We start from the raw sequence: 72089 nt of genomic DNA, 5'->3' as shown, positions 1-72089 counted from the left end.
ATATAATTATCTACTGTGTGTCGCCAGTAGGTAGTTATAGTTAGGACCTATTTTCCATAGGAAATTCACAACATTGTATTCCCAATAACTTTGGCGCCGGTTGACGAATCTTTACGAAATTTTCAAAACTTATGGCCTGCTCCGGTCCGCTCCTATCTTGAAAGTTTTGTGGTGATTCGTCAAGCGGGGGCCGAGAAAAGATGGGGGTCCCAAAACGTGTTTTCCCCATGCAATTTACCATAGGAAATTTTAGACATGGCTACAGCCCGAACTGCTGAATGGAATTACACCAAATTTGGCAAAAAGGTAGATCTTGGTTCAAAAAGAACGCTTTTTGTTAAATGGTGTAAATCCGTTCAGTAGTTCCTGAGAAATTCAAAATGAAAAAAGTTTTGATATCTATGGCCGCGCAGGATCTGCACACCCTCCTGATCATGAACTTTATGCTAATTGGGTATCAACACTCCAAACCAGGAAGTGTTGGCAGCCATCTTGTGCCTCGGTAGAACCGAGGCACAAGAAATCAGTGAAACAAGTGCGCAAAACGCAAAAAGGGGGCAAGGTAGAAACACCCTGACCCCCTAGGCCTGCTTAGGGGGTCCCACAAGGACCCCCAGGGCCCCAAAAAATTGTTTAAAAAAAGAAAATCAGCAAAATGCACGACGGATCCGCGGACCCGGACGCGAAAAAAAAAAATACGAGCGGGCTCCCGCGCTTCATTGCTATTCAGCCCCCGGGTGGGCCAAGTTCCGGGGGCAATATGTTAATTGTAATGGGGCCCAGAGGGGCCCCCCGGCCCCGGGGACCGCCACCAACGAGGCTTTTCTAAAATATGTGCGAGGGGGCTCACAGCCACCCCCAGCTCTTGGGTCTGCCACCCCCGGGGCTTAAAAAATAAATGGGTGGAGGGGCTCAAAGGCCCCCCCAAGCCCCGGGGACCGCCACTCCCTGGGGCTTTATGAAATTAATTGCGGGGGGATCACAGCCCCCCAGCCCTGGGAACCGCCACCCCCCGGGGCTTCAAAAATACATGTGTGGGGGGGCTCAAAGGCCCACCCAGGCCCTGGGGCCAGTCACCCCCGAGACTTTAAGAATTTATTTGCGGGGGGTTCATAGCCCCCCGCAGCCCCAGGGACCGCCACCCCCGGGGCTTCTGTTGCATTTTTTTTTAAACCTGTGTGGGGGGCTTGAGCCCCCCCCACACACCCTGGGGACTACCACCTCCCCTGGGCTCTAAATATTAAAATAGGGGTTCCATGACGGACCCCCCAGCCCCAGGGACTATCACCTCCCCGGGGCTTTAGGAATGTTAGGACGGGGGCTGTGCAGCCCCCCTCCTGGAGCCCTGTCATGGACCTGTGGACCGCCACCCCCCAGGGCCCGCTCCTGCAGTGTCCCGGGGTGCCCACCCCCGGGACACTGCTGTTTGCTATGGCAGGGCGGGAGCATCGCGGCCCCTGCCCTGCCATAGCAAACTGCTTTGGTTTTTGGAAGAGAGAGCAGGAAACCTGCTCTCTCTTCCAAAAATCAAAGCTGATTGCTTTTCCACACGGGGAGCTGCGTCTTAGTAGCTCCCCATGTGGAAAAGCAATGCCGGCTCCCGCAGGACGCAGGGAGCCTGCAGGACCGTGGGGGGATTGGGGACCACCCCATGGTCATCAACTGAGAAGGCCAGCCCCTGGGGATGGGGTCCCCAGGACTATTAGTGGCCTGGGAGGGGGGCCACGCAGCCCCCCTCCCCAATTAAAAAAAAATAAAAATAAAGGAAAAGCCGGCCCCAGGGGATGGGGTCCCCGGGGCCATAAATAGCCTGAGCCCCCTCCAATTAATAATATATATTTTTTTAAATGGCCATACCGCAGGGGATGGGATCCCCAGGGCCAATAATGGCCTTGGGAGGGGTCCACACGGCCCCTTCCAAATTTTTTTTAAAGAAAAAAAAAAAGGGGTCAGGCCCTGGCGGATGGGGTCCCCAGGGCCAAAATATTAGGAGAAGAAGGGGGGCCACACAGCCACCTTCTAAAACATTATTTTTTTTAAAAAGACAGGCATTGCGACGAGGCCCCGCCCCCTCATTGCAGCACTTTGCAAACGCGCCCCCTGGCACGTTTGCAGATGGGGAACTAATTCCCCTTGAATACTGGAGGTCTCTGGGGGCCAACTGGCCCACCAGGAACCTCCAGTATGCGCCAGGGGGCTGCGTTGCAGAGAGGTGTTCTGAGGCCACGCCTCTTTTTACACCTCTCTGCAACGCAGCTCTGTGGCACTTAATGGAGGTACCTGGTGGGCTAGTTGCACCCCAGGGACCCTCAGGATTCAAGGGGAGTTAATCCCCCAACCTAAAACGCACCACGGGGCGTGTTTGCACAGTGGTGAAGGGAGGGGACGGGGCCTGAGGTGACGTGTGCAAACACTCCCTTTGGTGCATTTTAAGGTGGGGAAATAATTCCCCATGGAGCACACACCATTCAAGTCAATCAACAGTTTTTGAACCAGAAAGTTTATTAAACATAGGAGATTTCTTTTCTTTTTTTCTAATGTTGCCTTTTATTTTCTTCAGGCGACCTTCCTTTCCCCAACACGTGTTTCATCGTCTTTGGGAGGTTTCTCTATGACTTTGTCAGGGCTGGTCTGTTGATAAGCTTCAGTGGTCAGATCTCCTGCATGGATTAAGTCAGCGTAGGAGACCAATAAGTCTTTTTCGCTACTGTGAGCGTCCTAAACTGATGTGAAAAGTGACCACAAAAAAGTAAATATGTTGTGCATTAGGGAATGATATTCTCTCTAATGGTGTAGAAACCAAAGGAAACTATAAACTGTGCAATTTCATGTACAGTAGTGGCAGGGGATTACACTGCCAGGGCTGTGCAGAGCTCAGTATTATGATGAGCTCTTGTAATTAGATCGAGCTCCCTCAATATGGGCAGGATCAATGTTTTGATCTGTTTCCTTGCCTGCTTAAGTGCATGGATTTTTGAAGCTCCCTCTACCTGTGAGCAGACTTGGTGTTTGCTTCTGCATGGCAAGAGTTTTGAAAATGCTCCCACCAAACGAGATCAAGCATAGGTTTCCCTGCCAGCACCACTGCTAGCTGGCAAACCACCCTGTACCAAGGGTGGACTCCCCAGGGCATAGCTTGAGAGCCGGCCCGGATGATGGGGTCCTTGGGGCCACTAATGGCTCATGGAGGGGGAGCAATGTAGTCCCCCATTAAAGTAATTGGCCCCTGGGGTAGGCACCCTGGGGCCTTTTGAGGCTCAGAAGGGGGTTGATAGGCCCCCTTCCCTTTTAGCTACATTTCATCCCTGAGAGTGGACCCCCCAGGGCCTATAGAGTAACCCTGGGTATGAAACTCCGCGCACTAAGTATAACGCGGAGTTGTCGAAAAACTCTGCAATGGAGCAGAGTTTTTTTGTGTTTGCGCACCTGAAATGCGTCTTTGCATGTGCTGGTCAACTTACTGGGTGCCTGCAATTGCCGATAAGATTTCCCGAGCCATTTGCGAGCACCACGAGATTTGCTAAGCGGCTGCATGGTCCCACGAGAGTTTGCTTTTGCGAACATGTCATTCAGGTGCACCATCGACTTCTGGCGGAAGTTTTGTGAAGAACACAAATGCATAGAATCTATTGCGAAGGTTCTCTCCCAAAGCAGCATCAAAAACTTTTCAAAATGACGATTTGGATTTTAAAAACTCCTCAAATTGACATTTAGATGTACTTTTTGTGCAAGGACTCCTTTTTCTTTTTTTAATTTTTTTTTAAGAGGAAGGAAGATCCCCAGTGTCTCCAACTTCCTGTAATTTGTCCATCTCCTAGTCCCTTTTCATTTGGATCTGAAGCTGGCGTTGGCGCTAGGCTGCTAAGTTTAGCACCAGCGCAGAGGGAAACGAAGGGCTGCACCATATTGTTGTAAATATGGTTCAGTCCTTCATTTCTGAAGTGGTGGAGCATGTAGTTAAGCCTGGAAGGCTAGCGCCGCTCTCCGTCACTTCTTTGTAAATATGCCCTTTTATATGCTGATCATTCATTCGGACAAGTCAGATGATCATTATGCTTACTGTCTTTTGGACTGCTTGGAACCTGAAGCAATTTGTGAACAAACCTATCTACTCTGCTGGTCATCTGCTAGATCCCATCTTTTCTAATGGTTGTAGCAAGGTTGCAGAGGTTCTGAGTATTACCTGGCAGGAACACTCTACAGTGTATTTCTGCTGGTTATTGGAGCATGGTCCTAGATGCAGAAGGCTGAACTCTGCACTTCTTTATCGTAATTGGGAAAAGTTTACGGCTGAAGAAACTGTTTCTATCCTTAATACCAGTGCTCAGATGCTTTCTGGCAACAGTAGATGCTTAATTGCAGAACTGGCTGTTTGGGACTTGTCAGGCGCTCATAAAGTAGTCTCATATATATATAAAAGAAAAGGGTTTTTACCTGCAGTGCATTGAAAAATGGGAAGATACACACTGCTCCCCTTGATACAATCAAGATAGAAAAGCAATATCAAATTCCATGGAGCACACACCATTCAAGTCAATCAACAGTTTTTGAACCAGAAAGTTTATTAAACATAGGAGATGTCTTTCCTTTTTTTCTAATGTTGCCTTTTATTTTCTTCAGGCGACCTTCCCTTCCACAACACGTGTTTCATCGTCTTTGGGAGGTTTCTCTATAACTTTGTCAGGGCTGGTCTGTTAATAAGCTTCAGTGGTCAGATCTCCTGCATGGAGTAAGTCAGTGTAGGTGACCAATAAGTCTTATTCGCTTCTGAGAGCGTCCTAAACTGATGTGAAAAGTGACCACAAAAAAGTAAATATGTTGTGCATTAGGGAATGATATTCTCTCTACTGGTATAGAAACCGAAGGAAACTGTAAACAGTGCTATTTCATGTACAGTAGTTGCAGCTGATTGCACTGCCAGGGCTGTGCAGAGCTCAGTATTATGATGAGCTCTCGTAATGACATCGAGCTCGCTTAATATGGGCAGGATCAATCTTTTGATCTGTTTCCTTGCCTGCTTAAGTGCATGGATTTTAGAAGCTCCCTCTACCTGGGAGCAGACTTGGTGTTTGCTCCTGCATGGCAAGAGTTTTGAAAATGTTCCCACCAAATGAGATCGAGCATAGGTCTCCCTGCCAGCACCACTGCTAGCAGGTAAACCACTATGTCTCAAGGGTGGACTCCCCAGGGCATAGCTTGAGAGCTGGCCCGGATGATGGGGTCCTTGGGGCCACTAATAGCTCAGGGAGGGGAGCAATGTAGTCCCCCATTAAAGTAATTGGCCCCTGGGGTGGGCACCCTGGGGCCTTTTGAGGCTCAGAAGGGGGTTGCTAGGCCCCCTTCCCTTTTAGCTACATTTCATCCCTGAGGGTGGACCCCCCAGGGCCTATAGAGTAACCCTGGGCATGAAACTCCGCGCACTAAGTATAACACAGAGTTGTCGAAAAACTCTGCAATGGAGCAGAGTTTTTTTGTGTTTGCGCACCTGAAATGCATCTTTGCATGTGCTGGAGCAACTTACTGGGTGCCTGCAATTGCCGATAAGATTTCCCGAGCCATTTGCGAGCACCACGAGATTTGCTAAGCGGCTGCATGGTCCCACGAGAGTTTGCTTTTGCGAACATGTCATTTGGGTGCACCATTGACTTCTGGCGGAAGTTTTGTGAAGAACACAAATGCGTAGAATCCACTGCGAAGGTTCTCTCCCAAAGCAGCATCAAAAACTATTCAAAATGACGATTTGGATTTTAAAAACACCTCAAATTGACATTTAGACGTACTTTTTGTGCAAGGAGTCCTTTTTCTTTTTTTACATTTTTTTAAGAGGAAGGAAGTTCCCCAGTGTCTCCAACTTCCTGTAATTTGTCCATCTCCTAGTCACTTTTCATTTGGATTTGAAGCTGAAAGGATAACTCTTTGTTTCTGCTACATCATATATAATTGGATTTGAGGACTTTTGAATTTTAGAAGTTGGAACATTAGAGTTGATTGTTTGATTGGGGCCATGCACCTAGATTTATTTCTACTTTTCATTGTTTTTTTTTAAATGTATTGTTGTGGGTGGCCTGTAGTTTCAGTAGGGGCCTAGTTGTTTCTTTGCAAGTAATTTGTCTTCTTTTATGAAGGAAACATGTTGCACAGTTCACTACATTTTCTCCAACTTTTGGAATAAATTTGCAATATTTATTTAGTTCACTACATAGCCCAGTAGTCTGCCAGTAGGCTTTTAAGTCAATAGGCCCAGAGCTACTCAATGGGTGCATCGAACAACTGTTTCTGTGGTGTCTGTTGAATGTAAACTTCATTTAGAGCATGGATGGCATTAGATTAAAATACAAAATGTGTTTTTGAGGGTATTTCACTTTTTTCATGTGTGTTAAATCAAATGCCTTTGTTGGATTTGTGTGGTTTTAACTTGCAAACATTGTTTTAGCCCTGTGGATTTTCGTTCTTGGCATTGTTGCATTAATTATGTGTTGTTTAGAATGCCTCCTTTGTCTCGCCAGTGTGTGAGTGTGTTTGTAATATTGGGCTAGCATTTTCCTTGACTGAGCCTCCCTATTTAACCAGGGGCCATTTTGTAATGTCTGTGTCCATATAGAACTGCTTGGGTTCTTTGTTATCCAGGCCTCCTGCTTGTTGTTATGGTGTGACAATGTGGCTGGTGGCCATTTTGTGGAGGCAGTTAGTGTGCTTTTGCCATATAGGCCTGCATGTCTGTCTTCCCTTTGATTACCTTTGCTTATTGCTTTCATAGTCATTTGTTATCTGCAGCTCCCTGAGTGCTGCATACCACTTGATGCACAATCCCAACCCATTACTTTTGTATTTTTGTTGTTGTTCTTCTTCTTTCCTATCCATCCTGAGTGTACTACTTACTGTAGTGTACACAGTACACCATGAAAACCCTTGTTGTTGTCAAAGACTAACAAATGGTTACACTGTACTGTTGATTGTTTTAATAACTGAGTTAATGACACTAACAAGTGTGACCACACACACTAAATTGTATTTTATTTGTTTGTACTAGCAATTGAACCACAACAATGCCACGTTTCACTGATGTTCTTCTTGCTTCTTTGCTTTAAGGTGCACAAAAGAGGAGAAGACAAAATCACCCATTGTACTGCCAGACAGAAGGCCTGCGCCCTTCGCACGACGTCACGTGACGTGTGACCACAGACTGACATCTCTTCAACTTGTGCTACTGTGTGCTAACTGACATCTTCAGGATGGCCCCAAAGAAAGGTACCAGGTCCAGTACCTACAAAGTTGCCAGTGAGAAGAAGGTACTGCCACTTACCACCACAGTATATCTCCCAAGAACTTTTTTGGGAACCCAAAAATTGTGCCTGCAGCAGCGGTGTCTGGGGAGCAAGCTGGGAGCAGTACCCCACATCAGTGGACCCACCCCACCAACATAGGCCCAAGACCATGTCTCTCGCAGAGGCAGCCAGTCTATTCATGACAACGGCGAGCAGTGATGTTGAAATTGACTTGTTGTTATCGCAAAGTAGTACCCAATCAATGCAGGAAACTCAGACAAGTGGGTAACAACAGCCTCAACCACCCCCAATAGTAGTTGTTCCTCACTAGGTAAGGGCAGTTCAGGAGATCGATCTTCCTGCTGAGCAAGAAAAAGAGCAAGCCACTCTTTCAGAAGATCCATTGTCTTCCAGATCCCCAGGAAGGAAAAGGAGGGTTAGTTCATCAACATCTCCTCCAAGCCCCAATTCTGATGATCTAGAAACCACTTGGATCCCACCTAGGTCTGAGAGTGAGACAAGCCCCAAGAAAAGGCTAGGGAAAGGAAGGTCCCAGAAAGCCTTAGAGTTATGGAGGTAGATGTAGAAGAGGAGGATGATGATGAGCCAGTCAGAGACCGACATTAACCCATCCCAAATTGCTGTGAGGTATGTGGCACGGATACCACCAACACAGATACCACCAACATCACCTCCAGCTGCCATATTTACAAAGTCCCGTCAGTGACCTAAATCCACCATAGCCACCTCAGTAGAAGTGCCCCCTTGGTCCTGATGAAGACCCTCTTGCAAGGAGCGCTTTTACCTACACCAATTCTGGGTCGAAACATCGACAGCTCTATGTTCCTTATACAGAATGTGGACAACAGTGTTAAATTCACTGTGTCCTGTCTCTACATTCTGTTATGTAAATAATGTTGCCTTAGTTTAGGCTGGTTAGGCCTTTTTTCCATATATTTTGATGTTTATACTGTTCACTGCCCTCCCTCCATCACTCACCCTCACCTCTGCACATTGATGCACTCCCCCCTTCCCTGTTGGGGCACCTATGCAAAACCCATGTTTCAAATGTGCTATGCTTGAACAAGTTGCCTTATATGTTCATTATGATATAATATATTCAATATGCATAAATATTGTTTATTATTAATCAGGTGATGCTGATATTTATTTGATACTGTAGAAGTAGGTACTGCAGAGAGTCAAATGTCACACCCACCTACCAGTCATTCTGACATTGCAAGTGGCACCAGCAGCATCAGAAAGTTGACCTCCCCAGTTTGGGACTTCTTTTTGGTTAGGAGGAAGGATGTGAACATTGCTGTATGCTCCATTTGTGGAGTAGGTGTTTGCTGGGGTAAGCTTGGTACAAACTATGGTACCAGAGGCCAAACAGCCCATCTGAGAAAACACCACTTGATCCAGTGGGAAGCGCACCTTAGCGGCTAAACAACTGCAAGGGTTGTTGGTGTAGGGAATGAAGAAGATCCGATCACGGTGGAAGGTGAACAAGAGGGGGACATTGTCTCTAGTACGCAAAGCAGCCCTATCCCCAGCAGTGCAGTGGTACTGCCCACATCATCATCAGTAACATTGCAATGGCACAAGAGTCAGGCTGAGACATGAAGGGGTCCAAGGAAAGAGAGTACCGCAATGAAAAAACGTGCATTGAGCTTAACATCCGGTGTCATCAGTGGCACCAGAAAAGAAAAAAATCCAGGCTACCATTCTCAGCCTATGGAATGTTTGTACAACACGAAGCTGGGTAAAATGTTAGCGCTGGAGCTCCTCCCTTTTTCTTTTGTGGAAGGGGTGGGTTTTCTTCAATTTGTGGCAGCCATCTGCACGAAATGGAATTTTCCCAGCCAGTCCTATTTCGTCAGTGTTGCTGTTCCAGCACTAGATCATGACGTGCTGGAATTGCTTGGACAAGCTTTGCAGCAGAGTGCTGTTCAAACTATCCACCTGATAACAGACATGTGGACCAGTTGCCAAGCCACTGATTACATGTGCATCACGGCACACTGAATCTCTTTTGTGAGGGTTAGAGAAAAGATATCTGCATGTATGACACTGCTGAGATTTTTAATGCCGTTCGGATCACATTTAATTTTATTGTGATGCAGCCATTTGTATTTTGACCATGCCCTTACTTCAGTAGTCATGTTAAGTCAAGTTTCGCGCTATTAGTGATGTGGCTCACGTGCCCAGGATCCGGTGCATCTTTGAGATCATGTGCCTTTTATCAAGTGTTAACATTTTACTGTGCAGAACATGCTTATCACTGACTGGTGAAACTGCATCCATGCACTGTAGAATATGCGTTCTATATCATTCACACCAGTAGTCACATTTTGGCTTATGTAAATATTCGTGTCCCCAAAACCCGATGCGCTGCCTCTGCACATAGAGTGTTTTCCATTGATTGATGTATTTCTGTGTAAAAACCATGTTAATCACCGTTTGGCGAAACTGCTCCCATCACCAATTCATAGCCATGCACTATGTAATATGTGGCCTTTATTCCGATTTATACAGTGCACAGCTACACTTTGCAGTAGATTTTGAGACGGTCCCTTGGCACACAGACTGATTTGGGTCTTTTTACCCTATCCCTGCTGCAGCATTGCCTGCATGCGGTATCGCAGCTGTTCCCTCTACGGCAGTCAATCAGCTGTGATCAATCAAGCGCAAACAGCATGCAGCTGCTGTTAGACCACGTAGTGCACGCACGCTGCCGGTCATTCTTTTATCTTTCATCTGTCGGCCCTAAACAATTTCTCCCTTATGCTGATATTCTTCTACTTCCTTTTTTCAACATATATTTTAAGGATTCGTCCCTCTCTGCAATTGGAGCCCACGGGCCTGAGGTTTTTCTCCACTGCATGTCTGGGTGGATTTAGGGTAATTATTTTGCGCCTCCTTTCCATTAATTGTAATTGTTGTAGCCAAACTTATTCCATCACCCAAATGCATTCAAAGTCCCTTTTCTGATTACCCTCAGGTGCCCCCTTGGTCCTGATGAACCAGCGCAATTACCTACACCAATTCTGGGTCAAACATCGACAGCTCTATGTTCCTTATGGGAAACAACCTTTACAATGCAGTCATTACATCGCATTACCTTTACATAACAGTCATTACATCACAACATACTTTACATCGCATGTCATTACAATGCAGCCATTACATCGCATGTCACTACAACCCATGTCATTACAACGCATGTCACTACAATGCAGGCATTATATAGCAAATCATTACAATGCATATCATTACAACGCATAGTACCCTTACACTATCCAACACTTACCCTACTGTTGCACTTACTGGAGTTAGAATAGTAATTTTTACCCCTACACTATCCAACACTTACCCTACTGTTGCACTTACTGGAGTTAGAATAGTAATTTTTACCCCTACACTATCCAACACTTACCCTACTGTTGAACTCACTGAAGTTAGAATAGTAATTATTACCCCTATACTATCCAACACTTACCTTAAATGCGATATAATGGTATGTATTGTAATGGTATGCGTTGTAAAGGTATAATGTGATGAAATGGAATGCGTTGTAAAAGTAGTTTCTGAAAATGCAATGTAATGGCATGCGATGTAAAAGAATGCATTGTAAAGGATGTTGTGATGTAAAAACTGCGTTGTAAAGGCATGCATTGTAAATTTATGCATTGTAACATCATACATTCATTCCTGATCCTGAATGTGGACAACAGTGCTAAATTCACTGTGTCCTGTTTTTACATTCTGTTTTGTAAATTATTTAGTCTTAGTTTAGGCTGGTTAGGCCTTTTTTCATATATTTTGATGTATATACTCTTCACTGACCTTCCTCCATCACTCACCCTCACCTCTGCACATTGATGCACTTCCCCCCACTCCCATGTTGGGGCACCTATGCGAAACCCATGTGTCAAATGTGCTATGCTTGAACACATTGCCTTATATGTTCGTTATGATATAATATATTCAATATGCGTAAATATTGTATATTATTAATCAGGTGATGTTGATATTTATTTGATACTGTATTCCCACTGGGACCAAACCCCTTTTTTGTACCGCATCTCACCCAGGTCCTAGTGACGCCTCTGGGTCAACCCCGTTATTGTATAGCTCGGAAACATGCAACAGTAGCCATGTTCGCCATGGAGAAATCTCATACTGCTGCAAACATTTTGAAAGACTTTGACAAGAAGGTCTTTGAATGGCTGCAACTAAGAGGGCTTAACATTGGTTTTTTGCCACGGACAATGGCAGTTATATAATTAAGGCCATGGCGTCCATTTTGAGGTCCTGTGTTTGGCGCACTGCATTAACATCATTGTTTAAGACTTGCTGAAAAAAAGAAGGCCGAGTCAGCAACTTACTGACCTCCTACAGAAGAATCTGCACACATTTCAGCCATTTTTTTAAAGCCCGGAAGCAGCTGAGGATCATTCAACGTGATAATAGAATGCCAGTTAAAGCACTCATCCAGGAGGTGCCAACACATTGAAACTCAACACATTACATGCTTGAACGTCTGTTTGAGAAATACAGACCAATCAATGAATATGTCATGCAAAGAGGGGATGCTACTGTGAAAGATATGACCATTGAGATTGACAAATGAGGCCTAATTCAATGCCTGACGGAGATGCTACTCCCTTTCGAGGTCTTCACATGTGAAGCCAGCAAGGAGGACTGTACCTTGGGCCAAGCTATCCCATTGTTGCACATGCTACAGGAACAGCTAAAGGAGGTGTCATCAATGTATGCAGGTGTGGAGGGAAAAAAGAAGCATTTGAGTTGGTGGAGAGCTTAACCCTTCACTTATCAGAAAATACAAGGGTGCAAAGACGCATTGTGTCATCCAACCATTACATTTGTGCCACAATTCTTGATCCACGGTACAAACATTACTGCACACTTTTGTTCCTTTATCAGACAGGGATGTTGGCAGCTACAAAACTTGGATAGCTGTGCAAGCCAGTCAACTTGAAAAAGAACAGCCGGGAATTAGATGCGCAATCCTACAGGGCACAACAAGTACTGCACAGCTTCAAGTTCAACTTCAGATCCTGAGGGCAGTGCAGTTGGCTCACAGCAGCCAAAATCACCAACATCAAGAACAACAACAACAAGAACAGGAGCATCAGCCCCAAAATCAGCACAGGAATGGTTTCTACAGGCAGGGCTTAAGTCCAGTGCTGAGGCAAAGGCAAAAGAGGTCGAGCAAAGTGGAGCACCCATGACCATTGAGCGGATGGTCCATGCCTATCTGGATGAGCCAACAGAGGTCTAGTTTGATCAAAACCCTTTGCTGTATTGGTATGGGAAAAGTGCCAATGGCCAGTGCTCAACAGGCTGGCGATAAACTATCTGGCTTGCCCTGTAGCAAGTGTCTCTGCTGAGAGTGTTTTCAGTGCTGCTGGTACCGTTCTGACAGTGATAAGGACCAGTCTCTCGCCCCAAAACGTGGAGTGGTTAACCATGATAAAAATGAACTAGAACTTTATACCACCGGATTATACCATACCTGAAGTAGCACAGCAGGAAGATGATGATGGCGACTCAGGTCATGGAAGCAGTGTGTTAGGTGACCTACTTCTGGGCAAACCACCAGAGTTTGAGGATGAGCTCTACTTCCCTGACAACTAGCCTCTTTCATTTTCCAGTTACTTTCTTTCTTACTTTGATGCCAAAAAAACAAACAAAAAAATGATATAGCTAAGAAACAATATTTACTATAATATTTGAGTGTATCACTGGCTTTCTGGTTCACAAATCCATCTCCACCGTCTTACTCTTTTTATTGCCGGATCGGAGTTGCAACTTTGTGCAGTCAGTGAAGAAATAGAGTCGACTCCTGACACGCCCAAAAGCCATTTCCCTCAAGCCAGACATTGGATGGAGTATTCAAAGAAGTGTGTGCTTGCCTCCAACCGTGTGCCCTGACTGTCTATCTATCCTTTCCTAACCTAGAGTGACTGTCCTGGGAGAATGTGTAAATGATGGCAGGCAATGCACGCTGAGTGAATGTCTTTTCTACAAACTGACCCAAGTTAATGTTTCCCTTCTTGTTGTTCAATAATACAATTGTACAACTACAGGCCGATCCATTGCATTTTTTTTAAAGTCTGGAGTGGACGAGTCTGGAGCACTCACTCAGGAGTTGGACACTGTTGGTACGGACTCAGAGTTGAACACCATACTCACAGTCTGAGTCAGGTCAGGAGTGGACGCAGGAAGATCAGAGATGATTGATGGAATAACTCAGGGTGTGAGCGTGACTACTGAAACCAACCGATTTGGATGATTGATGATGACTTTGAAGTGGCCTAAAGGTAAACAACAACACAGACCAGACCTACATGTCTATGTAGTGGTGGTGGGCGGCGAGTGTGGTGTGACTGACAGCGGTGCATTGATTAAAAATGGTTTACTTCATTTGGAAAATGCTATGTTGCTGTGTGTATTTATACTATGTATGTGTTCTCAGTGCTGTATGGCTCAAATCTGAAGCGATGTGGAGTTTGGGTGGGCGTGGCCTGTTGTTGGAGGTAACTGCAGTAAACAGAACCTGATTTAGCCATGCTGCCTCTGGAAGTCTTCTTGTTGCACTCCTTATGCAGTTTAACTTTGTGTTTTCTCCTTAAATTTTAAATATCCTTTTGGTTTTCTATCTACAGGCCCTTTACCATGTGCCATACTGGAAAAACAACTCACTCTTACCATACCAAACTGCATCCACAAGACACCCAAGATTGATGGACGGACAGTCCAATAGGAATGCAGAGATAGAAGTCCCAATTTATACAGTATCTTTTTTTTCTCTTCAATCATTACAACTGTATGTATTGTTTGTGTTTCCTTTTTTTACTCCTACAGATATTTTAATTGTATGTGCTATCTTTCTTAGCCTGGTACAACAGAACATAAATATAATGTATGTAACCTGGGTCTCTCTGGGGGCAGACAGACAATTGTTTAATTTGACAATCCTGCTTTAGGTTTAAAGCTGATAAAACACCACCGAAAGGAAAATAGCCCTCACCAGTGAAAACATATAAACACTGAAAAAACACCTTCGCAACCACAAACTAAATGCCATTCAAAGAAAGGAAAAAGTGAGTGAAAGTGTAATTCTTATTTCTTTCTGAAGGGGCTAATACAATGTAATCTTTTTATACAAGGCAGCAGCAAGAAAGACTGGGCTAACATTATTCTGTTTGAGGTTTGTTGTTTAGGGATGTCACTATAATGATGTTTCTTCTTCCTTTTGCTTTTTTCAGTTTTGTGGTCTTTGGTCTGAAGGTACAGGGTTTAGAAGCATGGATTAGGTCTTATTTATTTTATAAACTGTAGAGAATAAGGAAATAGCAAAATCCTATTTGAGATTTCAGCTATGCTTGATTCTATCACTGATAGGTAAATTGTCTGGTTTCATACAAATCTTTCCCATTATGTACCATCACATTTTCCCACAGAGAATGGGTGAAACCCTTTGACACATCAGCCCCCTTTTCTACCAAGTCAGTATTGATAGTACGTGAACTGCCAAACACCCCAGGCTTTAAACATTCAATGCAAGGTGAAATGACAGGTATATGTGAAAAGAGTACTATCACCAAGCATCTGGGATAGTGGTGTAAAAATTACGGCAGACATTTGGAAAACGTGGAACATGGTGTGACTTGGAAAGCTGCTGAAAAAAGTTCTTACCAAGTTCAACAAAGATTGTAGTGATATTGTTTGTATTTGCAGTAATTCAGCTACATTTATAAAAAAGTGGTGTGGTGAACTGTCAAAATCGATACCGGAGCTGAAGTGCTTCCCTGTAAGAGATCCTTGCCACTTGCTAGATGATATGCTTAAAGCATCCTTACAATCTACAGAGTTAATGAAGAATGCTTTTGACTTTGTAGTCGATTCTGGTGCACTGTTTTGTAATACGCGGGTACTAAAATGCAAATGGCATCAAAGAAAGAGTCATTCCATCTGTGTCTTCTAGCCGGTGGCGGTGGTTCTCAGTCCTCGAGGCAACGAATGCTATATTATCCATGTAGCGACTGTTTACATACTTTTTGCTTAGTGATGATGCTAAAGGCAAGAAATGTGAAGATCTTTGGTCGTATATTGATAGTGATGTGAAACTAATGTACACTCTATTGCATTCTTAGATTTTTATGGGCAAACATGACTGTTGTAGGGAACTAATAAAAAAACTAGAGTCCAAAAACATCTTGGTCTACCAAGTGTTCAGCGTAATTGGTGTAGATGTGAAACGTCTCCTTGAGAGTAGGCTGGGCAACACTTTCACTGCAACATGTTCCATGTTAGAATTCTTGCCACTTGGTAAGCAAAGAAATGTTGAGGAGAAATTCAGGAAATGTTATCTTACAGTGCATGAGAAATGGCTTGCAGTCATGCATAGAAATTTCCCTTCACCAACCGTGGCATTTGAAGTCAATGAAGCCTCACTGCAGTACACTGTGCTAGTTCTGGATCCCTTCCGTAAAGGGGAATTTTATCTGGACTTTGAAAAGTCTTGCTTCATTTTTGATGGCTTCAATAACTCAGGGCATTTGCGCCCAGTTCAATGCATATGTTGCAGAAGTTGTCCCAGAGAATATCAATCTACAGGTGCACCAATATTGGCATTGGAAGCTATGTCAGTGGCTAGAGTTAGCAAATTATGTACTGGCTGTTTTGGCGTTGCCCATCTCAAGTGCCAATGTTGAGAGGGCCTATTCTAGTGCTTAATTTAAGCCAGTGGTGTCTGGTGCTCAGCACCGGCACTGAATCATCAGCAACAGTGCTTGTCAGGAGCACCAGTTATGTACACATTCATTTACAGGGAGATTAAATGATTTGCCCAGAATCACAAGAATGTTGAGCCGACGCTAAGACTTGAACCCGGTTCCCCAGCTCCAAAGTCGGCAGTTCTGGCAAATATGTCACATCCTCTCGCACTTTCATTGTTAGTAGTTGGTTCTATTTTAGACGGCCCTAACAGGAGAAATGGATTGCTGCAAGCTGCCTCCTTATGAGAGCCCTGCCACTTATTTTTTTTATAAATTAACCACTGGCCTTTACACAAATAAACACTTCCATGGGAAGGAAAGAGTGAGCATACATGATCAAAGACTGTCTAAAGAAGTATTGTATTTTGTACTACAATAAGTTTGATTTGTAAAAATGTATTTGCATCTCATAAAATGTGTATGCACACTGTCTATACACATGCCCTTATTCTCCTTCACAAGGATTTTTCCATTCATCATTGCATTGTTCTTCGAGTATTTTATTTTTCATTCTTCACTCTTGGCTTTGCTACTCACCACCATTTATGTTTTACATTCTCTCAATCCCCTCTTCACCATTGAAACTACCCATCCATTCAAATAGCCATCCATCTAAAGTTTCGAACATGGCTCTCTATCTCACTCTAATCGCATGATCTCAAGTACAAACCTTTCAGAAACATACATTTTTTTAAATTTATTTTTTATTCAGAGAGGTATTGCATGTATAATTACATCCATGGCTTATTCATTCACTCTACAATATCATTTACTATCATTACAGTCAAAATAAATTTCTTGTTACGAGTATAGATTCAGAAAATGACAGATCCGAAATACATATAAAGCTCATTATACACCGATAACTCATAGTACAAATGCATTTAGAATAAAGACAAAAAATGACAGATCAAACATTAATGCGAAATTCATTATAACCATGATCTAAACATGTTACTCCACCCTGGACAGTCAATTTATTATTGGGGAAAAGAGTTTCATTCCTCACTTTGTGGCCTGATGACCCATACATTCATATAGTGCCTGTTCCAATTTATATATGGTAATTTAATGGGCCAGACACTTGTGGAACCTAGGGGGCTCCGGATCCTTCTATCTAGTTGTGATTAGTAACCTGATAACAGTGACTGAAATATATACTATACTGGTCTGGCCTTGAGCCAACCCTTCACTGTTATCATAACCCACTATCATGAGCGAGGGGGTTAGGACCACACTTCTGCCCAGAATCTTCTCCCAGAATTTTTCCAATTCCATTTTTAATGGGTCTAACTTTGAGCAGCCATAAAACATATGTATCTCCTCTGCTGGTCCGATCCCACACCTAGGGCATTTGTCATCCTCCCTTTTGCCCCAGTTAAATAGTTTAGCAGGGGTAAATTATAGGTTAAAAATAGTTTTGAAATGTTGCGCCTTTATATTCGCTGATAGAAGCGTTTTCTTTGCCAGCCACAATGACATGTCTATATCTATATCTTCATTCTCTAGTCTGCTGGCCCATTTTGTCTGCGTTTTCTCCATATCATCAGGGGCTTCCTCCACCATAAGGCCATATAGGTGTTTTATTTTATTTTACAGATCTCCCCGAAGTCTCAAACAGTGAGATTTTGGCACTTGGAATTGCCTGCCTCAGTTTACCAAAGAATCCCTTAATTTGTAGATATTTAAATAGTGCCTAGCGGGGATTCCATACTCTCTCTGCAGGTCGGGAAAGAGATATAGTTGATCTATTGGCTGAATATCTCCCACTATCCTTAGGCCGAGTTGTTCCCATTGTTTCCCAATAGCATCATAGAACGCTGGTGGAAATAAGGATGATCGCCAAATAGGTGTATACCTTGTAAATTTCTCTATACTCATGTGTTTTTAAAATGTTCCCCATATTTTCCAGACGTTCCTAATGATTTTAAATAGTACCTTTTTGAAATAGCTAGTTTCAAGCTGGCGGAGCAACAGCACTCTAGCCTCTTCCCCAAGTGCCAGCTCATAAATTGTTGGGAGACCCTCAACCCCTGTGGCTCTGTCTCTTCCATTGTTTTCAAAGAGGAGTATATTCATATGCTGAAGTAATGCTGCCCAGTGATAAAAAGTAAGATTAGAAGCAGCTCAGCCACCCCGTATTTGCAGCAAAGTAAGAAATTTCAGGGATCTCCTAACCTTGCCATATTGCCAGAAGAAATTTCTAAATACAGAATCTAATGTTTTAATTATTGACCCTTCAATTTCTTCTGGAAGTGCCCTGAATAGATACAGTATCTTGGGAAGCATTACCATTTTGAGAACAATAATTCTTCCTATGCTGGTCAAATGCAATGAGTTCATCCACCTAAAGTCTGAGGCTATTTTATTGATCATTGGATCAAAATTAATTTGTGTGATCCAATTTATATCCAAGCTGATCCTAACCCCAAGGTAAGTGGCCATAGGTGCTCGCTGACTATCCTGAAAAATAATATTTTCAGTACATATTATTTGGGCTTAGATTTATTTATTAGATACCCGACTCCTTCCCAAATATGATAGCCATGGCTTCTATTTCTTTAACTGCCTTCTCTGGGTTAGATGTTAATACCGTGATGTCGTCTGCGTAGGGTAGTACTTTGGTTTCAAACCCTTCAGTTACCGCCAGAATAATGGCCTGATTTTCTATAATCTGTTGGATGAACGGATCAATGTATAGGGCAAATAAGATTGGGGAGCAGGGGCACCCCTGCCTTGTTCCCCTTGCCAGTCTTATAATATCAGATTCTTTGCCCATCAACTGGAGCTTTGCATGTGGTGCCCTATACATTGCTTTAATTGCTGTAATGACCCGAGGGCCAAATCCCTTGGCTGCCAAAACTCGCCATAAGTAATGTAATGTAATGTAAGTATGCATTTATAAAGCGCAAACTGTCACTCCGTAAAGAGCCTCCTGGCATTGAGGGAGCAAAGTGGAGAAGCTGGAAAGAAGCAAAGAAGATTACGGAGGGAATTAAATAAGTGCTAAGCAACGGTCGTCCGGGAAGTTATAAATCCAAGTTTTTAGTGCTTTCCTGAAAAGTGTTTCTGATTCCTTCATTCGTAGTACTCCCATGCCACCCGATCGAATGCTTTTTCTGCATCCAGGAGGATCATAACCAGATTCCCGTTGGTTTCCTTGATGATATCAAACAGTACTATGGCTCACCTTACATGATCTGTAGTGTCTCTGCCAGGTACGAAACCGTGTTGCCAAGGCGATACGAGACTGGCTATGACCCACCGAAGGTAATTTGTTAGAATTTTTAAATACATTTTGGCATCTGCATTAATTAGAGAGATTAGCCTATATGAAGTAGGCTTATTAGGTGGTTTGTCTTTCTTTGGGAAGATAACAATATTGGTACCCCTGCAAGAATCTGGCGGGTTTCCAGAATATTGTACCCCTAAAAACAGATCCCGCAGCAGGGGGGATAGCTCTACTTGAAACATTTTGTAAAATTCTGATGGGAGCTTATCATGGCCTGCTGCCTTTCCAGAGGCCAGCTGCTGTATTGCTATTTGTACCTCATCCAATGCCAATTCGGATTCCAGACTATTCATCTCGTCCCCCCAGCCTCCTACACTCTTAGTTCCGCAACCTCACTTGTGAGCTTTCCTGAGGGCCCTGTACCTTCTCCGTATAAAGGTCTTGATAGAATTTATGGAACACAGTAACTATACCCGCCGAGTCTGTATATTAGACCCCTCCACTTGTTATTATAGATATCTGGCTTCATCGATTTTTGTCTCGTTTTTAGAGCGAGAAGTCTCCCTACTGTTTCGCCACACTCATACCTCTCAGCCCTGTGGGTCTGATACCCTGCTGCTGCCTTCTGGGAATAGTATGAGCCTATCTCTGCTTTAGTCACGGTAATATCTAACTGTGTCGTGGCTACATCCACCCCTGCATTATCTTAACCAGATGTTCTCTTTCTAAGTCCCGGTGCTTGGCTTGCAATTTCTTACTCTTCAGCTCTTGTTGCTGTCTTTTCTAGGAAACAAAGCTAACCATATCCCCCCTTAGTCCTGCCTTGAAAGCATTCCCACACCATAATGCGCAAAACACTATATCTATTCATATTAAAGAAGTCTATTATGCACTTTTTGAAATGTCCGACAAATTCCTGATCTACCAACAACCTCCGATCAAACGTCCTTTGGTACTGCTGCATTTGTATTTGCTGAATTTTTACCTCTAAAATCAAGGGATTATGATCTGATATTAATTTTGGCAATATTTCTATCCCTGCCCCACCCAGAATCTGCTTTGTAATAAAAAAATAATCCAACCTAACATATTTTCTGTGTGGGTAAGAAAAATAGGTGTATCCAGGGTCAGAGGGAAACTTAGAGTCCCATACATCCATTAATCCATGACTTTTCATTAATGATGCCAAGGCTCTATATGCTTTGGGCTTCCATCCTTGATACCTGCTTGACACAGATCTGCCAACTCCTAAATGAATATTAAAATCCCCACACATAATCAGGGGGGTAGGCCAGGATGCCAGCTCCAATTCCAGATCTTCTAATATCTGCTGCTCATCCTGATTTGAGCCATAAACCGTTCCTAGAAGAAACATACAATTGTCATTTGACATTTGCCCCCTCATGCGTCCTTAAGTTCATTTCAATCAAAAGAATCCACCACAGGATTCCTATCACCCACCCATGCAGGCATCCTTTCACACATACACTTTCACTCACCAACGCATCTTCCTACCCATATACCTTTCATCCATCCTTCACCCACCCATGCATCCTAGCTATCAGCCACCTATAGTACTATTTATGCATCCAGCGCTTTCACCCATGCATCCTTCTCTTTCAGTCATATATAGTAAATTTCATCCATCCTTGTCTTTTGCATCAACCCATAGTTAAAGGTCATGTTCATGAAATGTTCTCTGCTAAGTTGAAGATAGGTGCGGCCATTAGTTACTCAGCTAAACTTCAACTCCTGTTCACCTGTTGTTCACAAATCAACCAGACTACACCTTTACAGTGAGCTTATAATTTTAATTAATTGTCAATAAGCAAGCACTATGACTTACAACCGCCCGCCACTGCCGCTGGCTCACCCCCTTCAGCTGCCGCATCTGCAGACTGGCTGACACCGTCACTGCTGGCCCCAGCACTGGTGGTCGGTGTGGTAAGAAAAAAAGATTACACATTTCTTAGATGCCAGATACACCTCCCCCTAGTAATTGTTTCATAGCAAAATAAACAAAAAACACCACACACATCATTCACTACAATTTGGATGTATCAGAAACATTATCTTCTATCAAAAATATCAGGTTGAGCATTTTGTTGGTAGAAAGTTTTTTAAAAACCTGAAGTCAAGACAAGAGACAAGCAGTTAAGGAGTGGCAAAAGATATTGATTGATGAATATGTTTTTCGTTCACCATTTAGTGATCACAATCCTGTGATCTTAGAATTAGATAAGAGTTTCTGTCCTAAGGAGGTCCCATTGGCCCCAGTACCCTCTATTTCCGTGGCCTCCTGTGACCAAGTAAGGAATTTAAAGTGGGCCAAAGTAGTTCCGGAGGATTTTATGGAGAACCTATATGTGAAATCAAGAGACGAGTTTAGGAAGTGTATGGACCCTTCTACCGCGGGCGGAGAGTTAATTTCCGCCTTTGGTTCTATCTGCAAGCAGGTTTCTTCAGACCTAACCATCACTAGCAAACCGCGTCCCTTACAGGGGAAAAAGTGGTTTGATACTATTTGTTCCAGGGCTCATCAAAATGTATTAACTGCCTTAAAAAAGATACCCCGGGATAAGGTCCTAATAGCCACCCTTAGGAAAGATTATAAATCTATTATCCAGGGTCGAAAAAACGAATTAAAGCAGGAGGCCTGGGATGCCCTAACCTCAGTTGAGGTCCTCAAGGATAGCGCAAAGTTCTGGAGTATAGTCAACAGCCCACTCTTAACAGGGAAGGAAAACGCCCCACTCGGCATTAACATCCCAGAGGGGGAGTGGTTGACTCAATTTGAAGGTATTTATGCAAGTAATTTGATTCTTGACATTTTTAAGGTCTCTGAATCTTACTCCCCCCTAAACCATTTAACATTTAACAAGAATGACGTAGGGAAGGCCATTAAAGACTCTGCCTCTAATAAGGCCCCAGGGCCTGATGGTGTCCCATTGGATCTCTATAAAGGGGACATTGAGCTCTGGAGTAACATCTTAACCAATGTTTTTAATGCTAGCGTTGTGAATGGGTTCCCGGAGTCTTGGTCTAAATCAACTATTATACCGATTTTTAAAAAGGGAGAGAGGGGTGACCCGAGATGTTACCGGCCCATCTCATTAATTGACTCTGCGGTCAAAATTTTGGGCAAAGTGATCCTGAACAAAATCTCAGACTGGGTGACAGAGAGAGGGACTTTATCGGAGGTGCAATTCAGTTTTAGATCAGGTAGGGGTACTATGGACCAGTGCCTCAACCTGTACTTGTTAATTAACAAGTATACGAAAGCCACCAAAGGATCCATATATCTTGCATTTATGGATCTATCCACGGCCTTCGATCTGGTGAACAGATCGAAACTGTGGATGATCCTGTTGGACCTTGGGGTTGATCCTTGTTTGGTTCACTTCTTAGCGGAATTGCACAAAGATTTACACGCTGCAGTTAGGGTCTCCCACGAGGGTAAATGCACACGCCACTTTAAATCGGTCAGAGAGGTCCGACAAGGATGCATCCTGGCCCCCTTACTTTTTACCTTATATATCAACAGGTTAGACTTAACCTTAGGTAAGGCCAGCTTGGACACTCCGCGTATAGGGAACAGTACCCTCCCTGCTCTCCTATACGCAGACGATGCTGTCCTATTGGCTCGTACCCCTCTGGGATTACAGAGACTACTGAACTCCTTTGGACCTAGTGGTGAATAGCTCCAAATCACATGTTATGTCCCTGGGCATACGGAAAAACAAAGTGAAACACTTTTATTGTAAAGGAGTGGAGGTCACGAGAGTAAAGGTATTCACCTACCTGGGGGTTTTATTTGATGACAGATGTTCGTGGGCTCCACAGCTTATAGCAAAAAAGAACAGCGTAGGTAGAGCTTCTTCCGCAATTTTAAGTTTTGCCCGACGTTTGGGTGGTAAACCATGTGACGCAGTTCTTGCCATCTATAGGGCGAAATGTTTAGCTTTAGCGACTTATGGTGCTGCAATTTGGGGGTTTAGAAAAGCAGAGGGAGTCCAGATGGTAGAAAACAATTTTTTTCGTTCACTGCTCTCCATCCCCCAATCATCCCCAACCGTTTCAATACACCAAGAATTGGGGATGGATTATGTGTCCGATCGTATAAGTTTGGCCCCTCTTATATTTTGGCTGAAAACATGGTTGAACCCAGAACTTTCTCTTAATAGATTGATTTTAAAAGACTGCATTGGATTAGACAGAGTGGCTGATATCCCTTGGCTCTTGTACATCAGGAAAATGTTTTATAAGTTAGGGCACCCGGAGATTTACGAGAACCCAGAAGTGATTACTAAGGGGGATATTGGCTGGGTTAAAGTCCATTTTCTGAATTTAAGGTCCCAAGAGCGGGAGGGTGAGGAACTTAAAAAACCGTCGGTAAGGGCTCATTTTTTATTAATAACCTCTCCCCAGATTGAGCCTTACCTGAAGTTGGTTACGAAACATTATCATCGCTGGCTGTTGACCAGATTTCGTTTTAACCTGATTCATTTCATTTTAGGGACCTTTCAAGGCTGGAGTAAACCAGAAGATGCTGCTTTTTGTAACTGTGATGGCTGCTCAATTCAAGACACTGCGCACTTTATCTTACTCTGTAAATTTTATGCTGAAAGCAGAAAGAAGTACATTTTGCCCTTGTTGCAAGGGAGAGGATTCTTTCAAGTTAAACCTGCATTGATGTACTTGCAATTACTAGACTGCCCATGGAATATTTTTAACATTGCTAACTTTTTGGTTGCCGCGGTGCGGTCAAGGAAAAATATGACGCCCAGCTTGGAATATGTTTTTAGTGTTACATGTACTTGTCTGGATGATTTTTATGATGTCTTCTTTTTTATCATATTGTATTATTACGATGTATCAAAATATTAGTATGAATTTTTGTGATATACTTTTATGATTTTAATTAATCGATTAAAGTGGTTTGACTGACTGACTGACTGATTGATGAATCTGAAGTTTTGAGAAACAAATTGCATATGGCCTTGGTTGGCAAATGCAATGGGGCCGTCCTCTTCGTACTTCCTCCCTGACAGGGTGCACATTCATCAGTTTATCAACTGCTGCTGATGGTACTAGGCCTAGCTAATAAAAAGACACAACTTTGGGTTGTCCAATGTGACCATTGCCACTCTCTTGTTTTAGTGATGAAGGCTTCCCATCTCAACAAACATGCATAGAATACGTTACTTGGGCAATGGGCATGCAATCTGCATGGCAGAGGAGTAGTAGTAGTGGTAGTATGTGCCCAATGGGTTCTCTCAGTCTTTGAATACCACCATTGGCAGTCCACAAAAAGGTAGAGGGAAAGCTGACTGAAAAGGTAGGAGAAAGGAAGCTACAGACAGACTTGTAACTAGAGACAGTTTGACATAAAGTAGAGAAACTTGAAATATAGAAAATCAGTAAATAGGATTATTGCAGGGGTAAGAAGAATTTAGAAATGGATATGGAAAAATAATATAAAATGGGTAGACAGTGATGCCACATTATTCGAAAAGGAGCAGAAAAACTAGGGGAATAAATATATTAATGTTAAAAACACCAGGAGGAATTACTGAGGCCAGCAGAGCCATCGACCAAGGAACTCTGGGAGGCACCTCCAGCTCCAGCTCTCGGACCCTCAACCGCCTCAGCCCTCTTCTTGCCCCTGGATGCTGATGTAAAACATAAAGACAAAAAAAGATTGGTGGTAATAAATAAAAACTCCCCCAAAAATATTTTGACAGGCAAAGGCAATCACAATAACAATTAACTTTTCTAAATCAGATCAACTAGTAGTAGTATATCGCGGACCATCCTATGCAGTTCAAAATTTCCAAAACCTACCACTCCAAGTCCTATTCCAAATTTAGTAAACTGCATTTTGGAATTACTAATAATAAATACCAACAAATGATGCTTGCTTCTTTTTAAATCTCATCCGGAATCTCTCAGTTTCAAGTCAACCCCCTTTGACAGGCCAATGCACTAATCACTAAGGGCCTTATTATAATGATTACAGCCATGTGGGGCGGACGCCATTGTGGTTCTGGAACAGCTCGACCGTAGGTCGGTGCCACGGTCACGACGATGCACTAGTCAATTACAAATCAATGTGATCCCTATCCCATAAGGCGGTCGAAAACCACCATTTGTCAATGGAAGCTTGTGTGGCAGGCTAAAAAGGCCTGCAGCACAAGCTTCCATTGAAAAATGGATGTTGTTGTTCACAAACATCTCTGCACCGTCTATGTGGCATGCACCATGCGGTTATGAAATTACAAAGAACTAATTACAGAACGTCTTACATAATCATCACAGATCATATCAGCCCAAGCGAGCAGCAGCAAGTAGGATTCGATAACTATGTTAGGTGGGTAGTGCCTAGTGAGCTAAGCACGTGTCTAGAATAACAGACTATTACATAATATTTGAAAACGTAACTTCCCTGCATGTGAGCAGCATGCTTGCTATTATTTGGGAAAAAATATTAGCTACAGCATAAAACACACAAGTGATAATAAAAATTAATAATTTTAATAATTACTCACCTAGCCCCGCAACCTCAAATCCTAGCAGGTCCAACAGGTCCTGCTCCCAGTCCAGTATGTCGGACCAGCCATGCGCCAACTTGCTGATGGATGCGCCAGACCCCAAAGCAGCAGTAAACTGCCCGGCGTACCATCGCCCAGGGCTGCTGGCGCTCCCACGTCCCGTACATGGACCCAGGCCTGCCGCCTGCTGCCAGGGTGGAGGGGAGGCGGTGCAGGATATAAAAAAAACAGCGCGTCCACCTGTACCTCGGAAAACAGGGCATGGGGCTTTACCCCTGCCTGGCGCCACCTTCCACAAGGAAAGCATCCGTCCCTTAGTGTGCCCTTATCTGCAATGGGGCTGGAGAAGAGAGAAAATACAAGAAACAAGGAAAAAGGAGGAAGGACTGGGTAATAAGGAAGTGGGAAAGCTATAAAAAGAAAAAGTACAAAGCTCACCAAAAACACACTGTAAAGTTGAAAAGAAATACAAATACACACTTAGAAAGACAAAGGGTAAGATCATTAAAAAAAAAGATTGAAAAAAAAGTTTTAGAAAACAAGGATTGTGAAGATTGAATAAGGATGGAAAAGTAGGCCCAGCACCATAAACAGAGTAGGAGACAAGATGGCCACGCCCCTGTGTGACCGCGTGATGCAGTTCGTTTGATATTTCCACCCGAACATGCAATCCACGTTGAAGTACTGTGAAAACATCATGCGAACAGGCGGGACAACAACTCTGTCTGCTCGTGGAACTCTGCGTAGCGCGGCGGAGTTTTTTTGCAACTTCATGGAGTTCTGCGTAGCGTCGATATGCGAACTCCGCCCAGGCTTCCTATTGAGTCTTGGGGAGAGCTGCATTGCCCCGTTTGACAAACCTTCACAAAACTTTCAAAAAAAGTTCATCCACCTCAGCTTCTGCCTGGAAGGTTTTGAGGTGACTGGTCAAGTGGGGGGCCTAGAAAAAAGAGGGTTTCAAAACATAAAATCTCCGTGCATTTTCCATTCACTTTTCAAGACAGTGCTACCACAAAAACTGCTAAACACAATTACAGCAAATTTGGCAGGAACCTAGATCCTTGTTTAGAAAGCGTGCTTTTTGTGGTTTTGTGTAAAGCGGTTCAGTAGTTTTTGAGAATATTTGAGAAATATTGGTAACAATTATTTGTATATCAGGACCATTCATTTCGAGGGCCTCTCTTGTGAGAGGTCCTCAAACTATATTTTAAAAAGCAGAGCCTTCTTATTAGCCCAGGGAGTTTTTATTTCCTTGGGCCAATTTGCTTGCAAGGGAGTTAGATTCTCATGGAAGAAGCACTCTGATTGGCTGACAGCAACATGAGTTGTAGTCCCCTTCATGAAGTTTAAAAATAAAAATAATATGAAGCGGCAGGGTAGGGACCTACCCATGGGGCCAAAATTTTAAAAAACAATCAGCGGGTTTTGACGTGATCCTGTGGGTTTCCCGCAGGATTGTGGCAAAAAATTAAAAAGAAAATGTCATCCTCCCTCCATTTTGGGACCCAGGGACACTATCTCCTGTACCGTGAACCTTTCTGAGCCAATGGCAGCCGCAAAGATTCTATCCCTGAGGGCCCAATCCATTCATTAGGGGGAGATGAAAATAAGACCCCACTTCCCTTATGGCCGAATTCATAAACAGAGAGGAGGGGGATGCACGGTGCTCCTCATCAAGTTTCTAAAGGCCCATGGGACCCCATTTCCCAGAGCAGGCTCAAGCACTCTATCTCAGGGAGCCCACCACCAAGACAGAGACATTTCTCTGCCTGCAATACATGTACTGAAAATATATGTTTGCTCCCATTCGGCGGGAACATATTTAAATCTCCCACTGTAGTGTAGTTCCTATTTCCCTTATAGGCTCTGTGCATTGGAATAATATACACTATAGATTTTGCATAGGACTAAGGTCAGTATGCCTCTATCGAGTATAATAAACTTAATTACTTGTGTACCAGCTAACTCAGATGTCACTAGAAACTTCTCGAATAAACAAGAAGGGAGTAGTTTCTGACAACCGCATAAACATGACAACTTTGTTTCCCTTAAATCGGAACGTGTCTATGAATCGTGGAAACAATAGATAACAGTTTCACTCAGTCAATCGTGCATGCTTAGTTTCTTCAGAGTTACACAGAAATAGTTAGACGGGTGTTTCAATAAAAGGATTCATTGAACAGTCTTGTTTCTCGTGTAAGAGATATGAGCTGTTACAATCATTAGACAGTAAGCAAGATATAATAAGCACAGCGTAAGCAGTAGGAAGAAATAATACTGCAATAGCATTGTCTTTTAGCTATGACATATATTCATATATACATACATAAATAACACAGGCTAAAAAGTGAATACTCATCTGATGCTTCTAAATAGTTCTACCCCAGTGTATCTAACCTAAGTGTAGTACAAGGTAAGAAGTAGGTGCTGTTTTCTAGAGTATGGTTTATACTGAGTTTATATGCCAAGAGTCCCTCTAGGTTCTAGTCAGCTCCATACCTTATAAAGAGAGAGGAGGGAATCTCTTTCCGAATCTCAAACTCCAACACCCCGCAAAGGGAGTCAGAACACTGGAAGCTGGATTCTCTGCGAGCAGGGATGACAGCGTCTGGTCAGTGCATCAGGCGGGGACTCGAATTCCTTCCGAACTTGCCGTGGCAAGCCGTATCGAGCTGAGCAGTGCCGAGCCGGGCCGAGCCATACCGAGCCGTGGTTTGCCATGGTAAGGGAAAATATATTTATACCTGGAAGGTACTTAGGAATGCTAGCATTGACGTAAAGTCGGGCAGAGGAAGACATCATGAATTAACCCCTAAGGAATAGTAGTTCATGCATAATAGATGAGTTCTTGGAGAAATCAATAATCCTAGCTAGGGAAAGTCACAATGGCTTAAGGGTCTGGTTTCTAAGAACTCGTTGTGACGTTGTGATGGACGGATGTAGGTGACCATTCCTGTATATGGATAGCATGGCTAATGCCTAAATAAGGACTGGGACTCTATGCCTAAATAAAGGCAATGCGAATTGTGCCTATATAAGGACATGATTCAGGAAACCTATGTACGGGCATCTAAATCAAAACACAACACCACAAGGCAGGAGCAAACCTTCTGGCATGTCTGTTTCCAGTCTGCAGGAGTTTTAAATATCCTCCAACCTGCTGGAAGTAGACTTCTGTTTTCTTGCATCCACTCCTGCGGGCATGGAAACAGAACAGATATTGCTCCCACAAAGAGGTAGCAAGCATAAATAGCTGCCGCACCATGCAGGGAGCCAGCCGGCGCTGGAACTGTGGGGGCCCTGGGGCTTCCCTGTGGCCTTCAACTTGAGGTTTGTGGGTGCCCCAGTTGGGCACCAGGGCACTCACCTGTGGCCCCACCGGATGGGGTCACTGGGGCCCATGAAGTCTGAGTGAGAGGGGCTGCATTCCCACCTCCCCTTTATAATGTAATTCAGCCCTTGGGTGGTGGGGTCCCTGGGGCTTAATAAGGCTCAGGAATAGGTGCTGTATGACCCACCTCCCCTTTTATAATGCATTTGGCCCCAGGGGGAATGGGGCCCTCTGGATCAAATAAGGCTAAGGTGGCCACCTGCCCCCTCCCATTAATAATGTAATTTGGCCCTGGGGGATGGGCACCTGGGCTTAATAAGGCTCAGGGATGGGGACTGCGTGGCCTCCTCCCCTTTTTTATTTCTTTTGACCCCAGGATGGGCTGCCTGGGGCCTAATAAGGTTCGCGGAGGAGGCTGAGTGGCTCCCACTCCTTTTATATTACATTTGGCCCTGGGGATGGGGTCCCCAGGGCCTAATTAGGCTGAGGGAGGTAGACCACACACACCCCTCAACTCGATAATGCAATTATGTGATGTAATAATGTATTCTGAGATGTCATCAGTGATTTTATGAATTATGTCTTAGAACATGTCAAGAGTGATGTAATTTGAGGTCATAAGCAGTGCATTGTGAAGGCACAATTTAATAGTTAGCTCTACTAAGTATAGCTAGTAGGTTTCTGTGTTTTTTTAGTTCAAAACTTTAATTTTGTCACTGACATTTTCACATAACTTTGACATTACTTTAACCTTTTGTTTTTTCAGGTAATTTCCAGGCTTTTTTAACATAAGGAACTATTTTATTACCATACGTAGAATCACTTCCACCGCGTACAGCATTTGGGCATGCATGGCAGGGGTTTGGAGCCGGCCAACCCCACACTGTGTCCTGCAATTTGTGGCCTGCATGGTCCACAGCCAGTCCCTGCGCCCATCTCCCTGCAGGCAGCCACTTAAATGGAGGCAGCTAACCCCATGCCACACATGCCCTTTGGCCATGCCTGGTGTGGCAATAGCCACAGAGCCTGTATTGCAGCCAGATCCTGCTTCCAGCTGCCCGTAGGTAGCTAACCACATGTTGCGCATAGTCCTTGGCCATGGGGGGGGTGGTCACAGAGCTTGACCTGCGGCCAGTCCCTGTGGTTAAACCGCCAGCAGGCTGCCAACCCCACAACATGCACAGCTTTTGGTGTGCACTGGCTAGGGTTACCCTTCGTGAATGTGGGTCCTCATCCCTGGGATCAAATATATTAAGGGGAGGTGGCGTGCAGCCCCCGTTCTGACCCTTAATTGGCCATGGGATCTCATCCCCGGGAACAAATACAATTAAACAGAGGAAGGCATGCAGCTCCCCTCCATGAGCCAAAATAGGCCCCTTGGTCACCACATGCCCTGCGGCCAAATACAATAAAAAAAGGGAGGGGGCCATGCAGCCCACCTCCCCAAGCATTTTTGGCCACAGGTACCTCATTCCCTAGGGCCTAAATGTCCCCCCTCCCCAAACCCTACTAAGCCCCGGGGATCTCATCTCCAGAGGACAAACCAATAAAAAAGGGGCCATGTGGGCCTTCTGCCTGAGCCTTATCAGGCTCCTGAGACAGTATCTCCCAGAGCAGTTTTTTTATTTTCAAATGGGAAGGGCACTAGGCTAGCCTTCCCCGAGCCTGGGTAGGTCTTGGGGACTTCATCACCCAAGGATTTATATAACATACTATTTTATTTTTTTTCACTGAAAAAAACAAAGGTTACAGGCTGTTATAGTTAGGCCCAGATGTTCACTCATACAAAACCAGTGCAATTCGGTAGTTATAGTTACCTGAACCTAAAAATAACATCCCTGTAACTTTTGTTTTTTTCAGTGAATTTCAAAAGTTTTTTTAGATCTATGTGCTAACTATAATGACCCTGTAACCTTTGGTTTTTTAAGTGAATTGCGAAGGTTTTTCAAAATCTATTTTTTAGCTATAACATCCCTATAACCTTTGTTTTTTTAAAGTGAATTTCTATTTTTTGTTTTACTAAAAGTCATGTCTGCAGAGTGAAGGACAAAGTGAGCAGGACCTCCAACCAGCTCTCAGGAATCCTGCTATTTGGACTTACTGGAGGCAACAGGAGGGCTTCTGGGCACCCAAAAACCCTCAGCATCCCAGAGGACTTAATTCTCCAACCTAGCAGGGCACCAGGAGGTGCATTTGCAGAGTGGTGGAGAAAGGTGACATGGCATCTGAAGTCCTCTCAGCAATCGTGCTCTGTGGGACTTACTGGAAGTAACAGGAGGGGTTGCTGGCCCCCAAGGACCCTCGGCATCCAAGAGGACTTCATCCCCCAGCAGTAGTGCGCTGAGAGGCATGTTTGCGAGAGGTGAAGAAAGGGTGAGTAGCCTCCAAACATCTGTCAGCAATCCCACTGAGTGGGACTTACTGGAGGTAGCAGGAGGTCTTGTTAGCCCCCAAGCACCCTCAGCACCCTAGGGGACTTCATACCCACACCAGCAGTTCTCCAAGAGTCACGTTTGCAGAGTGGTGGAGAAAGGGAGCATGGCCTCCGAACACCTCTCAGCAATCCCAGTGTGCGGTACTTATTAGAGATAACAGGAGGGCTTGTTGACTATTGACTAAAGCCTCTACATGCTGGTGGTGGTGTCCTTGGAAGTTGGCAAGTAGATGTGAATCATTGTGAGTTTGTGTATCTTGGTTGATTGCGTGCTTGCTTGAATTTTCTCTTATTGGAGAGAAAGGATCTTTTTCTTCCATTCAGTAAGTATCTTTATTTTTGTTGTGCCAGCTACAGAGGAGGATTGCCTCTGTACCTTCGCTGTAGGTGTCATTCTTGTTGTTGCCTGGCTTGGCTTCCTTGTGATCCTCGTGATTCTTGTGATTCTCAGGGGAAAGCCCCCTGTGACATACTTTTTAGAAAGTCTGTGATAAGTGCCCGCTTGCTGGCTTTGACTCTTGGGCAATGCTTGGTGGTTGCAGTGGGCTCTCTTTTCTGGACTTTGACTATGTCTGAGTCAATCTTTGACACTGAATCCTGCGACCCATTCATTTTTTTTTCACATTTCATTGGCCCCTTTTTCCTTCTTAGGTTTTCCTTGCATTTTTTTTTTATGCACCTCTGACTTTTCCTGATATCATGACGGAGGAGCTTGATCGTGGGTTCCGGGTATGGCTGCATGGTACTTGAGAATCTTACTTGCTCTAGATCCAGCCTCGTCAGTTACTGCCACAAAGGTCCCTTTGGGGAGAAGCTAAGCTCAAGGTGAAGGGCAAAGGGTGCTATTGGATTCTGGGGATGAAGTTGAATGCACTCTCCTTTTCAGTTGTTTCCTAAACCTAGGTGCCGCAACCTAGAAGTTGAAGTTGAAGCGTGGATTGTTTTGTGAGTCACTCACGTCTTCTCTCACATCTTACCCCCCTATCCCCAACCCCTGTGCTCCTTTCGCTCTTTGCAACCCTTGAGACTGTCTTTGTCCCCTGTGAGTACTAGGGGATTTTGTTCTTGGGGTTCTTGTTTGATTCTTTCCCAGTGCTGCTCTGCCCTTACTCCTTATGGAGGATTAGTGCTTCACCTGTTTTTTTTTCTTTTTTTCAGTTTTCTGGGGGGTCCTTAGGTGCTTTGGGCTCTGGGTACTTGAAAGCTCTTGAAGGTGCGGGCTTAGGCACTACTGCCCCTTCACTATCCCCACTGTCTCCACTCTGCCTCTGCCTCTTACTTGGCCTCCTATGGCTGTCCATGGCGGCTGGGGAAGAGGGTGCCAGGAAGGGGAGCAAGTGGGTCACACAGGGCAGGATCGCAAGCTGCACCCAACCTGGTTGGGCTGCCTTTGCGATGCCGCCGAGGGATCACTCTCTCTATGGCCACCTGCTAATGGCGACTAGCTTGCCACTTACCACGAGGTATCAAGGTGAAGTGAGGTGTTGGACCCTCGCTCCGTATGCCGTGAACCATGCCCGAGGTGGCCCTCCCCCCATCAGCGTAGTTATGGGTTCTGAAGGAAACTGCTTTGCTTCCCAATAGTGTATCAGTATGCCTTGAAGGTGGTGATCAGGAGAACTCTGCATTATTAGACTCAAAAAGTTTAAAAGCATTTTCTGCCAGTGGTTTACCAACTGTGAACAGTTTCCTATGTGTCCTAATTATGGCACCATATTTGCTCCTTCGAGTATTACTGGGTTATGCCAAGTGGGATTATCTTGCAAATAACCTCCCCTTATTCATAAGAGTTTAAGAGCGTATTGTTGTCAGTGTATCTTCATAACACACAGGTGCATATTTGTAGGCCTGGGCTAAAAATCAGTTCCGCTCGCGAAAATTGCGATAATTTGACATTTTCGCGTTCCGCGGAGAGCGCGAAAATGTCAAAATTTCCGCAATCCGCATTTTACCGGAAATTTTTTGCTTGCTCGCGCTGTAAAATAATACATTCTCGCGTGCGCGCGATCGCCTTACCTGAATCCCCGCGTTCGCCGACAAGTTTTCCCATTCCGGTCGCGTTCTCCACGAGATGTTGGATTGTTGGTAGCCATTTGTGCGACTCACGACAGTTCGCGCCCGCAGTAACGTCATTCGTCGCGCGATCACGTCTTTCTTCTCGTGATCATGCACCGCGAGACAAGTGAAAACAAGATGGCCGCGCCCGCGAGCAACCGCATGGGTAAGTTGGCGAGCCGCGACCACGCAGAAAATACCGCGAACGGGCGGGAAAAAAATCTTCCGCATCTTCGCGATATTTCTGTGTGTTTGCGGAGATTTTTAACATTTTCGCGATAATTTGCGAAAGTGAATTTCGCAAATTCCGCCCACCCCTACATATTTGTCAAAACATTACATCGCCCTTGCACCACAAAGTGGGGGCACAAGGGCAATGCAACTACTAAATCAGATTTATCATGCCACACAAGGCCACCTTCCACAGCCCTTCATGGCTTGATAAATCCAGAGTCCTTCAGCACAAATCAATGCATTGCGGAACTCTGCCCCAGGGGGTTGATCCATGGGTGGAGCAAGGTGTTCCCACGCATCCACCCATGGATTTTGGCGCATTACCAGATTTACCATTACTAGTAGACCTGGGAATGCATCAAAATGCTACCCCTCCCCAGGTGAGGCGTAACAAGGAAAAATATCTTGATTCCTCCTTGATTTTTCCTTTTTCCTTGAGTGCTGCAGAATGCAGCATACATAGAAAGAGGAAAACGCCTCAAATTATTGTTTTTGGGAAGGAAGGTGTTCCTTTATCATTATTTCATGCAGCACAACGTAACAAATCAACTTGCTGCCCTGAGCCAAATGGAGGGGACAGGAATGCACCATATTTACCAAGATGTGGCTCATTCCTGCTCTCTCCCTGCACTGGCGCACTATATGCACCAATGCAGCCACCCTTGCACCATGGTTTAAGGGTACTTGTGTTGCAGGCAGGATTGTTTTTGTGCAGGAAGGGACACTTTACTGCACAAAATCAATGGTTAGAGGCGTCTTTTTGTAGATCGCAGCACACTTAGAAAGAGGAACTCCAGAGAGAAATAAAGACATTTCTCCTCATTGCACCTTTATGAGGAAGGCATACAATTTTAATGAATTCTCAGGTTCACTTGTCTTAGTAAACCTGGGAATGTGCCAAAATGCAAGGGTGGATGCTTGGGTACACCGACACTCCACCCATGTAATGCCTTCCCACGGCAGATTAATGCAAGGCAGTGACTTGCAGTGCCATGTGTTACTCCAGATATACCAAGTCACGCAGGGCCGCTCAGGGTGGTTTTGTGTGGGTTGGCAAATGTGATTTCAGGATTACGGTGCTGCGTGACTCAAGGGCAACTCAATACTTTCATACATCTGGGCCTTACTTTATTCACGGTTTGTGTAGGTTAATATGAAAGCAAAATGAGTTCAATCTTACAAGGACGTGCTGGAAGAGTTTTGCTTTTTACTAAAGTTGTGTGGTCAGTTGTCCTTTACTCGGCTAGTGTGATATCCTTCTATAAATGCTACCCAGTCCTGGTATGAACTGTTTATGAAATGACGCCGTTTTAAAGGGCTACCGGGCAGTCAGTTCATTCAAGGCGAAAACGCCACAGTATTTGAAACTATCCTGACATCAGGTGGGGGTATTTTTATAACTTGCTCCACAGAGTTGAAGATCATTTGAAGAGGGACCGCAGTCTCCCATCTAGAAATATCTATCTAAGCTTATGTCTACAGACTTGACGAGGATTTAAAAGAGGTCTGCTGCTCTTTGCCTAGAACTCAGAATCTTTCTAATCCCCTCTGATGAAATGTCATTCAGTATCTGATTATTTATCCTGTTTTTGCAGGCAAAAGATCTTTATTGTATGGGACAGTCAACAGTGGAATATTTCATGCGTTCTTTGGTGTTGTAAGAACTCACATCCACCAGCTGCAAAGCCTCGTGCCTTGATGTTTCACGGTAAATGTTTGCAAACTTTTTAAGAAGGTGTCCTTTGGGATGGCAACATCTCTTTTGGGCATTGTCTGTCCTGGCTAACCTACAGTCGGCGTTACTTCGTCATTGTTCAGTATGGATTACTGTACACTGCAGAGGCATTTTGGATGCACTGTGCAGAGCCATCATTAAACCCTGACCTTTCATTTGTGGGAGGCAACTACATGGTTGTAGTTGGAACAGTCTACAAAAGTGAACCATACTGCCATCAACAGAGGCAACCTCTGCAAGGGATTATAAATATTGTTTATTACCCTGATTTGCCGACATCACAATACTGGCCAAAGTGAAATGTTCAGGCAGAAAAATAAAATGAAGTGCAATTGACATTGATTAATGCCAGACAACATGTGGGCGATAAGACTAGCACACGCCCGCATAATCACAAAACCCACAGAGGCAAACAGTCCGGCAGCATCTGTTCCTGTCTGTTCTATGTCCTTCCCCCTCTTGACAGCAGTAGTTAATTCTAACGTTCTAGGTCTTCTAATTGCTGGGCCAATCTCAGCATTACCTGCAGGGTGGCAGATGCCTGTCTATATTGGGCGACCAATAATGTAAACGTGACTCTATGAGGTAAAATTGAAAACAATCTCCGTTTTTTTGTCTAACAAAATTACTCTGGCTTCTGATCAAATTCAATGTAAAGCATATTGCCAAGAAAGGCATACCCGTCCCACATGAAGTACTCTAAAATCCTATTTTATAACTACGAACGGTGCATTAGTGTCATGCCTGTAAGAGCATTTTGGAAAAATTAGGATGTTCAGCAAAATTGCAATAAACTACTCCAAAGGGAATGCAAAAGCTTTTCTCATCCCAGTATGGTTTATACTTCAGCAAGGGTTGTCTATCAAGCCCAGCATACCTGAGAGTCGAAATGGTGCACTGTGCTATGTAAGTAGAGCACTGCATCAAACTTTAATGTTAGGGATGATGCCTTCGGCTTAGAAATGCAGTAATAATTCACTTTAACTGTGAAGCAAATTGATGCCTATTATATTGATGGGGAAAGGCAACCAGACTATTCTGAAATAAATGTTTTATTCTACTGCATGAAAATAGCACCTGTTTATCACATTATCTAAGTAAATATATGCGTTTGCATTTGTATTGTATTTTAGCATGCTTATTTATTATTTCAAAACTGTTCCAAAAGATTTGAAATTACAGATGTTTCATTGAGAAAAGCAACTACATAGACTCTACAAAAGCAAACGTGAAAAAGCGTTGGCAATGTCATTAGTTCTTATTTGCTAGGTACATTTGCTTTTTCAATGATTGACAGTCTAGTGTGAGTGTTTGAGTGCAGGAATGCTTGAATGTGAGAAGGTGTGCACTCTTGCATGGATGCGTAAGTGCAAGGATGGACTGAATGTAAGCATCATTAATGAATTACTGAGTGCACGGAAGAATGATTCAACAGGAGAGTGCGATGATGAATGGTTCAGTAAGTGAGTGAATAAACGTATGTCTGAATGAATAAGTGAATGAACGCATTGAGTTTGGATACAGGTTACAGTGATCTTATAAACTGAAACACAAGTGATTTGCTTGATCGTGTTAATAAAATGGCAGGAAATATCAACAATATGCTAACTCAAGCATTACATCCTGACTGGAAATCAATATGTCAACAATGTCCACTGATAAAAAGCATAACTTATCTACCGCCCACCCGGTAATGCCACCGAGTTCCTCGACTCCTTGTGCGATTCTTTAGGACAACTTTCACTTAGATACCCATCCTTCACCCTCCTAGGGGATTTTAATCTACATCTCGAATCAAAATCAGATGCACAAACTATTAACTTCACTCAAACCCTTGATATGTTCAATTTTAAGCAACTTGTCACTTCACCCACTCACTCCCTGGGTCACACCCTTGATGGTGTTTGTACTAACTCTTCCTCACTAATCATACTGCCCCCTTTGCCTCAGATCTGGTCTGACCACTCCCTAATCCCATTCTACATTATGAGCACAAATCCGTCTGCCTGCAATAAAGTTAATTCTTACCCCAACAACCACATCAACTGGAAAAAGGTCCAAGATAACTTCATCCTTAAACCCCTAATGCAAACTCAAACCCCCATTCTATCTGGTAATGTCGACACCGACGCCGACCTCTTCCATAACTGGATCACACAGGAAATGACTTCCAGAATCCCCCCCTCACGCTCCCGCACCTCCCGGTGCAAAACCAAAACCAATGCCCCTTGGTTCACACCTGAACTAGCCAATGCTCATTTGTCATGCAAAAAGGCAGAACGTAAATGGCGAAAGACATACGAGGTGGTAAATCGTCTTTCCTATATCGCTACAAGGAAAAAGTATCTCTCTGAAATCAAAACGGCCAAAAAAAACTACTACGTAAACGCCATCAAAAACTCCTGCCAAAAACAAAAGGCGCTGTTCGCGATAGTAAAATCATTTACGCAGCCCAAGGCACTTCTGCCTGAAATTCCCCCTTCTCAGAAGTTCTGCGACCAAATCTCTGACTACTTTGAGGACAAAATTGCCTCTATTCAAATCAACTTTCCCCCCCCAGCTACTCCGCTTGTGCCCCTTCCACCGGACCCTCAAGGCAGCCCTTTCAGTAGCTTCTCCCCGGTCACATTAGAGCAAACTAGAGAAGCCATTCTGGCTTGCAAATCGGGCTCCCCGTCTGATCCTTGTCCCCCCAAAATACTTCACCAACTAATCGACGTGGTTAACCCGACCATTAACAATCTAATTAACTCATCGCTCAGCACAGGCTTAGTACCCCGCCGTTGGAAAAAGGGAATAGTCAAACCCCTTATGAAAAAGGCAAACAAACCCCCGACAGACCTTACCAACCTTCGCCCGATATCGCTGCTCCCGGCCTTGGGAAAAATAACGGAACAACTAGTTCATTGTGAGCTAAAACGCTACCTGGACGACAACAACATTCTTCACCCCCAACAATCGGGTTTTCGGCCTAAACATTCGACCGAAACCGCACTAATTGAACTGTCTGACACCTTAAAAACCTTACAAGATCAGAGGAAAAACTCCATTCTCATTCTTCTCGACCTAACGGCGGCGTTTGATACCATCTCCCACTCCATCCTTATCAGTAGACTCATGGACATTGGCATCTCCGATTCCGCCCTATCCTGGATAAAATCCTTCCTCTCTGACCGATCTCAAACTGTCGCTCTGGGCCCCTTCCACTCCAAAGAAAAGCTAGTCCTCTCTGGTGTCCCGCAGGGGTCCATCCTGAGCCCCCTCCTTTTTAACATTTACCTTATCCCCCTTTTGACCCTGATTGAATCATTCGGCATACCTGTCACCTCGTATGCCGATGATACACAACTCATTGTGCCACTAGAGGATAACTCTATTGAAGCAGAACTCAATCTTAAACACTGCTTGACCGAAGTCTTCCGATGGATGGACAACAATCACTTAAAATGCAATTCGAGTAAAACGGAGATCCTCCCGATCGGAAAAAACACCTCCTTCTGCCCAGCACTCTGGTGGCCAGACAATTCAGTTGCTCCCCCCCAGACAGTGTCATCGGCCAGGAATCTTGGCGTAATCTTTGACTCCGATCTCTCTTTTGATCAGCATGCCAGAACCGTCGCAGGCAAATGCATCGGAATGATCAAATCCCTCAGAAAGTTCTTTGACTTTCTCCCTCTCGACGCCAGAAAAACGTGATAGTGGCACTCATAATCTCACGCCTGGATTATTGTAATGGCCTGCTCGCAGGGGCTAAAAAGAGCACGATTCTGAAACTACAGAGCGTATTACATACAGCCGCGCGTTTAGTCCTTGGACTACCCCGCAGATCTTCCATCACCGCAGCGCTTCGATCCCTCCACTGGCTACCCCTTCACAAAAGAATTCTCTTTAAAATTTTGATCATAGCCTTCCGGGCCTACAACATAACAGGCCCTAAATACCTTACCAGGCGTTTTCCCCACTACACCCCTAGTCGCCACCTTCGCTCGACCCATGACAATCTCATCCTTCCCTCTAAATACAATTTGAAAACTAAAGGTGGGAAAACCTCAGTTTCCTTGCCACCAAAGCCTGGAATAAACTGCCTAAAACCTTCAGACAACTAACCCAGGAAAAACCTTTTAGAAAGCTTCTTAAAACCTGGATTTTCACTCTCCCTGACGATTATTCCAAAGCAGCTATCTAATCCTCTTGGACTGGTTCTCACAGGATCTTCAGCGCCAAGATGCTCCCTTCGGAGCGAACGCTGCGTTCTAGAAATACCCCACAAATATCACAAATATCACAAATAACCACTAATATGCTGTTGAAGAGCTTACATTTAGCCTCCATTTTGGCTTTTCTTTTTAACTTGCCATCTTTTTCTGATGATGGTATGCACATGCTTTCCCCTAATATGAGGAGGTGTCGGGCACGCATTAATTCCTGGTAGATATTGTCGCCCGCCTTGTTTATTTTAGTTTAGTTTAGTTAAGCAATTTATAGAGCGTGCAAATACCCTGGGGTGTCTCGGCGCTGCGGACTAGGTAGAGGTTGGGCCAGAGCTAGATAATCTATTGATTGAAAAGCAAGGTCTTGATCTGCTTCCTAAACGCAAGTAGGGATGGGCATGTTTTGATATGTTGGGGCAGGGTGTTCCACAGTTTAGCGGTAGCGACTGTGAATCTTCTGTCACCCCAGTCTACTTTCTTTGTGCAGGGGATATGCAGGAGGTTGGCCGTTGAGGAGCGGAGAGTCTGCACGTTTAGTTCCAGGGTCACACATATTAGAATGCAATGGCCTTGTTATATTTTGATGCTTGTAGGAGGTGACTCTTACTCCTTCACTTCAGATTATCTAAAGACATTGTACTGCTTCTCTGGCACAATATGATAGGGATGCTGTTTTATCATTTAAACAGCGTCCATGCTGAATTTAGTGTGAGGTACTTAATGCTGAAGTTATCATGGAATTTGATGTGACTGAGATGCATCTCTGCCAGCCCTGACCTTTATCCAAAGAAGGAAGATGGCCATGCAAGAGAAGTGTGTAGGCCTGCACACTCAGACGGAGTGCATTTGTTAATGTACTGAGTCCAGCTTCCTGACACATTATACCAAGGAATGGGGTTAGATCATTTCAACAGGTCTGGCAGAAGGGTTCTCCTGACATGCTCTCACTAGTGTAGGGATATTGTTGATAGAGGTGGAACAGGGCTTGTTGCACATAGTCAAGGTGGGAAGGTGATAGTGAGAGCATGCGCCTACTCTGGTGGCTCAAACTGAAGATCCTATAGGATAGCATCCCAGTTTACAACTATTGGGATCTTTCAGCGGTCTAAGATATCCTCAGTGTGCAAAGCTATGCTCTCTGCTCTGGCCCATACTCTCAGTGAGCGCCTCTAGGCTATAGAAGTAGGAGGGTCGGACGACTTTCACCTTTTCGTGATCATAAGCTTGGCTACTATCACGCCTAGGTCAAGAAAGAGAGAGGTAGCTTTCCGATGCTTGCGTCTTAGATAAAGATGCAGCAGACACTCCTCCAAGTGTGTGACAGGTTGCGACCAGTGCGGTCAGCCAGGACAGCACCAACCAAGCGCCAGGAAATACTCAGGGTGAGGCAAGTGTGCATCTAGGACAGGTGGTGCCTGTGCGGTAAAAGAATGTATTTATTTATTTTGGCAGGGTTGATGTATGCTCTTAGCACGATGTAATGCTGGATGAGGCGGAAATGAGCATTGCCAGGAATATATGTGAGACTACTCAGTCCCTCGGTCAATTCCTTGTTGGTGAAGGGGCGATGTCTGTCTGTCTCCCAGTGTTGCCTCTCACATCCGTGTGTTGACATAATGAAGCAGCAATCCATTTGGTGAGATGCCTTCCCCTTCCCATGACATGTAGGTACTGGATGGTTAAGTGTTTTGTGTGCTCAGCGGTCATATTTCCCCACCTATCACCCCGAGTGGCAAGCAAGGTGTTGTACAACAGGAATTGACCAGGGGGCAGGCCATTGATTTCAGTCAACGTGTCGTACAGCACCAGGGTCCCGTCTTGATATAAGTCACCCAGTGTGTGAAGCCCTGCCTCTGACTATGTCATCAGTTCAGCAAATGAGGTCACAGAGCCTCCCGCGGTATGCCCTGTAGAGGTAGCGCTGGCACATATGGCACTGTTTATTGCGTAGTATATATATATACTTCTGCGATAACATGGGTATACAACCCCCAAGAGCAAAGGTATGGTTATCCTACAGTTTGTGCAGGGATGGACTATCCGGAGTATGGACCCAGTTGACCAAGCTGGGGAAAGAGCAGCGGTGTCTTGTAGTTCAAGTCCCTCCACCCATTTGGCCACACACTGTAGCTGTGAGGCAAGATAATATTGCTCCATGTTCAGCACCACCAGTCCGCCTCTGTCAATTGGCAGGTAAAGTTTAGTGAGGGCTACATGACATCAGGAATTATCCCATACAAATTCTCTCATGGTCCGCTCAAAAACACTGAAAAAGAAAGCTGATATATATAGGTGCAGGTTGGTAAAATAATATAATAACGTGGGAAGAGCCACTATTTTCATTAGAGTTATCCGGCCCATAACTGATAGCGGAAGCCTGCGACAGAAAGACGTCTGGGAGAGCAGTGACTGCCCTCCCCAAATTGTCATCTCTCAAATCTGCCTGATGATGGTACACTCTTATGCCTAAATAGCTGAAAGTGTTGGGTTGCCGCTTGATGGGACTACCGTTGATGGTAGGAGCAGGATCCGGGCACCCAGACGCAAAAGGATAAAGACATGACTTACTCCAGTTAACTCTTAGTCCATAGAGGCCTGAAAAGTCGTAGAGTATCTGGGCCAAGGTGGTTGGGACTGAACGTGCATCCCTAAGATATATAAAGATATCGTCTGCTTATAGCGAGACAACATGCACGCAGTACCCCAGAGGAATTCCTCAGTCTCCACCTCGTTCCCGAACGACAGCTGCTAGAGGCTCCGTGGTCAGGGAGAAAAGCAATGGAGACTGCGGACATCCCTGTTAAGTTCTGTGACACACTGAGATGGGGGCAGAAATATAAGGGCCAGTTTTTACCCTGGCGGACGGCATTATGTAGAGCAAGCAAGTCCAGCAAAGGAAACTGCCCTCGATGCAGTATTAGGCCAGAGTGGAAAAGAGGAAATCCCACTCCAGGGAATTGAAAGTTTTTTTGAGATTGAGAACCGGACACCCAGCATACCACCATTTTAGGGGAGAGTAGGCAGAGACCCTACAGAAGTGCCTCAGGTTTAGTGATGTGCTACGAGACGGAACAAAACCATTCTGGTCTGAATGGACCAGGGATGGTAACAGTCCTGTCAAGCATTCAGCAAGCATCTTAGCCATGATCTTATAATCTGTATTCAAAAGTGCCAGTAGGCGATTTGAACCCAGGTCAGTAGGGTCCCTGCCTGGCTTAGGGAGTGAAGTGTGTGCCGATGTGGGACCAAGGTGTGCGTATGTCTTGTAGAACTCAGAGGCTAGGCCATCTGGCCCAGGGGTCTAACTCGAAGCTAGAGCTCTGATAGCTTCACGGGATCTCAAAAAGCGTGATTGGCTCCTCGAGCTCCATGCGTTGCTTTGGGGAGATAGTGGGGAGCCACAACCGAGAAAAAAGGTTTCAAAATTTTCCCTGACAAATGTGACAGTCGAGGCATACAACTTACAGTAATGGCAAGTCAGTTCAGTATGAATGTCATGTTGTGTGTGCAGCAGGTGTCAGAGAAGATCCCGCAGGGCCAGCCAGCCAATGCACCAGACAGACTGCAGAGAAACACTGCTTGGTTCAAATTATGAGCATATACCTTCTCCAGCATTATGTGCTGCCCATTCAGGCAGCATCATATAAATAATATCTTCCTCCCAGATCTACCTTCACCTCCTCAGTCACAAACAAAGTTCCTGCCCCACACCCAAACCAGGACCCCACTGGTTTAGGATGAGTAGCCAACCTTAAACACCTGCCCATGCCACCGGCAGCAGAGGTGGCCAGCTTCCGGGATTGTCAAGTGAGTTTCCTGCAGTAGGGACACCTGAGTGGATCTGTGTTTCAGGTAGGAGTAGATCAAGTAATGGCATGAAAGTGTGTGCATGCCCCTTTCATTCCATTTGATGATGTTGGTGTAAGCCATGTCAGGGTTCCGATTTGGTCCTGCACATTATGCGGTTGCCCTTGGGTAGGAGGTCCTCTTGTGCTCTGTGCTTTGTGCATGAGGGAGGGGTAAGTCAACACAGGGCAATTCTTCTGGGCTAGGAAAAAAATAAAGGGGGTAAAATCCAACTTTTAAAACAGTGATAGAGCAGATATGCTGAAGGGATCTGCCCACATCTTGTGGCCAAACGAGGATATCGATCAGAGTGGGAGGGACGTGCATAGCAGTGTAGGGTATTCAGTACCACTGATTTGGTGTGTGTGGTGTACCAGCTATGGTTCCCGAAATGGTATATGCCATTATATATGATGGGTTTACATTGTGCCTGCTTGGGGTCTCCTTTTGTGTGATTGAGTACAGTTAGACCTCATTTACTTGAGATGGGCACAGCTTGTGGCTGTGTGCTGATATGGAAGACAGTTTGTAGAGCCATCAAGGCAGAAGTGGAGTTCCATACACCTGCAGGCCAGGTCAAATAATGTCATCACCAGTCTGTGGTGTCACGTCTGGTAGTACTGGTGATCCCATCCTAGATGGGCATGTGGTTGAAGAGTCTTCTATACTAGAGGACTTCACAGAGTCGTTGTCTAGGTCTGAACTCTGGGTCTGAGTATTCATTGCAGATGCAATATGTAGAGCCTGTCTCCTTTCTGGTATCACTTGTTCCAGGTTAGGCACAGCTTTGGGTGGTGGGGGACAGACGGGGTGTCTTTTACGACCACAACAACATATTCTGATGCCAGTGCTCAGCCTTTCCTTTCCGCCAAATAAGTGATGAGAGGATGTGTGGCCAGCAACTTCTATCCAATCCCATGTGTCTTCAGAAGAATCAGAGACATGAACAGTTTCTTTGTATATGATCTGAAGGCGCACTGAGAAGAGCAATGAGTAACACATGTTGAGCTCACATAGACTGCATTTGACAGCTTAAAAATAATTTTGTTGCTTCTGTACCAGTAATGTTGACGGAGCAAGGTTTCTTAAAGAATAAACTTGCTCTGATACAATCCTCTCAAATAACGTATACTACCATAATCAATTTGTTTGTAAATATTAATATTGCATTGCACACAATACATCGTATCTAGGGGATGCTTGCCTATGTGTATTTCTAACAAGTAACCCGAGTGTCACTAAAAATGGCTGACAAAACGCGGGAATTTCACTGTGCATGTGTCTACTGCATCTACGTAGTATGACGTTTTCTATGCTTGGAAGGAAATCTTTGCAGCTGCGCAATAGCTTCTAAAATGGTGGCTTGTAACTCACATGCTAATGCTTCGCTTTGCTTAAACTAAACCTTGCATTTTCTACTAAATTGCTACTGCGCAAGATATATATATATGTAAATGGGATTAGAGTAGTGATAAGTGGTATTAAATGAATTCATTTATTTTCGTATTCTAACATGTCTTTCTCTGACTTTATTATTAGTTTGTATTTGGACCTCAAAGGGTGACAGAACTCCCTACCCCACCTCACTCATGCGCAAGCGCACTGAACCCTGGCCGGAACTATGATGACACCGTTGAAACCCAGCCAAGGTCAAGCTGGCAAGAATCTCTTGGGAACCTAACCCATCGACCCGGACTGAGGAAGCGAAATTGAACAAATTATATACAATGATCATAATGTGAAATGCGGGTGGGAATAAAGCTTGGGAAAATTAATTAAGGGGTGGACAATGAACCTAAAGAAAAATATTACATTTAGCATGGTATGATGAACTCCATGTCCAATCCGAAATAGGGGATTTCACGATATTGAAACATTTTGGGGTGGTACACGATCACAGAATAGTATAATTGAGGTAGGTTAGTTAGTTAAAAAAGAAGAAGAGATCCAACACTGATGCTGCCACAGACTCTGTCAGAGACGCTGTCTCAGACCCTGCAGTTGCCAGAGACCCTGCTCGAGAGACCGAAATACTGATAGATAATCCAATCATCTAGAAGGGGAGTCGCGGAAGACATTCGAGGAGACTGGTGCCAGAGAGGCGTGCAACGCTGGCGTTGCACTTAGAAGAGGTCAACTTCCCGGTCCTGAACCTGTCCTGATGCTTTGTCTTCCACCTGTCCTGGTGGACTCCACCTGACTCATTTTCAAGGAGTTGGGTTCATCTAACATCTTAGGTAAATATAATTCTGTGAATTCTGTCCTTGTACCTGCTCTCAGTTTTCTCCCTCTTCAGGTACTGTCATCACGATATTTTAATGAGACTCATATTGAACTAAACTTGATTTCTTTCCTGAATGAACCTTATGTTAACATGTATTTGATTTTTGACTCACAAAATTTTGATTAGATAACACTTTTAAAACTCATTGAGTCTGTGGTTACTGGAGAAAACCTTAAATGTTATTTCTACCTATTCTACTAGCTACTAGATTCATTGACCAGAGGAACTTTATTGTCTAGGAGATTGGATTGGTAAGATTTGGGTAAAGATATCAAAATCTTGCAGGTAATCCAAAATTGACTCCGGCGGTACTACTGGCTTATTGTATGAATGATTATGGGCCCAGGTGAGTATATGGTGTATGAGTAACCCAAGCTGGTAATCAGCTGAATTAGTTTTTCTTGGAAACAGAGCTATGGTTTAGTGTTCTAGTTAGTTAGGTAGGAAATATTGTGGATTGAATTATTGATGTATGTATTAACACACCCGTTTGTATCACGTTATATGTTGTCTGGAAATTTCCGGGAATATTGAATAGCGGGTGGCGAATGGAAGCCACACTGCAGTGGGGTTACTTGTCTGGATCAAGAAGGTGCTGAAAGTTATGCAGGACTAGAAGCACTGATTTAGGGATTATTTTCTTTCATATAAAAGTGAGAGTAATTGGTAGCAAAAGAGTTCGCTGGTGAAACTTTGGTCTTATATCACCTAGAAAGGGTAATACAGAAGACGTAGCAGGTTCTCTGATGCTTGAGTGAACAGTAAGCAGAAAGGTTTTACTCATAGTGTGTGAAGAGTAAGCGGAAAGGTTTTACTCACAGCAAAAGAAAAAGACTATTCTTTGAATTTAGAGGATCAGACAAAGTAGCAAATGTTTATTTGTGGTTAATTAATGAAAAAATGCACGTAAATTGAAGAAAAAAGTTTTTGCATTACCTTGTAAAGGAGGGGTCAGTTGTGACTGCTGCACTGACATCACAGAGGGCCACGTTGGGATTAGTTGGAACAGCAGGCGTGTGACTAACGCAAAGAATTGTAAAGGAGGGGTGAGTAGTAAGGAGTGATACTGACGTCACTGAGAGCCGCGCTATTATTGGCTAAACACGTAGCAGAACAGAATCCGATTGGTGGGAAGAATAAGAAGCCGCTCTGGTATTGGTCAATTGTTAAAGTAAAAGCGAACATTTGATTAGTTGAAAAATAGAAGCCATAATAATATTTGATAGTGGGTCTTGCATGTGGTGACACAATCCTACTTTGATAGGGAATCGTCCAGATAGAAGGTATTAGGATTTGCCCACGAACAGTACATAAAAGGAAGATCTAGAAAAATGTACGGAGAGAAAAGAAAAAATGTCATTTATGCAGAAAATTAAAAATTATTTTAAAAAGGATAAACCCATTAAAACTAGAGAAGGGATTCTTATTTCTCCCCCGAAAATGCCCGCATCCTACATGATGATAGAGAGAGGCTATCATACCTGTGGATGGTTAGAAAATTGGATAGAATATACAAAAGATGATGGAATACTAGCTTTTCCAGAGTTTGGAACCTTTAAAAGAAGAATCCTACATAACTTACATACTAGAATGAACAAATTAGAACCCAGACCCAGATTAACACAGAATGAGGCATTAGAAGAATGGGAGACTGAAGCATTTGAGCGCAATAGATCAAAAAGTGACAGAAACTTGAGCAGATTTTATCCCAAATTTCCATGCAAAACCCGAGATAGGCAGATGAAACAGTGGAGGCAAGCTATGGTAACAGAAGGATTATATCCTGTTTTGATGGTTGAGGAACAGACAGGAGGACAATGCACAGAGAAAACAAAGCACTTAACAATGGCAGGTAGTGGAGACTCAGAAGATGATTATTTGGAAGATATTTTAATGAAAAATCCTCCGCCTTATAAAGAAAGATCTAATTGAACTACCCCGAGTGCCCCAATTCTAGATATACCTTTAGTTCCACAGGTAGTACATGAAAAAACAATGGAGAGGTACTACAAGAAAGAGAAAGGGAAGCGATAAATAAGAATAAAAGTGAATTAATACAGAAAATTATCCAGTTAAACATGCATTCTGAAGCTTTGACTATACCAGGTAGATTCTGCGAAGCATGCGTAGGGTGTTTTGATGTACGAGGAGAAGACTGAGTTGACCTGTTTCGACATGGAGAGGGAGGAGTCGAGGATGAATCCTAGGTTGCGTGCATGGTTGGTGTCGGCACTGTTCCCACCATGGTCGGCCACCAGGAGTCATCCCAGGCTGAGGGGGTGGGTCCGAGGATGAGGACCTCCATCTTGTCCGAGTTCAGCTTCAGTCGGCTGTTCCTCATCCATTTGGCGACAGCCATCATTCCCTCAAGGAGGATGGTTTTGGCGGTGTGCGGGTCCTTGGTGAGGGAAAGGATGAGCTGGGTGTAGTCGGCATAGGAGATGATGTTGAGGTCGTGATGGGGGGGTGACTTGAGCGAGGGGGGCCATGTAGATATTGAACAGCATCGGGCTGAGGGAAGATCCCTGGGGTACGCCGCAGATGATGTCAGTGGCTTCGGAGCAGAAGGGAGGGAGGCGGACGCTCTGGATTCTGCCGGAGAGGAAGGATGTGGTGCAGTCCAGGGACTTTTCTTGGATTCCGGCTTCTTGGAGGCGTGTCATTAGCATGCGGTGGCAGACCGTGTTGAAGGCGGCTGACCAGGAGGATGAGGGCCGATGTTTCATTGTTGTCATGTTGGGCCCTTATGTCGTCTGTGGCAGCGATGAGGGCTGTCTCAGTGCTGTGGTTTCTTCGGAACCCTGGACTGGGACGGGTCCAGGATTTTGTTGTTCTCGAGGTAGCAGGTCAATTGCATGTTGACGATTTTCTTGATGACCTTCGCCGGGAACGGGAGCAGGGAGATGGGCCGGAAGTTCTTGAGTTCTTTGGGGTCTGCCTTGGGTTTCTTGAGCAGTGCGATGATCTCGAAGGAGGCGTTGATCACTTTCTGAAGTTGGGGTGCGATGGCTGAGTCGGCTTTGTTGAATATGTGGTGAGGGCAGGGGTCGGACGGTGATCCTGAGGTATATGGAGTTCATGATCTTGCGGGTTTTGTCATCGTTAACGTTGGTCCAGGAGGTCAGGCGGTTGATGCTGTTGGAGTTCGCAAATGGGGAGGGGCTTGGTGTTGCCATGGTGGTTGTCGTGCTGAAGCTGTCGTGGATGTCAGTGATCTTGCAGTAGAAGAAGGTGGCCAGCGAGTCGCAGAGTTCTTGTGAGGGCGGGATGTCGTTGGTATTGGCGCTGGGGTTGGCGAGTTCTTTCACGATGCTGAAGAGCTCTTTGCTGTCGTGTGCGTTGTTGTCCGAGCGGGTTTTGTAGGAAGATCTTTTGGCAAGTCTGATGAGGTGGTGGTGTCTGCGGGTGGCGTCCTTGTGGGCTGCGTGGATGTCCGGTGTTCGTTCATGGAGCCATTTCTTCTCCAGTTTCCGGCAAGCACGTTTGGAGGTCTGGAGTTCTTCGGTGAACCAGGCGGCTTTCTTGCTGGTGTGGTTGTTGGAAGGTTTCTTGAGCGGGGCGAGGGTGTTGGCGCAGTCGGCGATCCACTGTTTGAGGTTGCGGGTGGTGGCATCTGGGTCGGTGGGGTCAGTGGGTGGGTTCAGGGCGAGGGTGGCAGTCAGCTGGTCCTCGGTGACTTTGCTCCAGCAGCGTTGAGGCGGCTTTTGGGTGCGGTGGTGCGTGGTGGGCTTCTTGTAGGTGAAGTGGACGCAGTGGTGATCAGTCCAGTGGGGTTCGGTGGTGTGGTCGTAGGAGACATGGGTGCTTGTGGAGAAGATGGGGTCAAGCGTGTGGCCGGTGGCATGGGTGGGATCGGTGACGAGCTGTCTGAAGCCGAGGTTGGCGAGGTTGTCGATCAGGGTGGCGGAGTTGGCATCGTTGTTGTTCTCGAGGTGGAAGTTCAGGTCACCTAGGAGGATGTAGTCTGTGGAGGCGAGTGCGTGGGTGCTGACGAGGTCGGCGATGGCGTCGCTAAACTGAATCCGGGGTCCGGGGGGCCTGTAGACGAGTGTTCCTCTGAGGGTGGTGTTGGGGTGGGTGTGGATCCGGAAGTGTAGGTGTTCGGTGGTGCTGAGGGTGTCGTCTGTGTGGGTGGAGACCTTGAGGGTCTTACCAATAAGAGGGCAAATGAATGATACACCCAGAAGAGTTACACTAGGTTGCTTGAAAGAAGTACGAATAGAGACATCCACAGGGACGAAGAGTGCCACAATAGTAACCCAAGAATGAATAGAAAGATGGGCACAAGAAATAGAAAAACCAAACCCACCACCGAAAATATTGGACATTTTCAAATTAAGAGTTAAATTAGAAGAAATAATAGCTGGGAATGTAGGACTGGATAGGTTAAACACCTATAGTGAGGAAGAATTGCTGTTAATTTGCAGAAGCATAACCCGAAACACGAAAATATTTCATGAAAAATTGACAAATTTGGCCTCTGAAATGGGAATAGAGATAGAGAGATCCAGGGTGTTGCAGAAACCATATAGAGTGGAATTTTCTGATAAAGATTTGGAAAACATGAATATGTCAGGAAGGAAATTGCAGATTAAGGAGTTGATGACGATATTGCAAAAATGGGGAGATTTAGACAGATGGAAAGTTAGATGGACAAAGAAAAAGGAGGAAGCACAGACAAATCGATCAACATCTGAATATTTGATGAAAGAAACAGAGAAGGCTGAAAGATTGTGCCCAATGAGAGACGTTCCAGGAGGAGGATATGTACATGCCCCATGGACCCGACAGGATATTTTATCCTTTACTAATAATTTCCCTAAATTGAAAGGTTTGTGAAGGTTTCAAAGGTCCTGTTGAAAGATCTGGATGGTTTATTTGACATAGTGATACCTGCTGATTTGCGGACAGAATTTAAAAGTACAGTTGATTGACCCGAAGGGATGAAAAGACAGGGGCTCCGTCAGAAGAGGTTACCAAGAAATATCACCAAGTAATTACTTTCTTAAAGAGGAAAATTCCACCAAAAGAAACAGATTGGATAAAGATAGACAGAACAACTCAGGAAAAAGATGAGTCTGTACATGCCTACTATGAGCGCCTTTTACAGGTGTTCAAACAGTATAGTAGTTTCAAAAGTATTGGGGATAAGGACATGACTCATTTTGTGTACCGATTTGTGTCAGGGTTAAGGCAAGATATATCCCAAATGATTAAACAGCACATTCTGTGTTGGCAAGCAAAGCCCATAGATGAGATCATAAAATATGCAAAATACTGCGGAGATGAAATTGACAATAGACAAAAGAATTTAGAGGAGAAACTAATGTGGGCACAAGTGAAATTAGCAGAATAGCAAGAACTCCAGCTAAATTATCTGGCAGGAAATTAGGGAAAGGGGCAAAATCATGGTGAAAATAACGGGGGTAAACCAAATAGCGATTGAGCAGAGAAGAGTCAAAGAAAAAGTTTCCCTGTCATGGGTGCAGAAAATTGGGGCATTGGAAAAACGAGTGTAAAAGTATACAGAATAATAATGGCCCAAATCAAAATTTAAATCCACAGATGCAGAATGAGGCGATAATGAGTCAACCGCAGCAGGTTGTAGACCTACAGAGTCAATTGCCACCTGCCCCTATGCCAAATTTTGTGAGTCAAGCCAAGTACAGTATGGACACAGGATTTCAAGAAGGAAGTGGTAAGAAAAATTTTGTAACATCGCAGTTTCTTTTGCAGGATTCTTATTTGATGACAGCACCTTCTGACGGTGCCTAAGGGGGGAGGAAGAGGAGTGCATTCTTGGCGCATCCTTGCCGGTAGATCAGTCAGGTCCGTATATTGATGGTAAGGTGGAAGGAAATGACATTATCTTTTTATTGGACAATGGTGCTACCCGTTCTACTGTGAGAACAGCAGGCATCCCAAACCTACCCCTCTCGAGAGAAGCGATCCAAGTAGTGGGCGTTGCTAATAAACAAATTGGAACCCCTATTACAAAACCAATGGAGGTATGTATTGGCAAATTCAAAGAGATGCATATGTTTGTAGTGTGTGACTCCAGTCCTGTGAACTTATCAGGAAGGGATTTATTGTGCAAAATGAATTGCACCGTATTTTGCACACCGGATGGTGTTGCAATTCAGACCCCAGACGAAGACGGAATATACAAAATCATGCTAGCCAAACAAGGAACGGAAGTAAATGAATTGTTTTCAATAATGACCAAAGATGACTTATCAAATGAGGTCAAAACAACAGTAAATCCTGAAGTGTGGGATTTTACAGGAAAAGAGGTGGGATTAATGAAAAATGTAGATCCCATAAAAGTGACTGTAGAAGAAGGTGCAGTTTACACAAATACTTGACAATTCAAAATGAGTCCTGAAATAAAAGCTGTTGTTGCATCAGAAATTGATCGAATGGTCGAACAAGGCATTTTAAAAGAAATAATGAGTAGTCCTTGTAATTCACCTATAATTGGAGTCAAGAAACCTAACGGAAAATATAGGATAGTACAAGATTTACGAAAGATAAACAAGATTGTTGTGCCACGTTGCCCTATAGTACCTAACCCTGCAGTGATTTTTTACCAGATACCATGGTAGGCAGGATGGTGTACCGTAATTCATTTGTACCATGCCTTTTTCTCTATTCCATTGCATCCTGATAGTCAGTTTTTATTTTCTTTCAAATTTGAAGATCGAATTTATGTTTGGAATCACGTTCCTCAAGGGTATACTGAAAGTCCTTCGATTTTTAAACAAACTTTGAAAAAGTGTCTTAAAACATTAGTGCTGCCTAGGAAGTCAGTCCTGGTACAGTATATTGATGACCTGCTGGTCGCTTCGAAAACAAGAGATGACTGTGTTACTGATTCCATTGCTTTATTGAACCATCTACCCAAAGGTGGACATAAAGTGTCCCCAGAGAAATTACAGTTTTTCCAAACAACAGTTAAATATTTGGGACATCAGAAACAGCGAGGACTAAGAAAAGTGACCTCTGAGAAAATAAAAATAATAAGTCAAATGAAATTGCCACAAAACCAGAAAGAAATAAGGATGTTCCTTGGTGTCGTAGGATACTGCAGGCAATGGATTGTAGGGTTTTCCCTATTAGCAAAACCCCTGATACAAATGACAAAGAAACGAGCAAAAGACCCAATAGAGTGGGATGATCAAAGCATGGAAGCCTTCGTAAAATTACGAAAATGTTTGTGTGAAGCACCTGCTTTAGGTATGCCACACTATTCGAAAGAATTTGCATTGTTATGTTGTGAGAGAGATAATTGTGCACTCTCAGTCTCAACACAGAGACATGGTCTAATGCGCCATCCAGTAGCATATTTTTCTGCTACCTTGGACCCTGTAGCATCTGCATTGCCTGGTTGCCTAAAAGCTGTGGTCGCAACATGCATAAGTCTTGAGCAGAGCGAATCCATTGTAATGGGACATCGTGTAAAATAGTGCGTCCCACATGCAGTTGTAATTCTTTTACCAAGAACCCGAACTCAGTATCTTACACCTAGTAGAATGACAAAATACGAGAGAATTATACTAGGGGCCGGAAACGTGACCATAGTCAGATGTACTGTTCTTAACCCAGCTACCTTGTTACCAGATCCATACAATGAAGAGGTGAAGGATGAAGTCGAACATGAATGTCTTGACGTGACAGAACTCAGTACCAAACCTCGACCAGACATACAGGACGAGCCTTTGGAGAATGCTGAACATGAGCTCTTTGTAGATGGCTCGTGTATGCGCAATGAGGAAGGTGGACTAAGTGCTGCTTATGCTGTGTGTACATTGGCAGGAATAGTCGAAGCATCCTATCTACCAGGAGACAAGTCTGCACAAATAGCCGAATTGATAGCTTTAATTATAGCTTGCAAAAATGGGAAAAATTGGAGAGTAACCATTTGCACTGATAGTCAGTATGGTTACAGGGTTGTGCATGACTTTGGCCAGCTTTGGATGCAGCGAGACTTCCTGACTTCTGCAGGGTCTCCCATTATAAATGGAAATTTGGTGAAAGAATTGCTTGAGGCAATACAGTTGCCAAAAGAAGTGACAGTGGTCAAGTGTGCTGCACATCAGTCAGGAAATGACCATGTGACGGCAGGTAACCAATATGCTGACCAGGTTGCCCAACACTGCGCCAAATATAAAATAGCATTGAACATGAAAATTGAAACATGTGGATTCAGCAGATAACAAAATCTTGCAGGTAAACCAAAATTGACTCCAGCGGTACTACTAGCTTATTGTATAAATGAATATGGGCCCAGGTGAGTATATGGTGTATGAGTAACCCAAGCTGGTAATCCGCTGGATAAGTGTGTAGTCTGGATATTGCATGAATGGGGCGCCATTCACAGTGATTTCTTTCTGTTGTTGTGCTTCACAAAGTATGCTGTCCCAATCTGTAATTGAGAAGACAAAACAGGATGGGTCTGTGCTTGGCTCAGGGTGGCGGTTTCCGTGATGGTACCCGGTGAGCGCACTCATCCACGAAGAATGATGATAATGCAGTGGCCAGTACCAAGTCGGGGGTCCAGGCTTGTGTCCTGGCCCTCCACTTCCTCTAGGTGGCCCACCACCTAAATATTTTTTGGGCAGGAGCGACCTTCAGCATCTTCTATACTAGCTTTCAGGGTGCCCACTCGATCCACCATTGATTGCAGTAAGGTTGTATTTTTGCAGCAGGCGACAGGCTGGATTTCTGCCATTGTGAGTTCCACATTGTGTAATTTATCAGCTAATATTTTATGTTTAGCCTGTAAGAGAGTGAAATCCATAGTGACCTTATCAATTTTGCTTTCATGGGATGTCCGTGTGTGTTCCAAGGCAGCAACACTTTTTACCACTGCTAGGAGGAATCTATCTAGCTTGGTGCTGAGTGTCGTGCCACGCTGCGGTGCCCCACTCTCCAGGCACATCCCTGACTGCCCCTTCGAGTTCAGCACTGGTTGAGGCGGGGAGCTGAAGTGGTTGGATCGCAGATAACCCATCACTAATTGTTAGGCAATGGGAATCTGCTGGTCAATTGATGTGCGCCAGCTCCACTCATGCCAGTTGCACACGTTGGAGGCTTAGTGCAGGGGGCAATGACAGTGTCAGTCCCAGCAGGGTGGTGCCCTAATAGGATATTGGGTCAGTGCATAAGTACTGCATGTGTTGGGACAGTGAACAGATCAAGTGACCCCAGGCTAGGGCATCATACGCGATCTTTAAGGCCAATTCAACTGAGAAGCCCAGGGAGGGACAGCAGAGCAAATTGCAGGTCGGAGTTTGGTGTCATGCCCCGGCCCCTCGTAAATTCATCAAGGCACAGTCTAGGTCCGATCTCAGTCCCAGACCTGTGTGGAGGGTGAAGCGTCACAAGGGCGAGGAAGGGGGAAACACTCCCCCGTGAGTGGAGAGCAGCACCACCTAATGAATACAGTGGGCCCTCTCCCACCACCATGAAATCCATGCACTTGACCCAGGACCATTGGCAGCAAATATATGTTGTCTGACCCCACCACTCCCCCAAGCGTTTGTGGTTTCCCCCCTAGGTGAAGTGTTAGCGACTCCCAGGAAGTGTTGATGGTGGACCTGGGTCCGGTTCAACCCCTGAGTTCCTGGGAAACAGCACAGCTTCTTGGAGTGGAGAGAGAGGCCAGGGAAAGTGTTCCTGGGCTTCAAGGCACTGCAAGGTTCACAATGGGTGCAATGCAGCCTCAGTGCGCCGCACAGAGTCAAGTCAAAACCAGGTGAGCACGTTTCAGCAGGCCACGGTAATGTGTGCCTAGCTGTGGCCTGTTATGTTATTTTATGTCCCCGGGAATAGTGAAAAACATCAAGATGCAGGTTCAGAGCTCTCCCTGCCAGTTTCTTGTGCTGAGCGGCCTAGGCCCGATTTGACCTCTGTGCCAGTGCGGGGATAACAGTACTAGGTAGGGGAGGGTGGGTATGTCTCAGGTAGAGGCAAACAGTCCGGTGGGGGAGACCTGTCCCTGCCCCTAAAATCCTGGTGCGTGCATATGGGTCTGGGTCTGATCCTGCCCTCGGACCCCTGCGGTAGATCACTTCTAATGCAGGGGAGAGAGGCCAGCAGGCGGTGCCCCTGAACCCCTGGGAATAAGCCCCCTCACAGCAGCAGTTGCCGCAGTGGGTGGGCCTCAGGCCCACCACCGCACCCAGCCCACCGTTGACCACCGGCCATTGGGAATCAGCACTATGTTGATGCGAGCGCCACTCGCAGTCCTGGCGGTTCGGACGCCTCTCTACCACAGTGCTTTAGGTTACACTGGTCCGGCCTCACTGAGGCATCCGTTAGGGCGCAGCAGGGTCAAGTGTCTGGCATGACACCACGCTGTGTCCCAGCAGGAGGAAAGACCTCAGACACCCACTCGGTCCTGCATCCCAATAAACACAGAAAGCCCCAGCAGTGGTTGTGGCAGGCAGGATGAGTCAGCAGCTGCAGAATCTGGCACATAAGAAAGGCGGATGACTGTGCCAGTGCAGGATACATGTTGGATTAAAGGTCATTGATGCAGAGCATCAGAGGAGTGCATCCGCCATCTTGTTCTCCTAGCCACCCCTCCCCTCAGGCCCTTAGTCTCCGTATTGTGAAGTTCTGTTGACTTGATACACAATAATGAATTCATAGGAACTGTATAACATGGCAACACCAACGTGCTAGGTTTGGTACCTTTTTACTGGGGCTCCTTTATCACCTTTATACAGGGATGTCTGTGATTGTAAGGGTTGATACTTCTCAGCTTTAATAGGAAGCATCTATTTATGTCTGTTGGTTGATCAAGCTTGATCTTTTAAAAGGATTGCCCCCTATAGTGTATCCTTTCTTTGAATTCTATTAATTAAATATGGCACTAGCAGTGATTATTACTGTTATTTGTAGACAAGCTGGCACTAATCGTTTTGGCTAGATATGGGCTCCCCAATTGCGGTGGAGATGTTATCTTAATGGTTGAGGCGCACAAAGCTTATAAATGTGAATTCTTTATTCCTGAGTTACTTTTTCCGTAGACAATGCCAAGTCACAAATATTTTACACATACACTGAGTCTGCAGTGCTGACTGTATTTAGACCATATGAATATTTAGAAACATCATTAACTTATAAGAATCATCATAATTGGTTCTAAAGCGCCCTCTCACATACACTTCAAAATGTAAGACTGGGCCCACCCCTCTCAGTAACGAAGAGGCAACCTGGTCAGTCTTAGCTGGCTATACACCTTATCCGCATACAAATACATTAAGACAGCATGAAATGCTTGCTCTATGGAACCATTCAGTTAGGTTGTATCAACGTATTGTGGTAAATAATTTAATTACCGGTACTTAATTTGATGCGGAAAATTAATAAGAATAGCTCAGAAAATAAGAGGCAGAATCCGTGGTATTAGAGGTTCGGAACGGGCTTTATTCCTATACAAAGGAACATAATTCGAATTATGGGCCTTCTATTCCATCACCACGAAAGTTCAGGAAGGAAGGAACATATATTATTGACAGATAGGCAGTTTTATAGAAAATACATTACAGTAAAGCAGATGCAAGAGGCGTAACAGCTGATAACAGAGATAAAGGCATACATGCGTAACTAAAATGGGTGTAACTAGGCGTAACTAAAGAACGTCATTAGGTATGATGTCACAAATGGGTGGTTCCATGAAAGAATTTCGCAATGTCAGCAAGAATACTTGGCAGAGATGCGCGCGCAGCAGCATGACGTGTGAGTTGACGTGCAACTAGGGGGAGAATGGGACTTGACATTTAGCTCTACATGTGGAGACAAAAGTCTGGGGTTATGTCAACCTAATCCCAAATCATATCTAATATCCTATGTTTAAAGAACTGTGCTATCCAAAAAGAGAGGTCTCTTAGGATAGAATCTTATTCTATACTGACTATACTGACTGTTAGTGCGTGTACAAGCGTCTAAGTGTCTACACTAGATGCGAGGGGGTAGGAATATTCCATGGTAACGGGGCTATGAATTACTTGCATGAGGGCAGCGAGGCCTGGCCCCTTTGCACGGTAGCTGGAGGAATGTTTACTTAAACTGCTAGAAAGGAATGAATCGGATGAGGAGCGAAGGAGATAATCTCGAAGGTGAAATACAGTTTTTGGCAGGCGACGGGCTGGATCAGGCACCGTTAGCCGCGCAGGGAGTAAGACAAAGTTCATGGTCACAGATGCAGGCTCAGACTGGAGCTTTCAGAGGCAGAAGGCAAGAAAAGGCTTGGTGGCAGAATCAGGGCCTACTCGCCTGAATCTGTAGAAATGTGGGAAGTGAACCATATAAAGCCGGTGGCCTTTTATACTTAGGAATAGAATATCCGGCCCATTCATGGCGGATCTGAAAGAGGACATGTTGACGGTGGACGCACATGTATTTGCGTCTTCATAACTGGAACTGGAGGGAACATACATGTACTTGTGACTTATACATGAAACCGTTGGGGTCCAAGATAGGGGACATAACCGACCATAAAAATCCATATTTCCACATTCCCTCCTTGTCCCCTACTGGCCCTTAGGAGATATCAATCTTCATCAATCCATCGATCTGTTCATATAACATCATTTGTTCTTCTTTCTTCTTCCGGGATCTTGAACGAAAACTTGGATGTGGGATACACGAGGTGGCACACAGACCACAAATCGCTGGCCCACATTGTAGACATAAGCAGCAACTGAATAGTATGAGAAAGCCAATACCTAGGAAGGATAGAATTCTCCATCCCCAGGCTGACAACACGCCCCAGAACCAACCGGACCAAGTCCAGGTGCCTGGACTCTGGTGTATCTGGCTTACAATCTTATGAAGGCGGGTTATGGCTTTATATACTGACGGTGAATTTTCTGGTATGAAAATGCAACAACTTGATCCGATGACCCTACAAGCTCCGCCCCTATCGGCCAGGATGACGTCAAGGACAAGACGATTCTGAAGCACAACAATCCGCATAGCAGACTGCTCTTCTGTTAAATTGCCTAAGGCGGAAATAGTTTCGTTCACTACTGCTTCGAGGGTTCTGGTTAATCTACGTATTAGCTTACTATTAGTAACTGTACCTATATAAGGAAAGAAACCTTTATTGAAATCTGTGTATTTTTCCCATGCTGTTTCAGTGTAATCGACGATTGGGAGATCTCTCTGCTGTCTATTGTGTACTAAATGAGTATTTCTATGATAATCAGGAGGAGCTAAGAAAACAGGTGGTAGGAGGAATGCTATATAACAGGTACCATCCCAATCTAGAGGTAGGCGTATATATGCGGTCTGGCCACATATAAAGTAGGAATGACGAGAAGCTCTAAATGTAGACTTGCCTTGATCACTAAATTTTATCACAGTGGTGCATTTACTATGGCCCATGTGTATGGAGCCATTCTTTCTTATACATAGTTCCCCTTTTACTGGGAATACCGACATGGCGGGCAATATGGGTGTAGCTTCAGATTCAACGTTCAGGATCATGAGGTTAAGTGTAAAATTACCTAATCCATATACTTCATTTTCTAGATCAGTTCCTGTTCCTTTGAGAAGTCCCTCCTTGTTAGGGTAGCAGACCTTAAGCAAAACTAAGTTCAGGTTTCCCCATACCCAGTTGTCTTGATAAACTGCGGAATTCGAGTCTAGGGAATTGATCAAACTAAACCATGCTCCACAGGAGCCATTGTGTGTGAACGGATAGGGAAAGAGGGGCAAAACTCCCTTATAGTTCTGATAGGGAGGGAGTCGGCCACATATCCAACAATTTGTAGCATTGCTAGTTTGATGGGAATGATGTAACATACTAATAAAAGTGTTGTTGCGCAGCGCAAATCTATATGACAACTCATGCGGGGGTAATTCACTAAAAGAATGTTCAGCAGTAACATTGTAAACATGTTTAGAAATAGGATAATATATGTGCAACAATATACTTGCAGTGATTATTAAAAGACTTAAGAAAAACAAAATTAATAACGTCACTGTGCAATGACTACGCAGTGATTTACAGTACGCATGTCTTTTGAGCAGCATTTGATTATTTCTTTCTCTATTCCGGTCCAGAGGATACATGTCAGAGACAAATTCAACCGATTCACCTTGGGGAGGACTTAAACAATCAAATTGTCTGACTGACTGGACCTCAATTTTAGTCTATATAGTTCTGAGTTCGATTGCTCAACCAAAGGGAGCTTTGAGTCTGTCTTTGAGGAAATACAGGGTTTAGTCTCTATATCGGATGGTAGTCCATAAAATTTCTTGATATGACTCGAGTGTATCCAACCTTTGCGACCTTCGATCTTCACGGCTGTCCTCGTGGTGAGCAGTACAAGTTGAGGCGATTTCCACCTAGGATCCAGCTGAGTCTTCCGGTCAAAATTACGCACTAACACCAGGTCCCCGGGAACTACGTCATGGGGTTTCGCCTCGGTGTTGTCGGGAAAGGCTGCAGCTACCTGTGAACGACAAGATTGTAGTGCAGACATCAAGGAAGCCAGGTAATCTGTCAGCATATTACAGTCAACGTCAGTTATTTTACGAGGTATAGGCGTCCCCCACATATTTGGTGGTCTACCGAAGATCACCTCATACGGGGATAGCCCTGTTCGAGAGTGCGCTACCATTCTCATGTAAAAGAGTGCAACTGGTAAGGCTACTACCCAATCGACACCTTTCTGTCTACATATTTTGGACAATCTAATTTTCAGAGTTTGATTATGTCGTTCCACGAGACCTGCTGCCTCGGGGTGTCGGACACAGTGAAATCTCCATTGATAGCCTAACAAAAGTGAAACGTGTTTCATTAGTTCGGATGAGAACGGCTGGCCGTTATCTGAGTAGACAACACGTGGTAAACCGTACCGTGGGAAGAATTCTCGAACTAACTGTTTGGCAGTAGTCGGGGCAGTGTAATCTGAGACCGGGTATGCTTCTGTCCAACGGGAAAGAGCACAAACAACTACGAGAACATATTTGAATCCTCGACATCGTTCCATCTGGATATAATCCATCTGGAGGACTTCAAAAGGGTGATCAGGAGGCTGAAATCCACCCTGTTCTACGGGAATGCTTTTACCTGGGTTAAACTGACAACAGATCATACAGGTACGAACTTTTTGTTTAGCTGCGGCTCGCAAATGTTTGTTGAACCAAATGTGTTGAATGCTGTCTAGCATAGCTTTTTCTCCTAGGTGCGCTGGACTATGTATTGTGTTAATGATGACTTGGACCATTGAGTCGGGAAGAAACCATATAGATTTTTCCTTCGTCATCCATCCCTGATCTGTTTGGATCCCTCCTAATTCAGTCCATTTCTTTATTTCATCTGGTGTAGCGTGTGTCTGTATGTCAATTACGTCAAGAGCGGGATCCTTAACCGTCATGCAATGTGTTGGTGTCAGAACTATTGTCTTTGTCATGTCAGATGTGTGAGTTTTATTCTGAGCAGTCTGTTTAGCTGTTCTGTCAGCTAGGTCATTGCCTTGGGAAATGATATCAGTAACTTTCGTATGAGCTTTACATTTCATAATTGATATTGCAGTAGGTAGATGTATTGCATCTAATAAGGCATGAATGAGGGGTCCGTGCTGAATGTGGGCACCGTGAGAAGTTAAATAACCTCTCTCTCGCCACAGCACGCCGAAGTCATGTACAACTCCGAATGCATAACGTGAATCAGTGTATATGTTGACTTTCTTATTTGTGGCTTGAATACAGGCTTGTGTCAGAGCGATGAGCTCTGCTGCTTGAGCTGACAAGGTATTTATGCAATATGTTTCAATGACTTCAGTGTCTGTTGTGACTGCATACGCGGCTACTAGCTCTCCTGTACTTGTTCTCATACATGAACCATCTACATACAACGTCAGGTCTGGATCTGTCAATGGGACGTCTGTTAAGTCTTGTCTGGGTTTCGTCGTGATAGTAATAACTTCAATACAATCATGTGCTAGTGGGTCTGTTCCGTTTACTGGCAAAAGTGTGGCAGGATTTAACGTATTACAACGTCTGATTTCTATATGTGGCTGAAACAATGTTAATTCGTAACCGGTAAGTCTTGCTATAGTCAAGTGTTGTGTTTGCGTTCGGTTCACAAGAACCTCTACTGCGTGTGGTACTTGTACTGTCAATGGATGTCCTAATACTATGGCATCGCTTTGTCTGATTGCTAAAGCTGTCGCTGCCACTGATTTCAGGCACGCAGGCAGAGCCTGAGCTACTGGATCTAATGTACTAGAGAAATAAGCACATGGTTTATGTGATCCTGCTTGTTCCTGAGTGAGTACTGACAAAGCAGTACCTTCGCGTTCTGTAACAAAGAGTGTAAACTGTTTACTGTAACATGGTGTTGCTAGGACTGGTGCTTGACATAAAGCTTTCTTTAGGCTTTCAAAAGCTTGTGTATGTTCCTGAGTCCAAGGGAGGACAGTCGATGTGGCCGCCTCCTGTGTTGTCAACTGAATGAGTGGTTTTGCTAGAAATGCATACTGAGGGATCCACTGCCTACAATATGAAGTGAGGCCTATAAAAGCCCGTACCTCCTTTTGTGTCTTGGGTAATGGCATGTTAGCAATTAACTGGATGCGATCTGACGTAAGCTGCCTTCCCTCCTTGGACAGCGAGTGCCCAAGGTAAACAACTCGCTGGACACAGAATTGCAGCTTAGAAGGGGACACCTTGTGCCCCTTTTCGGCCAAAAATTGTAAAACCGTCAGTGAAGCTTTTTCACATTCAGGTTTGCTTCTAGCGGTGTTCAGCAGATCATCGACATATTGAAGCAGGGCAGTGTTGACTGGCATGTGGATACTGTCAAGTTCTCGTTTCAGTGCTTGGCTATAGATGCTGGGGCTTTCTGTGAATCCTTGAGGTGCGCGTGTGAATTTAAAGCTTCGTCCATTTAAACTAAATCCGAACAAGTATTGGCTTTCCGGATCTATTGGGACGCTGAAAAAGGCATTCTTGAGATCAATTACAGTAAAGAATGTTGCTTCGGAATCAATGGCTGTCAGTAATGAAGAAATGTCTGGAACTACGGGGTATTGTGGTACAATACATTTATTTAATTCGCGCAGATCAATAACCAATCGATATACTGGCGGGGCTTTTGGATCAGTTCGTTTAAGAATCGGAATTATCGGGGAATTACATACATTGGAGTCGGTTTCCACAACCACTCCTTGGGTAATAAGCTCGTCAACGATTTGCAGTAAAGCCACTACAGCATCTGGGGGTAACTTGTATTGTCGCATTCGTGGTAGTACCACTCCTGTCTTTAGTGTGACTCGATATGGTGTAATGTTCATACAACCAACATCTGTAGGGCCTTGTGCCCATAAATGTGTGGGTAAAGTCTGCAGTCGGTGATCCATGTCTCGGGACACATAGTGCCCTTTGAAATCACGTAAAAACAGTCTTACTCCTTCCGGAGAACAACATATTATAGCTCCTAGAGCTTTCAATGTTTTTATACCTAACAAGTTTTCTGGACATGATTTAGTAAGCAATAAATCTGTAGTTCGTGTCAAGGGACCAATCGTAAGTGGAAGAGGCTGTGACACTTCGTTAATGATAGGTTTTCCTGAAAAACCAAGGGAAATATTCTGTGAGCCTGAGAGGGGTGCCCCTGGAACTTCACTACGTTTTATGGTTGTTCGGCTTGCCCCTGTATCAAGTAAAAATTTTCTATTTTGGCCTAATAGTTCACTGTGTACATAAGGTCCTTCTTGATCTACAGGGACCTCGATAAGGGGTAAACCAACTTCCCTCTCTAGGCTGTTTCATGAGTATCGTTGATAATCAGGGTAGTCATACTGTGCGGTCTGGTACATCTGTCGTGTCGTTGTTGGTGTGGCAGCAATAGGCTGCGGTGGTGGAGCTGGCATAGACTGTTGCGGAGCTGGCATGGCCTGTGCATGCTGCGGGGCTCCTTGTTGGTTCTGATCCTGTCTAAGTGGCCGTGGTCTTTCTTTTGTATTACCTATGGCGATATTATGTTTTAAAACCGGACAGTCGTGTACATAATGACCTGGCTGTTTACAATAGTTGCATGTCCCTTTTACAGAACCTGCTGAAACACTGGACTGTGTCATACCCTTTTTATGACCGTCAGCTGGAACTGTCTGGGAAACTAGCATTTTCATTTTCGTGTCTTTCATGCGTCTTTGTTCATGTTCTTGTTCCTCTCTAATTCTATTGTGATGGTACTGTAGCATTTGTAACATTTGTGACGGAGTGTTACCTTGCCAGGTACTCTCGAATTTCAATACTCTATTCTTAACTTGGGGCAAGGCATTTTCAACTAATTTTGTCACAAACAGATGTGGATACGATTCGCTACTTGCTTTTATTCCACTATTTATACCAAAACATTTTTCGAATCGGGCATAAAAGTCACTAGTGTCTTCATCTTGCTTTTGTTTACAGGCTGAGATTGCACCCCAGTCTTCCTTTTTCGTAGTTAATAAACGTGGCAGTACCTGTACTAATAAACCTGGTAGTATTTTGGTCTTTTCCCCAAGCCCTAAACCTGGACCTCGAGCTGTTTCTTCGTTTTCTAATGCTGTCCAATCTATCTTTTGGTCTCCCACCTCCCAATCCTTTTCTTTGAGTTTTTCATAAATGCCCGCAGGCATTAATACCTTTAATATTTTCATAATGTCGGGATAGGTATACTCTCCCATGAGCAACATGTCTTTAATTTCACGGTGGAAACCCGCTGGGTCTTTGTCATGACTGGGTACCACTTTCTTCATTTCTAATAGTTCCATTTTAGATATGGGTGTGTATACAAACACACGTTTAAACTGATTGTCATCACCTTTTATCGGGTGCACTTCGCGTAAGGGATTCTGTCTATCCATATAATACGCCGTTCTTTCCTTGATGGGCAGTGAGACATGTTCGGGGCATACAAAAAGAATGTACTGCTTTCTGTATTCTAGTATTTCTCTAATTAACTCAGTACCTGAACCTCTCCATTTATTCGTGAGTAATTCGGTTAACATATCAGGTAAGGGACCAGGATCGGAGTGTTGGCTTTTATATAATATAAGGAGTTGTTGAATCATGTTGATACCAGCTAAACGCTGTTCATCTGGGGTGAGGTTCAAAAACGTGTGTGCTAGTGTATCATCACTATATTTTCCGGGACTGTCAACCCAGTGAACAGCTGACCTGGCTAATTCTTGTTCGTCCATAGAATCGAGTATATGATAACCCCTTCGTTCTCGGAGTAATTTGTCAGCGGCTTGGAACGAATGTTCGGGGGACCTTATATTTATTATAGGGGTTTGGAAATTTCTGTTATTTTCTGGACGTATCGGACGTATCGGATCAGTAAAGCCTCTGGTATTATTATGGGGTCTTCCTTTACTTACATAGGCCATAGTTTCTAACTGCCCTGTGGGCAGTTCTAATTCTTCCTCCTCCTCGTTTTGTTCAGGCTGGTCTACCGCCAATCTTTCTTCGTGTATTCGTTCTACTTCTTTGCGGATCTTTCGGCACATAGCTACTATACTTAGTAGTTTATCATGTCTCCCCTCTGATATATTCCGACTCCATGTGGTAAGAATTCGCATTTCTTCCGGATTTACCCCTGGTCGGTCTTGATTTCTGACCACACAATTTATGAGGAAACGTAACAGTTCCCCCTGTATCTCCACTTTCTGGTACTCCATGGCTCTATTAATACTTTCAGAATCTCGCCCTGACTGGATAAAATGATATATATTTTCTAAATGTGTAGTCATTCCTGGTAGCCTCCCTAAATATATTGCAGCTCGTCGGATACGTAATGAGGCCAGCAGCATTTCATCCTTTTTGCCGGGCACAGGGTCATATCTACAATCTACTAGAAGTTCCTTAAGCATGTCGGGAGTTACTAGTTTGGGCGTACGTTGGTGGGCTAATTCTTGAAAGGAAAGTTTATTTACTCTGGGTGGCGTGGAAAAAATGTTTGTTGTACCTCCTGTAGCACCGCCTGGGGTGCTGGATGTGAAAGGATTCGTTGAACGTGATATAGCAACCATAGGTGTGGGTACAGCTGTAGAAACAGATGTGCTTGCCGGAACTTGTATCGGAGTTTGTTGTTGTGGAGGTACAGACGGAGGGTCTTGGCGTTGAACCCCCTCGGCAGGCGGTCTATGTGGTGCAGTATTAGCATACTCGGGAGCTGCGTCGTCTAAATAAGAGGAAAGAAAAACATCTTCTGCGGTTCTGGGATGCCCTTTGGGATGTGATTTTATCGGAAACAACGGAGGTGGCAAGTCTTTTGGTATCTCCGGAGTAGCCTTAGGTAACCCTTCGGCCAGAAGAGGATACATACCATTCATAAGGGCATTTCTTTGTCTGTCTACTTGTTCTGCTTTTGCTCGGGTACCTTCTTCAATTAATAGATTTTCTCGGACTTTATTTGAATTCTCCTTACTCTTCTCTTCCTGTCTGCGTGCTTTTTCTGTACGTCTATACGATTCTTTACGCCATAATTCAATGGCATCTTTCTGTGATTGTCTAGCTTTCTTTTTCCATAATTCTTCCTCTACTTTCATGATGCAATCTGCATCCCAGGTCCCAGCTGCGGGCCACCTCTGACTTTCTGGTAATTCCTTGGTGTAGTCTACCCATAAATCAAGAAATAATATGGCGTCTAGGCCATGTTTATGATACATGAAGTACCCTGGAGTGTCCCTAGGAGGAATGGGAACAGCTTCTTCGAGTACCCCTTTTCTAGTTTTGATCTGTCTTAATTTCGAAAAGAGCGGCATATTGAGAACTGATCTGATACCTAACTTTGAACACGTTTAATACAACAAAACACAATAATGAACAGTCATTCACACCACAATATGCATAACGTATTTAAAACATTTAACATTTAATGAACAACAATGATGGCCATTTAGGGATCTAGTCACTAAGCATAATACTCGGCACTAACTAGGTATTCTGAATTATATACTAGACATACTAGATATACTGCTAAACAGTACAGATACACTGCTGAAACAGTGCAGACCGGATTTGTGTACCCAAACCCGTCTTGACCGGCACAACCTATGTGCACGTCAGAACGCCTCCCCGGCAATGGTACTCACCGGGTAGCTCGGAACGGAAGGCCTCGGAACTGAACTTGAACTGGACTTGGACCGGACTGGACTCGACTCGATACTTCGGAACTTCGGAACTTGGTGGGCCTCTGTATACCTCGGATCTTGCTCTCTCAGCTAGGCTCTGGTCGGGATACTTCGCACTTCTCACCGCCTCGTCTGGGTGTTGATCGCAGCCTCAGTTACCCCCGCTCGGCAGGAGGGAGATACAGGAAATCCTGTGGGTACGCGTTGTTGTCCGTCCAGCTGTGGCAGGAGACCGGGCCTGCAACGCACCTCCGGCGCGTGAGATGAGAAAGTGTCCCTGTTCGGGCGCCATATATGTGGTAAATAATTTAATTACCGGTACTTAATTTGATGCGGAAAATTAATAAGAATAGCTCAGAAAATAAGAGGCAGAATCCGTGGTATTAGAGGTTCGGAACGGGCTTTATTCCTATACAAAGGAGCATAATTCGAATTATGGGCCTTCTATTCCATCACCACGAAAGTTCAGGAAGGAAGGAACATATATTATTGACAGATAGGCAGTTTTATAGAAAATACATTACAGTAAAGCAGATGCAAGAGGCGTAACAGCTGATAACAGAGATAAAGGCATACATGCGTAACTAAAATGGGTGTAACTAGGCGTAACTAAAGAACGTCATTAGGTATGATGTCACAAATGGGTGGTTCCATGAAAGAATTTCGCAATGTCAGCAAGAATACTTGGCAGAGATGCGCGCGCAGCAGCATGACGTGTGAGTTGACGTGCAACTAGGGGGAGAATGGGACTTGACATTTAGCTCTACATGTGGAGACAAAAGTCTGGGGTTATGTCAACCTAATCCCAAATCATATCTAATATCCTATGTTTAAAGAACTGTGCTATCCAAAAAGAGAGGTCTCTTAGGATAGAATCTTATTCTATACTGACTATACTGACTGTTAGTGCGTGTACAAGCGTCTAAGTGTCTACACTAGATGCGAGGGGGTAGGAATATTCCATGGTAACGGGGCTATGAATTACTTGCATGAGGGCAGCGAGGCCTGGCCCCTTTGCACGGTAGCTGGAGGAATGTTTACTTAAACTGCTAGAAAGGAATGCATCGGATGAGGAGCGAAGGAGATAATCTCGAAGGTGAAATACAGTTTTTGGCAGGCGACGGGCTGGATCAGGCACCGTTAGCCGCGCAGGGAGTAAGACAAAGTTCATGGTCACAGATGCAGGCTCAGACTGGAGCTTTCAGAGGCAGAAGGCAAGAAAAGGCTTGGTGGCAGAATCAGGGCCTACTCGCCTGAATCTGTAGAAATGTGGGAAGTGAACCATATAAAGCCGGTGGCCTTTTATACTTAGGAATAGAATATCCGGCCCATTCATGGCGGATCTGAAAGAGGACATGTTGACGGTGGACGCACATGTATTTGCGTCTTCATAACTGGAACTGGAGGGAACATACATGTACTTGTGACTTATACATGAAACCGTTGGGGTCCAAGATAGGGGACATAACCGACCATAAAAATCCATATTTCCACAGTATGATCCAGTATATTATGCGTACATTAACTACTGCCCCAGCAAGTGCTCTTTAAGCTTGGCATGAGCAATTAGCTGTGCCTGCAGTTAATCCAGTTACCATTAATGCCAAAATGTGTAAAATCCCTACCAAACGTTATGAAATTCCATTTTGGGTTGCACAAAAAAAAAATCAGCTTGAAGAATTCTTTGCCCATACAGGACCCAAGGATACATTTCGAATTCCCACTATGTGTCTTCCACTTGGTATGGTTCCCCCTGTTGAGGCGTGTAATACATGGGGTACTGTATTTGCTACCATTTACACCATTTCTCATGGTACTCATTCAATTACAGTTTTACCTGAAGTTCTTAAACAGACTCAGGCTGAACTTGGAGCAGCCCCTGCCCTGGATTTGGTGATGAAACTCATTGGCAACTTTGCCACTGTGTCTGCAAATATTTTAAGAAATATCAAAGGTGAGGTAGCTTCTTTGGCAATACGCCAACAGCTCTCTTTAGTTCCCGTTGTAGATCACGAATAGGAGCTACCTAAAATAATTTATGAAACCTGTACATCTACAAGTCATGATAGTTTGGGAACCAGGAATAATAAGCCACAACTTAAAGGGAAATTGGTTGCCTATACTACAAAGCAGACACCTGAGTCTTCGAAAAAGAACTGGTATAAAAAGAAACTAAAACTAAAACATGGACTGGATCTCCACAACCGGAGTCTCCCGAAAAACTTTGCAATCTACATAACTGTGATACACCTAAACATCCTGATCTGTATCAGTATTCTGATACACGTCCCTCTCGTTCCTTGCAGGACTCTACAGACAAGTGATCAAAGAGAGGGGGACGAGGTGACCACAGACAGGAAGAGTGTGTGAAACAAAAAATGAGCTCACAGAGCTTCTCTGTTACAATCTACATAACTGTGATACACTGAAATAGTCTGATAGGTATCCCTCTGATGTCATCATAAAAAAGCAAGAGAAACTTCCACAAGAAAAAGCACAATTGAAAAAGAAGACAGTGGCAGGAATTTCCATGAAATATGCCACAAATACTCAGAATGAGAACTCTTCTCAAGAGCTCAGCAAAGGTCAAAATATTTCACCAGACTCTTCAAACGTTTCTGGAGGCGAGAACGACTTGCGAAGCTGTATAGGTTGAAACTCCAGCTCAGCGGATAAGCCCTCCTTGATAGACTTTGATTTGGACATACAAATTGATGGTGACACACCGCCTACTAATAAAGAAAAATTCTGGAAGAATTTAACTAATGAATACATCATTCTCTTGGTTGAGACTGGCTGGACCCCAGAGTTTGTTTGAAACATTCCACTGTCATATGGCTTATACTTTCCCAACTAAACCTGTGTGTTTGTTAGAGAACATAAATGTGAAAACAGTGCAAGACTGGTAATGAGCACACCATCTGGAAATGTTGGCCTTAGTCCTGCTAGCTCATGGTGCCCCATCCGTACCTCAACCTTGACTAGGTAATAGATGGATGTACAACCTCAGAACATGACAACCCTGACTCTCCAAGGAAATTGTGGTAACAGATCTAGAAACATTTTGTTTGGTTATTCATGCATACTCAAAGAGATACACAAGCAAAACACAACATGCATTTTCAATTTTTATGGAAGCATTGTGATTCTTGAGTAAAATATGTGCATTGCAATAATCAATAGAAGGAAACAGAATAACATGATTAGCATTACAAGAATGTTGAAGAAGATAAACAGTTCGACCATTTTGCTGTTACAAAATATATGCTTACATACTAGTACTGTAATATATTGTACTCCTACCTAGCGCTACCTAACCTAGTGTGCCTAGGGTGGGCCATCTGCCAAATCCCTTTAGGGCGATCTACCACCCTTGTTATTTGTGGGTAAGGTGAGGATGTAATCATACCTTCCTTTTCCGTTCCGAGGAAGATCAAGCAGCCTATGCTGCAGGATCAGCTTTAGCACAGGCTCCAATAGTACATCGCAAATTGGCGGGCTGGGATAAAGACTCATCTTCTTGTGTTAACCCTATAAGGTACAGTCTGCAGGTGCAGGCACAATATCCTATTAACAAAGTGAAATGCCCTGCCAGGGAGATTCTATCACAATTTGAATATTAAGGTGCTATTAAGTCTTGTATCTCCCTTATGAATAATCCATTATTTTCTGCGCTTAAACCTGATCATTCTTTTCATATAGTTTCAGACTATCAACAATTAAACAGTCACACACAGACTTTTGCTGTACAAAATTCACACAGCACCTGCTAAATAAACAGTATAGGGGCACATTTACAAGGATTTAACACAGCCAATAGTGTCACTTTTTTGACATTATGGCAGCTTTTTTTTATCGCCATATTTACAAGTTGCCTCAAAGTCCAGTTAGCAGCATTTTTTCATCGTAAACATTAATTTTTCAAATGGCCTCTTCTGTTAGCATGACTTACTGAAAATGAGATGCAAGGTAGGTGTTCCTACGTAAAACCTCCTGCAAAACACACAACGTGATATTTACAAGGATTTCCTTGTACGTCGCTAAAAAAGAAAAACTGCTGCTAAGTCCCATTAGTGGAAGTTTTTTAATGTCAGAAATAACCTGGTCTTAAAAATGATGCAAACACACTTGGGGCCTCATTTTAGAGGTTTTGGTGTAGGACAGCACCGCAAGGAATCTTGCTGCGCTGCCCTGCGATAAAATAAAAGGGCAGGAATGGGCCCTATCAATTAGATACGGCCAATTCCTGTCTTTTTCCCCAACTTTGAGGCACAATGGCTGCCAATGCAGGCACCCTTCCACCATGGTGCAAGGGTGCCTGAGTTGCAGGGCTAATTGATTTTGTGCAAGAAGGGACGCATTCCAGCACAAAAATTATCTAGAAAGGGGAATCGCTTTGTCCATGTGTGCTGCAGCATGCAGCATAAATTTTTTTTGTTTAAATTTCTTATTTGGTATTTTTAGCAAAACATTGTTGCCATACAGTTACAAGCCTCATTTCTGCTCAGAAACGGAGGTGCATACATTACAGGTAATATCAATTGAGGCAATAGTTCATACTATGGTCTGGAGCGTAGGCCGCTGCAACTACCACGGGTGTACTTACCAATATACATTGCAGGGCATACGGGGATTGGACACTGCAACTCACGCCAATAATAGTAGATGATGAGTATGGCAGTTTGAAGGGAGGGGAGAGGAACCGAGGTCTTGGGAACAGCATTATCAACTAATGCCCAACTCAGGTCTCCACTACTACTCTTCTCTCCCACACCGCCTGCACGCCCCAGTCAACCATAGGCTCAATGGGTACATATATAGTTGAATCCCTGGAAGATAATGAAGGAGGTAGGGAATGTATGATGGGGCCAAGGAGTGCAAGATAGGGCATCAGTGCATCCATGGAGCATCCCTGCCTTTGGTGTGCATGTGTCACCGCTTCCGGCACTATGTCC

The sequence above is a fragment of the Triturus cristatus genome, chromosome 11, assembly GCF_964204655.1.
Source record: "Triturus cristatus chromosome 11, aTriCri1.1, whole genome shotgun sequence".
Classification (NCBI taxonomy): domain Eukaryota; kingdom Metazoa; phylum Chordata; class Amphibia; order Caudata; family Salamandridae; genus Triturus; species Triturus cristatus.
The sequence above is the reverse complement of the archived record's forward strand: the minus strand, read 5'-3'. Positions refer to the sequence as shown.